The sequence below is a fragment of the Ylistrum balloti genome, unplaced genomic scaffold, assembly GCF_031769215.1.
Source record: "Ylistrum balloti isolate Yb309-2 unplaced genomic scaffold, AGI_CSIRO_Ybal_v1 Utg371274, whole genome shotgun sequence".
Taxonomy (NCBI): Eukaryota; Metazoa; Mollusca; class Bivalvia; order Pectinida; family Pectinidae; genus Ylistrum; species Ylistrum balloti.
Window position 1 is genome coordinate 410,936 of NW_026782685.1, and position 72,089 is coordinate 483,024.

At 35.2% G+C, this 72,089-nt stretch overlaps 4 protein-coding genes across 4 annotated transcripts; 1 reads left to right on the forward strand and 3 right to left on the reverse strand.

Annotated features, from left to right (window-relative positions):
- The first annotated feature begins 1,613 nt into the window (after nucleotides 1-1,613).
- Nucleotides 1,614-15,198, forward strand: LOC132561753 (protein DPCD-like). Its single transcript, XM_060226454.1, has 6 exons — nucleotides 1,614-1,674; nucleotides 5,277-5,357; nucleotides 6,072-6,193; nucleotides 13,433-13,566; nucleotides 14,094-14,196; nucleotides 14,385-15,198. The coding sequence occupies exons 1-6, from the start codon at nucleotides 1,614-1,616 to the stop codon at nucleotides 14,487-14,489; spliced, it is 606 nt and encodes a 201-aa protein (XP_060082437.1). The 3' UTR covers nucleotides 14,490-15,198.
- Nucleotides 15,199-16,847: 1,649 nt separating this feature from the next.
- LOC132561746 (GTPase IMAP family member 9-like) lies at nucleotides 16,848-23,471 on the reverse strand. Its single transcript, XM_060226446.1, has 3 exons — nucleotides 23,375-23,471; nucleotides 20,800-20,826; nucleotides 16,848-17,710 (listed from the first exon to the last, which is right to left on the reverse strand). The coding sequence occupies exons 1-3, from the start codon at nucleotides 23,469-23,471 to the stop codon at nucleotides 16,848-16,850; spliced, it is 987 nt and encodes a 328-aa protein (XP_060082429.1).
- A 16,663-nt stretch (nucleotides 23,472-40,134) lies between these two features.
- LOC132561747 (monocarboxylate transporter 9-like) lies at nucleotides 40,135-44,760 on the reverse strand. The gene is made up of 5 exons (XM_060226447.1): nucleotides 44,568-44,760; nucleotides 42,714-42,857; nucleotides 41,249-42,040; nucleotides 40,573-40,623; nucleotides 40,135-40,286 (listed from the first exon to the last, which is right to left on the reverse strand). Exons 1-5 carry the CDS (start codon nucleotides 44,758-44,760, stop codon nucleotides 40,135-40,137), a joined length of 1,332 nt encoding a protein of 443 aa, XP_060082430.1.
- A 5,377-nt stretch (nucleotides 44,761-50,137) lies between these two features.
- LOC132561748 (uncharacterized) lies at nucleotides 50,138-51,208 on the reverse strand. Its single transcript, XM_060226448.1, has one exon. The coding sequence runs from the start codon at nucleotides 51,206-51,208 to the stop codon at nucleotides 50,138-50,140; it is 1,071 nt and encodes a 356-aa protein (XP_060082431.1).
- Between the last annotated feature and the right edge of the window lie 20,881 nt (nucleotides 51,209-72,089).

The following is a 72,089-nucleotide window of genomic DNA, read 5'->3' on the forward strand; positions in this document are numbered from 1 at the left end:
CGTTACAATAATTACTTGTTGTTCTAGCAGTGAATATAGTATAAATGTCTTGATACGCAAATATTTGGAATCTAAGAACTTTCTAAGTGTAATGAGGTTAAGTGTTAAAAGGAAAGATTTTTCAGTGTTTTATATAGTATTCAGTCCTAGGTGATATGGTTCATCTCGAGGACATGGAAATCTCTGACATTACCGGATGATGATGAGTTAGTTTATAGACATGAGAATTCTTACAATACCGCAGTTTGAGATATAACTGAAGAGAGACATTTAAGGACGGAGCAGAACGTCATCATTATTTTTACAGAAAAAAATGACAAAATTTTGAGTATCAAGGTCTTTTTCTACTGTCTTCCAGCTTCTAATGAAAAATTGTGTGGAGACAGCCGTATTTTGTCATTTTTTTTTATACTGTAATATTTTAAGGAAGATTGAAGACAGACATGATCGCCAATATGTTGATATAAAAGAACAATATTTAAACTAGGTAAGGAATATATCACTCGATCTGTGTTTGACTAAACCAGAGACATAGGTAACGTCTCTGGCTAAACACAAGAAATGTTTGTATTGGCTCGGTCGGCGTAATTCACGGTATATCTAGGAATGGTTTTAAACAGAGAAAGTCGCAGCAGTGTTACAGCATATAGACGGGGAGCTCTGTATTTAAAACTGTTTACACAGTCAACCATAGTCCTTATAGATAAAGTAAATATAACATTAAATCTGTTTATAAATATACCCACTTTCACTTTAGCAGATTTAAACATATTTCTTTACCATGACATAAGGATGAGAGACAAATCCTCACAGCGTCTGGACATTTCCAGTCTAGCGAACTGATTTCAGGGTAAAAGTCTGAAGGTCAAATTTGTTCAAATCTATTGACAACTTCCTCTGAAATTTTGACCTTTAAAAACGACCCAATAACAGTACATTTGATCAAATTCCCCCGTGTATTTCCAAAATAAACATCAGTCTGTTTGATTAGGTGTTTAACGAAACTGTGGTTAGCGCTGAGGTTGTTAACATGTGGTAAAGTCTCCTTCTGCTGTGAGCATGCTATCGAGTCATTAGGGTTTTCCACGGATTCACATGGCAGTGTTTTTCCGATAAAAAAAAATATTCTGGACATACATGCATATTGTAATCATTATTACGAATGTGGTAGTACGTAAAAGCACAAACTTATGAGGACGGAAATCATGTAACCCATCAAACATTTTATAATATGGAGGTCTCACGGTATCATAAACTGTGTTTCCCTGATGATTAATTACATAATATATAGCATGTATTTATTGTGCATTTATAAGCACTTGTTAGGTCATTTTCCTATCAGCAGAACCCTTCGACTGTGTGTGATAACATTAACTAGGCACCAGCAACACAAATTTATTCATATCCAGCTTTCGTAGCACGGTAATAGACGTTCTTCCATAATATTTGAATTTATTAAACCTATTTCCGGAATCCGCTGTAAACGACGAGAAATATTTTTTTTTGTAGTTCACATGTCCATCATGGTTTGTAAAATGTTTGTTTGTATAGTAGCCTGAACGTGACAGTCTCAAAGCACTATTTTGACTGAGATTAGGTTTCTAACAAACAACATGGCCGAGAAGTGGATATCGCAGCTTAATTCTGCACACAAAACGTGTATTGTACAGGAAGGTGAGCCCTTACTACTGTATGCTTTTAACACGGAACAATTTGAGTGCTAAAATGTTTCTTTTCACACTCTATACTGCTGACCATGTGATTCACACGTGACTGCTATTTTTTAAAGAATGTTCTGGAAAGGCTGTTAATAATAATACCGATTCTACTTGTAATGCGATCATCTACTACGTCTACAACCATTACATTTTCATTATATTAGTACATTAATTTGTTTAAAATCTGTGTAGCGACAACAACATGTAAAGGAAAAATAAATAAATAAAATTACATTATCACCGCACAATTCGACAATCATTTCAAACACTACTGTCAGTATATAGTTACATGTATATGCTCGAATTTTATCTGGCTTCAACACCAGACAAATTGACAATGAACATGTCTAATATGGATCCTCAAGCTCAAGGTAATATACCCATATATGATGTGTCTTTTCATTATATTTTTCACGCCTCCTATACTAGAGCCGTTGCACCAAACATTGCAAATGTTTAGTACATCCTGTGCCATAGGTAGCTTGCTCCAAGTTTATTCCATTTCTTCTTAATATATTGTTACATCTGTACCATCGGCATGACAAAGGACCAGAAACTCGACCATAAACATTCAAAATGCATTCAACTGATGTGTAACCAAGATATGAATTAAGATTACTAATGAAACTAAAACAAAATTTCTAGGAAACCGTTAAAAGAGATCGGAGTAAAAAATAGTGAGGGGAAAGGATGGGGTGGGGATCATGAGAATCAACTAAATCTACCTGTTGTTCCAATGAAATTCTGTACAGCTTTCATATTGTCATTGCACGAAATATGTGCAATACCTTTTCAAAGAATATCAGCATTAATATCACCTTTGTACCATGATAATTCTGTATGAAGAGTTGCTTGTAGATTAGCATATAAAGGCCAAGTAATAAAGAAGTGGTTACAATTTTCACAGAGATGTCTCATTGACACTTGGCAGAATGGATGAGATTTACTCTAAAGAGGTCATAATTAAGAAAACAAGCATGCTTTCTTACATAACAGTGTAGGATATTTAGTCTTCTAGGTCCAAATGAGGCAAACTCATAGTTAACTTGTTGGTTACTTCCATAGGTATTTTTACATTAACTTTGAAGTAATTTATAGGAGCAGAATTTCTAATACTATCGTCCAAATCATTCCAAAGTTTTATAGTAGAAGGAAAAAATGAGTTTTGCGATAGTTGAAGATGAAAATATTTTTTTTCTTGATAGGTGGGCATTTCTCAAGTTGTATGTTATCATCAGGTAGTAAGCCTGTGAGAACCCCAGCTGCCATATTATTAGATATAGAATATAAGATGGAAAGCTTGTGAGCTTCTGGTCTTATAGAGAGTGGTAACCAACCAGTTTTACAGTATAAGAATTCAGTATTTGTTAATATTGGCAGCCCTGGGACTATTCTTGCAATTTCAAGCTGAATGTTTTCAAGTATTGATGAATTGGTTGCCCCATACTTTGCATGCATATTCGAACAAAGGTCTAATGTACATGTTAGTAAGATACAATTTTGCCAGATTGTTCCTTTTTAAGATAAGTTTGAGTTTCTGAAGGGTTGCTATGTATTTGGTTACTTTGCTTAAAACATATTCTACATGAGCATTCCACTAGCACTCATTAGAAAGAAAAATAACGTAGTGTTTATGATGGTTAGTAATTTGGATTGGAGTGTTATTGAAAGTAAGGGTTGGATTAAACAGTAGTGGACGATTTGATATGACTAGAGCCTCAAATTTGTTAGGATTAAATGAAGTTACAAAATAGAAGTATAGAATATTGGTAATTTACCTAAACAGCTAAAAGAGATAATTGTCAGTAATTAGAGGTGATACAGTGGTCATTGACTTTTAAAAAAAACATAACATGAGCAATTTTCCAATAATCAGGATATAAACATGACAACAAAGAACAATCAAATATAAAAGATAAAGACTCGGAAACTTCATTGGATACTAAGCATTTTGTGACTAATACTGTCAGTGCCTGACAGCTTTTTTATGTTTAATACATTTATTACATCTGCAACTTTATTAGGAATAAAAGTTATTTCAGATAGAGCAGAATCAATGCAACTTTCAAAAGTGGTTAATCTTTATCCGCATCAGTTTTTGACAATTTAAAGTACACACAGAACTAAAGTAAATTAAGCGTTTAGAAGTTCACTTTTTTGTTTTTGTCATATATCATTTCATTAGTAACAGGCTGTATATTTCTGTATTTGTTCCACCTTTAAGAGTAGCATGCAGATGTTTACAACAAACCCTGGATTGATTGTTGCTTTAATCAATTACTGTGTCTGTGTTATCGTAATCATATTATTTACTTTATTTCTCATTTCTCATTTGATTATAGTCATTTCTATTGCATTCAGTGTTACAATTAAACATGATCTTTTTAGGCCTCTTTTTCTCAACTAATGTCATTCTTCCACTGTTTGTCTGTAACTCTGACTAATAATCCCTTGAAGGGAATACATATATTCACAACATTATTGAAGTTTTCAGTAAAAAAGATGCACTATTGGTTAATATTAGACATGTTTGTGAATATTTCTACCCATTGAATACTATTTAACATTACCTCTAGTTCGTCAACATTAGCTTGATCATACAGAAACACCTTTCTTTTTTTAAGAATATTTAATTAATACCTCAATGTTTATAATGATATATGCAGCATCATAGTCGGTAACATTTCGCTCAATTTGAACAAAATCAGAAAAAAATTACATCAACAATATCACTTACAGTGTTACACTGATAAATGATAACAGCAAGTTATCATATATTGTCAGAAGTTTCTATCAGAAAATGGATTGATGAACATTGTCATGAACAAACTCCTCCACTCTTTGGAAGTAAAATCCTTATCAATGTGAACTGTTCATTTTACATACAGTTTTACTGAAAATTAATAAGAGATGTAATTCTAAAATACACCAGGAATTATCTTACATGAGTTTCTATTTTGTATGTGATTTTTGGAAAAAGTCTTCATTTTTAGAAAAAAATTAGTAAGCATTTTGATAACTAAAATGAAGAAAATTGTGACAAGTTGCATAAACTGAAAATAAAATGGGTGCAAATTTAGGATTCTTTTTATCACCTGATTTTTTAATTTTGTAAATATCACAAAGGACTTGGTTTATCCTGTCATTCTTGATATCATCTTCAATCTGTTTAGATGGTCTCCACTGTGTGATGCCATTGTCCTTATCTACTTAGATACAATTGCTAGTTGAAATGATGTCATTTAGATGTCACTATCACAAAGTCATTATCACTAATCTGCAGTGATTTCTAAGATTTTTGGCAATTTAATTAATCCTAAAATGTGAATGATGAGGGCTGTCCTGGGACCTTTTCACTTTTAACCATACTCTGTCAAAATACTTGTGGCTTTCACTTAATTTTGAAAATTTTTTGAAAATCTGTTGATGTTTTAGTATCAGCTTTCAAACCTGATATGGGATAAATTATAATAGAACATGGTTTCAGAAAATTTACATACAACTTTTATATCATTTTTTTAAAACATGTAGCTGAAATTTTACAAATTGTTTGTTTAGGAAGGAGGAAAATCCACTTCACATTTACAGATGGGAATGAAATGGCAGAGGAATATGACCAGAGAAGCGGTGAACTTGTCAGTAAGTCTTTACGTAGATGTTTTCTGTTAAGGTCATTGTATATGTGGAACTTGTCAGTAAGTCTTTACCCAAAGTTCTTCTGTTAAGGTCATTGTATATGTGGAACTTGTCAGTAAGTCTTTACACAGATGTTTACTGATAAGGTCATTGTATATGTTGAACTTGATCATATGACCTTATTATAATTTCATGACTCGAAAAAATTTATTTCTACATTGGTTTATGTGATTTCTTGTAAACATAAACATTATCAAACTACAAAATGTTCATTTCAGAAAATGTCTGTAATACATGATGGTGCTTGCTCAATATGCAAACCAGAATTTGATCAGGTTTAGGACTTGATTCTAAAATGGTATTGGACAGATATGAACAGAATCTGTTGAGGTTCTTACGATGTGGCATTGATTTTGAATAGGACACAATGGACGGAACATGACTTACAGACATTTGATCTGTGTCTCCTGCCATAGCATTGATAGGCCATATAACTGATGGGTGATCTGTACAATAAATTAAATGATAGTATGTCTTGGAAAGAAAATTTAATGAATATAAGGAAAGGTTCAACTTGGATATAAAAACCAACAGAATACCTGTGTACATACAACTGTTTAATTTTCCAAAAAAATGTCCAAAGAATGACTTAATGGTCCATACCATCTACCTTACAAACAAAAATATGTCTGGATTGAATAATTCATTTTCTTTCAGTAAGAAAATGGAGAAGAAAAGGGACATTTGGTAGCAAAGGGACCACCTGGGATTTTGAAATTGGAGAGCAACTTCTGCCAAAAAATCTTGACTCTGAAGGAATGATGGAAAGTTCAAGTAATGTAAGACTGATTTGTCAAGAATAGGGAGAAGACACTTCCTCATGAAGGGAGAAACCAAGTAGATGTTAGATAGTAGCATGATGGATAGTAGATAAGTAGGCCGATACTATTTTCAGATAACTTTATTATCCAAAATGATGGAGGTCTGAAACATACAAAAAGTAACATTGTAAATAAAATCAACTATCTGTTGGTAAGACATAAGTAATAGACTAACAAGTAAATACATAATCCTCTATCCCTCCCTGAGTCATTTATAAGTATTTTAAATGACTGATTTAATGTTTTTGTCCTTGTGGGAAATATGGATGGAATAAGTCTATTACTGTTCATTGTCACTGAAAATGTGATATGCCTTAACACTGTTATTACATTGTGAGATCAAATTATGTATCAATTAACAGTAAATGTAACATACAAAGAAAATGAAATTAAAATGATAAGGTACTATTTGTACATTAATTAAAAAGTAGAAAAGTAGAACTGTCATTGGGCAGACTACCCTCCAGTTCGGGGATTATTCTGCCCCATTTAATGCTCATAATCACTAAGCCATTTTGGCTCTTGTCGTTGTCGATTAGGACGTCTTGGGGTAAGGTCAATGGATAGTTGCTCTGGTCTGTTTGTCACGATCCTCCTGGGTGTGACTGGTGTTGCAGGTGAGGTAGTTGGAGGATGTGGTGACGGGGGTAGCCTGGGCGATGCTGGAGAGGGAGACGAATTAACCATTTGTGGGGATCCGTCCAATGCCAAGGGTGTTTGCGGTTTAGATTGGACTGTATGAGACGTCCTATCCTGCACAGGAGGTGGACTGTTACTCAGATCTTGTGAAGCTGGTGCACGCTTACTGATCCCTTGTGGATTGATGTCCAGATTGGGCTTCAAAGGATTTGCTGGGACCACTGGAGTTCCGCTCGTCGGTGGTGTAAAGTTTGGAATGTCCCTTTTGAAGTAATGTTTCAAGTCCTGCTCTATGGATTGCTTTCCAGGGGGAGAATACACAGGTGTATACTTGCGTAGAAACTTTCGATTGCGAAGCGTGATTCTGCCCGACCCGTCGATACGTACGACGTATTGGTCATATTGGTGAACCTCTATAACAGTTCCGGTTTTATCCCATTTTCTCGGATATGGTCCAGTTTGGTTTTGAATCCTGACGAGGTCTCCAACTTTTAGTGGCAGCAGACGCTTCGTATGTTCAGCTAAGCGTTCGGCGGTCTTCATGTGTCTGATACGTAAAGCCTCTTCTCTCAGGGTAAGCGTATCACTCCATGTCTCGTGTGGCTTATAGCGGCCTGGTAAGATTGGGATGAAGTCTCGAATGGCCCGCCCAAAAACACACATTGCTGGCGATAATTTCGTATCCCTGTCTGGAGTGTTACGGTATTGCAGCACTGCACGCTGGAAGGAGTCTGTGTCCAATTCACCATTTGGACCAGTGTTGTTTGTGATCATGCGCTTCACAGTCTTCACGCCAACTTCTGCTCTACAATTGCTATGAGGAAAGGCTACAGAAGAAAGCCTGTGATGCACACCCCATGTTTTTAGGAAATCTCTGGTTGTTGAAGCTGTAAATTCCGGGCCGCCATCAGAAGACAGTTCATCTGGTATTCCAAATGTGACGAATGTGCGGCGTAAGCAATCAACAAGGCCAGATGCGCCATCTTGTGCCCTTTCAACAATTGGCCAATTTGAGTATCTGTCTACAATCACCAGGTAATTACCGCCTTTGTAGTGGAAAAAGTCGGCACAAACACACTGAAATGGATATAAGGGGTAGACAGATGGAGTTGGCGGGGCGCTGGGTTGGGATGGGGCATTTCTGTTGCAATGGTTGCATGAGTTTCTAAGCTTGGTGATGTCGTTGCATATGCCGGGCCAAAACACAGATGTTTCTGCTCTTGACATCATGGATGAAGTGCCTTGGTGGGCTGAGTGTAGCGCTGTCAGCACGTCTGTTCTCAATGAAGGTGGTATCACTATTCTGTCCTTATATATGATGACTCCATGGATAGTGGAGAGGTTGTTACGGAACTGATGATATTCTCTCAGGGGAACTGGAAGATCGTTTCGTGTTTCTGGGATGCCACTTTCAATCATCTGTACGAGCTGGAACATGTACTCGTCGCTTGTTGTGGCAGTCCTTATTCTATCCCAGGTTATACACTGAAGTGAGGTGACTGATGACAATGCTGTCGAGTAGAAGATAGCTTCGCTACTTTTCAATGGGATTTCCAGTGTATCATCTGCGATTTTGTGATTATGTGTTTGGATGGTATGTTGCGCCTCATTCTTGTTGCAGATATGAACAGAAGCAATATCATGGATTAAAACCATGCTATCAGATTTCCCAACTGGATGACGAGAAACGGTATCAGCAGCTCGATGTTTGGCGCCGGGCACGTGTAACATTGTGAATTTGTAACGTAGAGTTTTCTCTTTTAGGTTACGAAGTCTTGAATTAGGAATATCTTCTAGTGATCTGTCACCAAAAAGTTTGATTAAGGGCTTGTGATCCACAGCGATGATTAGCTTGTCACATCCGAGAACAAAGTATCTCGCTTTTTCTAAAGCATCAGCAACCGCAAGTGCTTCGCCTTCTACGGGGGCATATCTGGATTCGGTGGCGCTAGTGAACCTGCTCCCAACAAGAGTTATTTTCCATCCGTCTCGGCAACAGAATGGCACGGTTTTGGAGCAATTGCAATGTTTTTGGAAAAGCCAATATCCGATGCCATTCTTTGACCAATCTGTGGCAAGACAAGTTGGTTTATTCTTGTCAAATATCTGGACGCCGTGTTCTATTTCACTGATAATAACTGCTTTTGATTCTTGAAAAAGACGCTCTAGAGTGTCATCCCAGCAAAATGGAGTTCCAGGTTTGAGCAGTTGTCTGAATGCTTGCATCCTGTCAGTCATGCTGAATGCATATGACACTTGATTTACAAGGCCGAACCAAGATCTCATATCAGTTATGTTCTTAGGTGAAGGGAAGTCCAGAATTGCTTCAAGATAACGGCTGCATGGTCGCACACTGTCACGAGTAATTTCAAAGCCAGCAAACTGAACAGTATCTTTTGCAAACACAAATTTGTCAGGGTTCAGAATGATACCATTTTTTCCACAGGTTTCTAGCCAATTGCACGATTGAAAGAAACTTTGCTGGATACTGTCCTACCAAAGAAGAGCATCATCTATACACTTTGTTTTGTCAGGAATGTCAGATACAATTTCGTCAAAGCGGCGTGTATATCCATCTCCGGAGGCTATGTATCCTTGAGGCGCTGTCTTATATCTGTATCTGCCCCATGGTGTGATGAAGGTGGTCAAGTGCTTGTCCTCTTCACGGATAGGCACACTATGGTACCCATTCCAGGCATCGAAGACAGTCTTTTTAGTGTGACGTGGAACAGAGCGAGCTTGATGAAATGGGGATTGTGTGTGGTGAGTTTCCCTCACTGCATGAACATTTAGTGCCTGAAAGTCTACTGTCCGTCGCGGTTTGCCATTCTTCTTTGCACAGACGACCATACGATGACACCATGTAACTGGTTCCCCGACCGGAACAGGCTCAATAACGCCGAGTCGAACATCTTGATCTAAGCCTGCCTTCACTTCATCCTGCCAGTGTAATGGTACTGGGACTGGTGTATGATGAGCAACAGGTGTGGCGTCAGGGTCCACCATGAGCCGCATTGGTGGGCCTGACATGTGCGGAAGTGGTTGGTGCTGACATGTATTGAAGGTGCTGGATTTGTACCAGTCTAGTAAGTACTGTTGCAGTTTCTCCCGGTTTGCTTCGGTTGCTGGGAACGGCAGAACCGATGGTGCAGGCAGTGGTGTTTCGTGTTTAGGGCACTTGCAGTCGTCACTGTCTATACGTAATGTGGTTGTAGAATCCACAGAAGATGTCGATTGTGAACCGTGGTGTGCAGAATCATCTTGTGTACTTGGGGAGGACACAGATTCGCTGATGGTCTCTATAATTTCGTTGTTGATGTTACGTGCTTCACCAATAGTTGGAAAGTTCGGTGTTATCATGCCAAGTGATGCACACGCTTCTCTACTAAGAAACACTTTGTCAGAGTTATTGGTAACGTACACAATTTGGGGAGCTTCATAAGTTTCACCTCTCGTTCCTTTGCCAGATATGCGGAGGATGACTGCCCCAAGGATTCTTATGCTGACGTTGTTAGCAGCATGCATCTTCATAGTCACTGGGATCAAATGTTTCTCTGAGATGCCAAGCCGATGTAGCACCTTAATGCCGGCTAGGCAGCTTTGGCAACCTGTGTCAGCCATGGCGGTGATGGTAGCTGTCTTTGGTTTCGGTATGATCTTTGGGTCAATGTCGAAGTGGTCATAGTCTTTAGGGTCAACACGAGCAGTCACATGCATAAAAGGCTGAGGCTGTGACGGCTGGCGAATCCAAGTATCTGATAGCTGATTGTAAAGATGATGATCAAGTTGAACAACATTTCTACCATAGTTATTGTCATGACTGGTTGCGGCGCAAAGTGAATCAAACACAGCACTTTCCTGTTCAGTCTTAGTGTTTGTCACATTTTGTTAACCTCTGCATACAGACTCGAAGTGGTTCATTCGCTTGCAATTGTTGCATGTATGACCATATGCTGGGCACTCTTTTTTGCGAGTTTGTGGCGTTGCTTTGGCACCATGACCTTTATTTCCACAATAGGTGCACAGTGTCTCTTGTTTTTCAGTTTTCTTAGTCACTATACGAGCGGCACTCTTATTGCGGCGATATGAACTGCTAGCTGCTTCTGCTCCTTGAGAAACAAGTAGTTTAGATGCAGAACGTTTACCCGATTCTTTGGCTTCAACGAATTGAAATGTTTGTTCAAGTGTCTTGTTTTGATTTCTTTCCCCAAGGAGATCAAGTTGAATCTCAGAGTCGTTGAGTCCACGAATAAGCACATCACGTAAGATTGCGTCAGTATAGTTGACTTCGTTGTCGCAGCTGGGGCATGGTATTAAAAACTTGCACACACCTGCTTGTTCGCGTAGTCGAGCCCCAAATGAGCGCACAGTTTCTTCACGGTCTTGTGTCATGTTGTTCAGTGCTACCCGAGCTACCATGGTATTCTCTTCACGCACAGCTAGGATCCTGATGGCTGTTAATACATCTTCTTGAGACTTATCCGTCAGCGAGCCACCAGCTGATCTTGTGAGGTCTCTCCGTAGATTCTCATCGCAACACTCAAGAAGCTGTATAACAAGTTCCTTTTCCTTTATTTTAGTGGCTTCTACATAGTCTTTCCATCGTGAGAGGAAGTATGACCAATCTTCACTCGTGCCAGCGGATGTAATGGTGGGCCGTTTGACTTTTTCCACTTTATTACAGCTTGCAGAAGTCGAGGCTGCTGTGTGTACTAGCCCATGGGTAGTCAAAAGTGCAGCAACGATTGCAGCATCTAAGTCATCTGTTTCAAAGTCACAGTCTGGGATTGGACACTTCACTGAAGGCATCTTGTTTGTGTAGTTGTTGCTGTTATGTGTTGTTAGTGGTCTCTCAGTGGATTGAATCCTCCATCATAGATAAGTAGGCCGATACTATTTTCAGATAACTTTATTATCCAAATGATGGAGGTCTGAAACATACAAAAAGTAACATTGTAAATAAAATCAACTATCTGTTGGTAAGACATAAGTAATAGACTAACAAGTAAATACATAATCCTCTAGATAGGACTTTATATATTAAACCTCTGCTATATAAGATCCACAGATAACAAAGTAACTAAGGGAAACCTGAGTCACTGACTAAGATTCTCTCCCTTTTTTCTATTGATATAAGGTAACCTCAGATAAGTATTGAAAAATGAAAACTTATAATGTGTATACAAAGTTGCTGTATTTTTGGACACTTTGTCGTTCATTCTATCTGTACTTGTTTTAAATATCTAGCAGCCTTACTGACTGATCTTAATATTTCTACACAGAAGCAAGAACAAAAGTACAAAATATATAGAAATTGTAGTCCTATGATGAAAATTTTAAGTATTAAGAAAATCATTTTCCTTCTTAAGTACCAACATGTACAGAGCAGGAGAGTTTATCTCTACATTACATTATCTATTTTTAGAATTCTTATGTACTAGGATGTTTTACATTTAAATTCTGTATTAGATTCTAACTGATATTAGCTGCTGATCATCACAAAGTTGTAGCCAAAATGTTTAAAAAAACAAAAAGAGCATCCATTACCATACCCAAATTTGGCTGCATTTATAATGCTATGAATACACAGAAGGTATCCTCATGTAGATGGTTGATCGAGTTCATGGATTTTGTACAATAATAGTGAACATTTTTATTATGGTATGCAATTATTACATGTTATCACATGGGAAACAGTCGTTAAAAACATCAAAATGATATTCAAATAAAGGGCCAGGATTTCCTGTGATAAAACTAAAATAATCTAAATATTTATCTGCTACATTCTGTTATGAAATGGTCAAAATTTCGATTGCATATTGAAGAGGTAAACTGTTGTCTGAACATTGATGTATTGTTTTATCTAAGTCTGTGTGACCATTAAACATTTTGGAAAATTCTTTGTGAAGTTGTACTTACAACATATTTGTAGGTGGAGAGTGAAGACAACACAAACAGCTCCTTCCCAGAGAGTGTTGTCTTTACTATCGACCTACATCCTACCCTTTTTTACTGAGGATTCTATATACTTTTTGTATACACGGCAGTTCCTGGAAGAATTTACCGCATATCATCGATTGTGGGATGACGTGCCTCCACCCCCGTGTTGATATTGGAAATCTGTTATCTTCTCCAAATTTTCTAGATTCAACACTATGTAGATGTTAATTCACTTTTTACATGACAATTACAAAGAGCCATCTGGTTCTCCATCTAGTGTGCAAGTGTAATGTTACTAAAGAGATTAGGACTAATTAATCCTACCACCAGTAGTTATTACAGAGCTGAAGCAGGCTTATTTATTTATAAGATCACCCATCAACACTTTCTGAGGATTTTGTTCCCAAAAGCTGTGTATACCACCACAGTTAAGTGTTACTCAACACAGTTTCATCTTAAATGATGTAACTGTAATTTGTATAATTTTAAATTTTAATTAATTTTATAAATGTCTTAATTAAAGAAGAAAATAATTGATTGTTGATTGATTGATAGATTGATGTGTTTTGGAAATTGACAGGTAAGCAATGGATTTATAGATTCTATTTATATTTTCAGCCAATATTTGTGAGAAAAGATACTAAAGAGGCCTTTCAGTGGAGAATACGTAACATTCCTTACCCTCTGCAAGTGTATAGTGTGACTGTTGATGATGATAAACACAAACTTGTTATCCGAACATCCAACAAAAAGTAAATACTTCAAATTTATAGAAATTTTTATAATTGTAATGGAATCTAGATTTATTGCCTTGATACTAATTAATCACTCGACTGAAATGAGAAAAAAAATTAATAAAAAAACAAACACATTTCATTATACATTACAATAAGATGTTTTGAAAAATGTCCTCGCAATCTTTCATAAATCATGTGTAGTTTATCAGCTGAATAACAATGTTTACATTAACGTTGCAGCCTATAAAGTAAGTCATTGTGCTGATATATTCTATGCAGCTAGCTAGGTACTTTTCTACATCAGTGATAATGGCTAACAAGCCTGGAGCTTTGTGTCTTGTTTTAGGTTTAAGTCATTAGGATTAAATGTAAAGACATGTAACATTTTTTCTCTTCAAAGCAGAGGGAATCAGAAATTAACATTACAAGTCAGAAATGATTGTACATCCATTGTTCAAATGATCTTAAATGACTGGTATCATTATACTACTGTGATTGTTTTGTTTATTTATCTATTCTATTTCTTTGTTTATTTTTTTTAGGTATTATAAAAAGTTTGGGATTTCTGACATGGAGCGGATTGGCATGTTATTATCTCAAGACAATATCAATACTGCCCACGCCAACAATACACTCATTGTCACTGTAAGTGTCTAGATATGGTTCATAACAAGACATGTCTTAAAGTATATGTCTTATCACGTGCCAAAGTTGAGGAAGCAATTTCTGCAGGAAAAACAGAAATAATTATGTTTCCTGATGATTGTGTAGAAAAATGTTTCATGTCTGTACTTGTTTTAAACTAATTTTTTTTTCATTTTGTTGTTTAACAGTATAAAAAACCAAAGGAAATTTTAGAAATGGAAAAAAAAATCTCCGAGGAAATGAGGAAGTTAAAAGCGAGTAAGGACGGTGATGTTGACTGTACTCCCAGCTGACGGGGGATACACTGTAATCAATATACATTCAAGGACGGCAGCTCTCCATTCAGGCAGGATGTTTCTGTTCTCAAGAGGTTGTGGAAGTAGCAAACTATTATGTGATACAAAAATGAAATAAGATTTTTCAATAGGATTTGAAGCTGATGGTAAATAACTGAAGTACAATTTCTGTGAAATTTGATTTTGATTTTTAAGTATACAATACTTAACAAACATATGATACTTGTCAAGTATGACCTGTGAATATTTCTGGGATATCAGGTAACACATGTAAATCTAAGCCTTAAATGTACAGACTGACTTACGATAAACACTGAACAGAAGTACAGTTAATTTTCCTTCTTTCAAATGTTTAAACAAACCTTAAGTTGTCACAAAAATTCATTGCCTTTTTAGGACAGGCATTTAGTGATATAAATAATTGATTTTTAAATCAGAATTATGTCCAATTGTTGGAGTATATCAAGTGCCACATAATCGTAATTGCATAATATCTGTTACAATCTATTATGAAAGATGGTTTTCAGTTTAAGAAAGGATGACTAGAACCTGACAAGCTGTTCAAACAAAAACATGTTTGTCCAGTAAACTATTGTTCTTATCAAATTCAATATTTCCAAACTTTTTTTTTGTATTTTTGTACAAAATGCTGTGTTTTTTCTAGTTAGGTAAATGAATATTGAAATGTTGAAATACTTGTTTTGTAAGGTGATATTATTTTGAAATATTCACTCTCGTGTTTGCTATAATGATTTATCAATTCTTTGATAACTATACTTATCTTGAACATATTTTTCTAAATAGGATTTTATCTGCAAAAATCTCCAGTTAAAGTTGACAATTTCGCAGTATTTCTTTTTTTCTATTGATAGTGTATACATGTAAACTTACTACTGTATATAATTTGTCCCAACCAAACCATATATGTTCAGTATAACTGAACAAACCAGACTCTTAACAGCAGATAAAGTTTTAGCAATTTTTTATTGTAAAAGAAACCATGCATATGCATTTATATCTAAATGAAGAAATATGTCTCTGTATTGTGTAAACCGGTTTTGAATCTCCATCATTATGCTGTGTTCAAATATATTACATTCTTAGACAGTTTATCTTCTACTCACACACCGGTCTGAAAGCTATCATTTATCCAATATTCCCATTACATCAATTGATAAAGAATCATAGTGTAAATACAGACTGAACAGGGTTAGTTTCAAATGAGTGAAACCATTCAATGTTTCAATAAAAGGAAAGAAATAGATTTAGTGTACATGTGCCATTCTCCTCAACAAACCATATTGGTTTTAATTCATGTAACTGGTTGATTAAGGTATGTGTATTTGATTACAACTGAAGTAAAATGAAATAAAAAAAATCAACAGTTTTCATTTAAAGTTTATTTTGTGTTATAAGACAGTGTCACTAAAACTTAAGTTTATTGGTTACAACATTAACACCCATACATTAACAGCTGAAAATATTATAACGTAACTGAATGTGATAACTGCAAAACTTCACATTTAAATTTGTATCAGTGATTATATTAGTTATAACATGTGGTGTTGATGTCTTGTTGATGTCTTGACCTTCCAGTTTTTGTACAAATACTGAATTCTAGAATTGAATTCTAGTATTGGTATGAAAAAAAATTAATAACGTAACATAAAAATGTTGTAAAAGATCAAATGCTTTGTTTCCACGTTTTGTGTTTAAAGGATGATCATCATAATTACTTCCCTTATTTATACATCAATATCTCCAAAACCACATAAAAAGTTTGTTGATTCAATGATAGATAGTAATACAGCACACACAGGCCCTTTCAACCCAGATTTAACTTTCAGTAGGCCTAATTAAGTCTCTTAAGTTCCAATTCTCCATGTCAGGAGGATGAAAATAGCTACACAAAAACTAGTCAATTCTCAACTGGCACACAGCCAATTCACATTTACTTTTTAAAATATTAATTAAGTAAAGTATAAATGAAAGTTTCTAAAATACATGTAGTAGTAAATACTATTAGTATTTATTTCAACGAAATTTAGTTAAATGTTAACTACCTCAACGATAAACATCACTAACCCCAGATTAACTACTGTGTCTGATCAATGTGTCTTGTCGAAGAGGAATTTGAAAATGGCCCCAGCCAACTGATCAACCTTGTGTTAGGGACAGAATCCCCTATCTGAAAACCACACCATTTGATTAATTACAACACCACAGGTTGTTATCAAGATGGACAGTTAAGTGTGTATTTCATTATCATGTAACAAAATATTCAGATTAATACATACACAATATATACCTTCAGATTAAAAGGCGAAAACTTTCCATGTCTTGTTATTAAAATGTTTACAAAACTGAACATATTCCTCTGTTTTTTAATTTGGTGATCGCCTTCTGCAGAAAAGATATTTTTTCTTCTAGTTCTTTGACAATTTCTTTTTCGTCCATTGTTGTGTCTTTGTGTTCATTTCCTTTTTGGGTGTCTATTGCTCCGTCCATTTTCTCTAACTTTTCAATTTCCTGCTTCAAGACTTCTATTTGTGAAAGTTTTTTGTCAATCTCTTCTTCGACAAAAGACTGTATTATTGTTCTTTTCTCGTTTGAATGTTCCTTAAACATCTTATTACTTTTGTAGTATTCCTTTCTTTCATCCACTATGTCTTCAACTATGCCAAGTATTTCATCTGAATGTTTCTTATAATTACCTTTATTGTTTACAAATACTACTCGGCCATTGCATGACTTGATGACGTCCTTTAGATTTGACGGAAACTCTTTACAATATTCTTCTGGTGTGCAATCTAGGGCGTCTGCATTTGTGAACACAACAATTGTGTGCCTGTAAACTTCCTCTCCAAATAATGATTTTAATTCCATAAGTGTGTCATTTTCTTCCTCCGTGTATCTTGTTCTACATGATAGGATCATCAAAAAGGCGTGTGGACCAGGTGAACTTAACTCAGTGCAGTTAACTATAGAGTCAATGGTCTCTTCCTTTGTTCGCTTAGTATCAAATAATCCAGGCGTATCCACGATTGAGATTTCTCTGCCGCCTTGAAGTAATGCAGTATATTTTTGACAGGTCAATGTAACAGAAGATTGTGATGTTTTTTCTTTGCTGCAACGTTTCCCGAGTATCATGTTGCAAGTTGCACTCTTTCCAACGCCAGTTTTCCCAAAGAGAACTATCCTGATAGGCGATGATCGACCTGTTAATGTCAAAAACCGACACCATGACAATATCAAACAGTAGTATCTCAAAGTGGATGTAAAGCAGAAAATGTATTTAAAAAAAATGATTTTGGCAACTTTAAAAATGCTATTTACTTGTATAGGCAATACCCATTATCAATATAATTACATTAATGAAAAAAGAAAAACAATGAATAGCAGTGAAGATATTGCAGGCAGTGAAAATATAGCAGGCAGTAAGTAGTGACAATATAGCAGGCAGTAAGCAGTTAAAATATAGCAGGCAACAAGCAGTGAAAACACAGCAGGCAGTAAGCAGTGAAAGTATAACAGACAATGAAAATATAGCGGGCAGTGAAAGCAAGCAGTGATAATATATCAGACAGTGAAAATATAGCAGGCAGTGAAAATATAGCAGACTGAAAATATGGCAGACAGTAAGCAATGAAAATATAACAGACAGTAAGTAGTGCAAATATAGCAGAGAGTAAGTAGTGACAATATAGCAGGCAGTAAGTGGTGAAAATATAACAGACAGTAAGTAGTGCAAATATAGCAGAGAGTAAGCAGTGCAAATATAGCAGGCAGTAAGCAGTGAAAATATAACAGACAGTAAGCAGTGAAAATATAGCAGACAGTAAGCAGTGAAAATATAGCCGGCAGTAAGCAGTGATAATATAGCAGGCTGTAAGCAGTGAAAATACAGCAGACAATAAATACTGAAAATATAGCAGGCACTGAAATTATATCAGCCAATAAGTAGTGAAAATATAGCAGAGAGTAAGTAGTGACAAAATAGCAGACAGAAAGCAATATTCAGTGAATATATAGCTGGCGGTAAGCTGAAGACAACGAAAATAGTACAGATAATAGGCAGTCGGCAGGACGCTGTCGTATGTGTTTAATTCCACAAAACATTATCCAATTAGCACAAATACATTGTTTATATTTAATTATCGCCATCATGTTTAGCAGAGCATTAGAATTTTAAGTGACGATATTCCTTTATAAGTTTCATTTTTCTATATAAGAGATTAGAAACCATGTCAATTATATAAACGTTAAAATTTAAGATCAAAACATTATGCTACTATATTAAGTGTAGTAATAGTTCACATACAACTTTGAAAAAAGTGGCGTTTGGCGGGAATTGGTATTCTTTGGCTGACTGATAGCATATCATATTGATGTTTTTTGAATGATATTCCTTATCACATTCATGACCAAAGAATGATAATCTAAATACTCCGATGTTCTTTTAAGTTATATGTTCATTAGATAAATGGTTTTGCAATTGCATTTTAGTAATTGTTAAGAATTAATGGTTTTCAGTTAAAAATTTCTTAGGTTCATTCCCAGACAGAAACACCCAAAGTTATGATATTTCACCTGTAGCATGCTTGGAAAAAAGACCATCAATTATGTTCCGATGAATTACCTTGACCTTTGTCAAGGTCACAATGCGGTAAAATTCTCCAACAACTTCTCAATAATCAAAAATCGATGAAGCCCTAGTATTTGGGTGGTAAGATGTTTTAAGGAAATGGTTTCAGGTTTGTCCAAATCACTGACGCTGATCCGATTTTTACAAGAGAGCGACACCTTAAGTGATTTCACAGACAGAAGGGCAATGATTGGCTGTTTTTGCTTGTTACGAATACAATCATATAGTAAATGTCTTCACGAAAATGTCTAGATTTTAACATATTTCAGTACCGGTGAACGGATTTACACAGATTGGTGGCTGTGTATCATCATACGTATCAAGTTTCTAGTTGATAACGTCTGAAGGAGAAACTCTCCGTTAAAAGGTTTTGGCGAGTGATGCAGACATATGAGACAAAATGCCTTTTTTGCACGTTTAACTCCAAAAATATGATAATGCATCTCGATGAGTGATTTTTTTAGATACTATATCCACTTGCTACAGGTTATCTTTAATAAAACGAACGACTTTAAACAACTTTCAATATGCACAGTAAAGCTCCTATAAACAAAAAAGTTGTCTTTCTACCTAAGCTATATTAATAAATGCATGCTGAGAATGGCATAAGGGAAACCTGAATTGATGACAGAAATACACGTCAGCTACCATTTTGTTACTTACGCTTGACAACAATTTGTGCAACTATACTTGAAGACGAAACATTCATAGGTTCATCTACTAATTACGTGAAAACAGGTGTTGGGAAGGTAAAAATAACGACTTGTCATCAGATTATTTAGTACCAACTAATGGTGCGATATAAATGACTTCATCATACGTGATGATACCATTCATATTGCTCAGAATAAACGTAAAAATATTTACAGATTTAAGAATCGATAGATAAAGGAAATAATTTATTCTCAAAATAGTTTATCATAAATGCGTGCTAGAATAAGATTCCTTGACGAAGGTAAGTCCATCAGAAATAAGGTTAGGCCAAACTCGGGATTTAAACAACAATCCAAACCCGGATAACGATATTTCGGCGCTCAGCTCTTGCCTGATAAACTTTTGTTATCAAACAAGGCTTCATTTGTTGAAGAGCTGGTAGCAATTACTCCAAGTTATACTTGTGGTTTGTCTTTAAAGAGCGAAACAATTATTGAACATGCTTTTAAAAACTTATTTACAACAGAATCGGAAATTAAGTGCAAAACTCCATATACTTTTCAACAACATGGCAGATAAGAACAGCTCTCCACAGCTCTATGGTAAATACGATGTTTTCATTTTTCCTTTGATGAATTTTTCCAGTTGTAAAAGGTGACTACCCGACACTCTCAAACTGTGGTATTTAACTGTCGCAGTTGATAAGGTATTAATGGCATGTTCCCAATATAAATATTTCATTGGTAGAAGCCGGCAGCCGAAAGAAAAGCAAACACGTAGGATGCAGGGTTCACTGCGGGTTTAAATATCGGTGAGCCAAAATAATTAAGTAAGAAATGAGCATTAAAATTATTATACTTTTTGAAGTGTTTTCTCCATGACCAACTTAGCAGGTGAGTGATACAGGCTCATTGGACCTCTTGTTCATATCTTCGTAAGTTATATACTGAGTGTATATAGTGACAAGAAAGCCATGACTGACAAAGGCAGCTTCCATTTGTTACTTACCCCTAACAGCAACTTGTGCAGCTTTATCTGAAAAAGAAACATTTAATCATTGTTTCATTTATCAGTAATAAACCAAGGCGAAGTCGTCATATTTAGTACTAACCAATGGTGCAGCATCATTGACTTAATTGTAAGGAATGAGGACAGGAAAATTGTGACAGCTATTACTTATAATTAAAATGAACAGGAAGGTTTTAATATTTTACGAGCTATTTGAAAAAGAAAACATTCTTCTCATAATAGTTAATCACGAAGCTAGTACTGAATAAGAATCTGGCAGTCCATGACTACAGGTAAAAGGTTACGGCCAACATTGCGATTTGTATTTGTCGTACACATTGATGGCTGAAGAGTGTTATATACTAAGCTTATTCCGATGCTAAGCAGGCCTAATGTATACACAGATTCAAACAGGAACATATATCAGTCAACATAAGATACTTTACAAGGACACGCTGCTTGTAAGCATGGAAAAATCAATAAATGTATATATATTTGATCATGGTAACATAACTGACACAGGAAGACAAATTTTGACACGTGCCATATCCGGGCCTTGAAAGCACGATCTATGGCACCAAATCGCCTAGCTCAGAAATTCGACAACTGCCTAACCAACAACACCACCCGACATCCCCAAAAAGGATGTTTGGAAGTTGTGGTGATAGAGTTGCAAATTGACTATTATTTTATACGAACTTATGACATATGCGATATATTTGATATGAACATAGGATATATACTACTCACAATTTGACATGGATCACTTTTTTATTTAATGTGTAACGGTATTTATTTTAAGAATATATTCAACAGTTCAATTTATACATATTTCGGCATTATAAGATGAAGATTTAACAACACCAAGCGAAGAATAACAGTATTAATTGCTCATTGTACACAGATACCCCGAATATCGCAAATTACGACCAAAGTGGCGAAAAATTAAGTCCTACGAAACAGCGTCGTTCAGCGAAAAATACAGTGTTAGTATCGAGTATAACGTCCTCGAGCATCAATTACGATCTGGCAGCGGCGGCGCATGCTTCTGATCAAGTCTCGTATCCAGTTTTGGGGAATACTTGTCCATTCAACGACGAGAGCTGCTTGAAGTTCCTGAAGCGTTCTAGGTTGGATGTTTCTCGCCGAAACAGCGTTCTGAAGCATGTCCCACACGTGTTCTATAGGATTGAGATCTGGAGATCGGGCTGGCCAGTCCATCCTCTCAATTGTTTTCCTTCCCAGATACTGTTCAGTCACAAGAGCTCTGTGTGGTCGCGCATTATCGTCCATAAGAATGAATTCCGGACCTATAGCACCAGCATAAGGCCTGACGTACACGTCCAGAACTTCGTCACAGTACCTCTGTGTAGTCAAACTGCCATTAAGGAACACACGAAGGTCGGTCTTGCCTTGCATGCTAATGCCACCCCAAACCATAACAGATCCACCACCGTATCAGTCATGTTGGGAACGTTAGCGGCATGGAATCTCTCATTTGGTATCGCCACACCCTATGCACGTCAGTCAGTGAAATCTAAGCAAAATCTAGACTCGTCTGTAAAAATTACGGGGGACCAGTCATGGAGGTTCCAATTCACATGATCACGAACCCAAGCAAGTCTAGCTTGAACATGTCGTAACGTCAAAGGAATTCTCACAGCAGGTCTGCGCGACCTTAAACCAGCATCATGAAGTCTATTTCTCACAGTTTGTGTGGAGATACGAGTTCCGGTGGCATTCTGGAAGTCATTACGTAGTGACGTAGCGTTGATGAACCTTTGACGTCGAGCTGCAATAACAACACAGCGGTCTTGACGCTGCGAGGTAAGTCGTTCTCGACCCCCACCATGTCTTCTGGAGACAGTTCCATAATTATGGTAACGATTCCACATATGGGACACAACACTCTGGGACACACCAAGGTCATTGGCCATCTCCCTTTGTGACCTTCCAGACTGAATCATACCAATGCCCCTGTCCATATCTGAAGTGCTTAGACGTCTTCTAGCCTGCTGTCGGGGCATTTTGAAACCATTAAAATTCAAAATGTAAAGCAAAAAGCGAGATATTCTGCCACAAACGTATTGATGACAATCTGCACGTAGGAGGCTCGTGCGTGTACACGTGACGTGTAGGCGTTACGGGTGACTGACCATATACCACATCAACACCCGATACACATAGACCTCGGTACAGATATAAACCAACAAATATAAGGAATACGTATTATTTTATTTTAAAAGAAAATGTTGCTAATTATTAGGTGTGATCCCTATCACAGTAGTATATATTAAACACGGGTAAAATTACAACAGCAAATATATATGTGTAGTGTAGATAGTATCAAAATAAATAGTCAGGGAGAATGTTACGCCTCCACGACAATTTATTACTTCAACTCCGAATAACCTTGCTATTCTTTATTGCCATGGATAGCCGTAAACAACTACAAAACAGAAATAACAAATAATCACACATTAGAATTTACATATCTGACATTTCGACACACAGACAGAACCACGTGTTATGTTACGCTACAATTTTCAGCAAGCAAATTATCAAACACACAAACCTACACTGTCGTGGTATTCTGGATTGTGTATAGAACATCTCAGATGCCGTAAGGTAGAAGTGACTATCGTCCCAGACGTTTCATTGTCACTTGGCATGCATACATTGTAGCTGGCAGACGACAACACATGTCTGCAAAACGTTATCAAAACGAAACCACATCCGATGGGTAAAACTAATGTCCGGACCAAAATACTGAACAAGAATCCCGGATTTAAGCGACTCTGGCGGCGTAACAGAGAATTATGAAGTAAAAGAGAATCAAGAATGTATTTTTGTATCTTATTTGGTTTAATAGTTAAAGACTTTCTATCGATCAGTTACCTGTGCCTGCAGTTGTCTCTGGAGTCCTGCTGGATGACAACTTTTCCAGTTCTCTTTCAATCGATTCCCATGTTTCAGAACCAGCTGTATAGAAAACAGGTTTGTTTTATTGATTAACTGGCTTGAAAAACACTATGTTTAAAACAAGGCGATGCATAAACGAACGATGAGAATAAGTTTTCCTAGAATAACAGATAAGTTTAATTGAAAGGGATTAGGCCTCTGACATTTGTTTTGTTTTGATATCAAAGCTCAAACCGCACTTATTTCAAACATGTTTTCAGGAATTTTGAGAATAATAATGGAATGTGAGGGTTGATATTTTATTACCATTATCATTGATTTTCAGATTTTAGTAATTTTGGAACGAGCGGTAATGAAGTTGAGCAATTATGGATTTTTTGATACCAGAAAGGATGCTAAAATTGCATATTTATTATGATAGTATTTGACAGTAGATACTGCTTAAGTTTGTTTTATCTTATTGTAAAGGTATTAGAAATGTTTTTTAAAAAAAGAAGAAGAAAACTAAACAAAACAAAAAAAAAAAAAAAAAAAAAAAAAAAAAAAAAAAAAAAAAAAAAAAAAAAAACAAAAAAAAAAAAAAAAAAAAAAAAAAAAAAAACAAAACAAAAAAAAAACAAAAAATACAAATCTATTATCATAGAAGTCAATAGATACATTGCAGATATATAAATTTGGAATAAAATGTTATTTTTGGACATGATGTCTATTTCTCATTGCACATTTTAATGTAGGAATTTCAAAATATTTCATACCATGTTTAAACAATCATAAGAATCCGAGAGCCTTTGATGCTGGAAAAGAGACTCATTTGACCGGTTTTTGGCCGTTTTAATAAGCATACCGACCAATCACTTTAATGGATGTAATATTTAGAGAGATATGCCATGAACATGTGTAGTTTTATCAAAATCAAACATAGTTGTTGTTATGTTTTTGCGGGTATGTTATCCACAAACGGTGTAATGGCGAATATCAGAGGCTATGTTCGAACACCCTATTGAAATACCAAATATTAACTATGCTGTTGTGGTGTTTCTTTATGGTTGAATGCAGAAGTCACAGCTCATTTCTAAAAACCAAATCGGGAAAAGACTGACTTAAAAATAACCGGTTATATGGTTTATTAAAGCATGGAGATGCAGGGATTACATATGATAGCAACTGAAAAATCGTAATTGATGTTTAATAACGTTGGATGTTTATTTTTTCCTTACCACGATTTGTTATAACTTCCTAAACAGTGCTGTACATTTAATACAATATAACAAAAAGGGAAATTGACAATTAAAAAAATTTGAATGTAGCGGGACACTTTTGTTAAACGACAGGACTATGACATACATCAGTCAAAACACACATGAGAGCAGAAAATACAACAGCTATTTTCCCATAGAAACGATCCATGTTTTTTATGACAGAGGTATAATCAGATTATATATATTGGACTTACGATTTATAATTTTTCCATGCCTTCTTCCATCGCTTGATGCCATTTCCTTTGATTTTCAAAAACACATGTAAATGAAAAAATAATAGAATTAAAAATATAACAAAAGATGTCCGGTTGTAATGGGAGATATGAGAGGTAGCAAACAATGTACTTGTATCTCCATTCTATTTTTGTGTAGTATTTCCATTATTATTATGACTGATAAAGATCAGAAAACACTGGCAGATAACCTTTACATTATTATTATGACTAATATAGATGAGAAAACACTGCCAGATTGCCTTTACATTGTTATTATGACTAATATAGATAAGAAAACACTGGCAGATAACCTTTACATTATTATTATGACTGATATAGATAAGAAAACACTGGCAGATAACCTTTACATTATTATTATGACTGATATAGATAAGAAAACACTGGCAGATAACCTTTACAATATTATTATAACTGAAAGAGATCAGAAAACACTAGCAGATAACCTTTACAATATTATTATGACTGATAGAGATCAGAAAACACTAGCAGATAACCTTTACATTATTATTATGACTGATAGAGATCAGAAAACACTAGCAGATAACCTTTACATTATTATTATAACTGAAAGAGATCAGAAAACACTAGCAGATAACCTTTACATTATTATTATGACTGATAGAGATCAGAAAACACTGGCAGATAACCTTTACATTATTATTATGACTGATAGAGATCAGAAAACACTGGCAGATAACCTTTACATTATTATTATGACTGATAGAGATCAGAAAACACTAGCAGATAACCTTTACATTATTATCATGACTGATAGAGATCAGAAAACACTGGCAGATAACCTTTACATTATTATTATGACTGATATAGATAAGAAAACACTGGCAGATTGCCTTTACATTGTTATTATGACTGATAAAGATCAGAAAACACTGGCAGATTGCTTTTACATTATTATTATGACTGATAGAGATCAGAAAACACTGGCAGATAACCTTTACATTATTATTATGACTGATATAGATAAGAAAACACTGGCAGATAACCTTTACATTATTATTATGACTAATAAAGATCAGAAAACACTGGCAGATAACATTTACATTATTATTATGACTGATAAAGATCAGAAAACACTAGCAGATAACATTTACATTATTATTATGACTGATAAAGATCAGAAAACACTAGCAGATAACATTTACATTATTATTATGACTAATAAAGATCAGAAAACACTGGCAGATAACATTTACATTATTATTATGACTGATAAAGATCAGAAAACACTAGCAGATAACATTTACATTATTATTATGACTGATAAAGATCAGAAAACACTGGCAGATAACCTTTACATTATTATTATGACTAATAAAGATCAGAAAACACTGGCAGATAACATTTACATTATTATTATGACTGATAGAGATCAGAAAACACTGGCAGATAACCTTTACATTATTATTATGACTGATAAAGATCAGAAAACACTGGCAGATTGCCTTTACATTTTAAAAGTTAATGAACTTTTAACAAATACCATAAAACAGTAGATAGACGGTTATAAATTGTAAGATTATTATTTTACTGCCAAATACTCGAAATTTCGAGACACTAACTCAAAATTTCGAGATAAAATAAAACAACGTGGCCGGAATACGCTTCCGTAGCCAAATGACAAACACTGAATGAATAACAGTGTATGAGATTGAAAAACAGACTACAATGACATTCCAAACCACTAACTCTTATAATTGAAAAGGCACTTCTGAAATATATGTTAAATTATTGGAAAGGTTGTGATATGATAAAAATTCAGGTGTCAGGATTTCTACCGCATGATTCAACAATTAACCACTGGTTAAAAATACATAATACCTTAGTCAATTGTTATGACCATAAAATGATATTACATAACAGAGTTTAGCATGAAGGTTTACTTTATAAATCAAATCAAAATGAAATGGTATGAAGTAATAGAATGACTAAAGTTATCTTTGTAGCAGAAAACAAAAGTGCCGACAAAGGGGTTTTAAACAACGTTCAATATACGTTTAGGTATTTCTAAAAGCGCGGTCCTTCGCCTGGAATACACGATATGATTGACTCTGTGGAAAACACAAACAAAAGTACTTATCTCTATGAAATAATAAACATATGATCATATTGAAATTATACAAGATGTTACTTATGTAATAAAGTTACCAGGGCAAAACAATATATATTAACTATAAAACTAGTTCCAATCCATATAAACAGGATCGGTGTTTTTCTCTATAAAAAGAGAATGATGAAGTATTTAATTCTGAAATATTTTATTTGCCAACAATACAGCTAGTTTTGTCATACCTCACAAACATTTAGCTTTAATATTCAGTAGTGATGGTAAATGGACAGACCATATAAATGATATTATGAGCAAGTCTATACTGAAGCTTATTGCATGAAAAATACGTCAAAATCAGGAAATATACAGAGAACGCAATAGTAATCATGATCGAGGTTCTGGTTAAAAATATCTTTGGTGGTAAGATCTCCCAGCAGACTATAGGCATACATATGGAGATTAACAGTGACTCTCTGATGGCTAACTTGTTTTTGTTATCATACAAGGCTGAATCGATTGCAGAACTTATCAAAACGGATAACAAAGACATTGAAAAGTCATTTTCTTTCACGTTCAGATATATTGATGGCGTCTTGTCTTTAAATAGTAAGAAATTCAATATACGACGTCCATCGTATACATCCACCAGACTCAGAAATAAAAGACACGACAAACTCTTCTACAACGACCGCTTATCTCGTTCTATTCTTACAACGAAACCAACGTGAACAGACAGCTTTCACTGAGCTGTGTAATAAGCATGATGAATTGGTGTATTTTCCCTTTCTTGACAGCATTAACCCTGCGTATCTAACCTATGGTGTGTACATGTCACCATTGATTCATTATTCATTGTTTTGCTCCCATTGTCACGAGTTTCCTGCAAGAAAGCGTCAACTGACAGACAATTCGTAACACAGGGTTTCAAAAGATGCAGGTTAATGAAAATTATGGGGCAATTTTACGGTCGCCATAGTGATCTAATGGAGATATATTCACTTCTTTCTGTGTTATGAAGCTGGACGGGTTTGATGCTCGTTAGTATGCCTGTTGTTTTCGTTGTTGTATATATTGTTTTCATTTGAGAACGTGACATTACTTGGCGGATGTCGTCGATGAAGCACAAGGCGCCTACTCTTCTGGTACATCTGGTCTTACTATCCATGTACTTTTTCAGGATAACATTTGTACAAAATGTCTTTCATATGTATTTCAAACTAATGTTGTCAGAGCTAAGAAAACTATTGTTTTCAGATTTATCATTCGGGTAGACAGACAACTTCATATCGTAATATCCTGCGCCCAAAAGACGAGCATGTTATGACAAACACGATTGTTTACATGGTAAATGCAAATACGTTAAGAGACAATATATCTTTGCTTCTTTTCAAATCTTCATTTTGTTACTAGTTCATCTCGGACTTCCATACTTTTGTTACAGCAATTCAACAGTTGCTGCTCACTACAACTAAATAGTGTTTTTACTGGTTTCTGTTTGATTCTGTGGTATAATTTCATTTTAAAGCAGTGCAATTGTGTTAAATTGGTGTTGCTTGTTTTTCAGAGATTGCTGATATGACCAAGAAGTTTAATGCTTTTACTGAATATGGCACATAGGTATAAGTATGTTTTTAGGGGATATTTTTATCAACATGAAATGCTTCTAGCCGTGCATTCCTTTATCTGGTTTGTACCAAATGTACCGGTACGAATCTAAAGATCTCGTAATGGAACGTGCCGAACCGGTTCGGGTGGTTCCGTTTGATGAAGTGTACCAACTTGGGTCCAAGATGGTGGAACGAAAATGCTCTGTTATCTTGCATGTGCACTCTTTGTTAAAACAGAGACGGGAATTTGCTTCTTGAATTATATGGATAATATTTATATGTAATAAAACTATTCAAATCTTAATTCAAACTTTGAAAAATCAAATGTTTGAAAATATATCATAATCGTCACAGTAAACAGTTATTCTGTTCACTTTCAAGATAATTCAGTATTGATGCAATTAAACGGTGATGCATTTGATATTGTTTCACGTACATCAACATAACTAAGTTTTTGTTGTAACTTGCATGCATATTTCAGTCTAGACTTCGACAAATAAAGACCTTTACTGGACCTGTTTTCTGAATGAAAATGTATGAGAACCTGCTTAAGTTCGAGGTTGAGTAATTCTGCAGTTTTGGTAGGCCTATGTAGCCTACATTACTTTTGATTATGTTGATTAGGTTGTGTGTTTTCCTGTTTGTCGCTAGCCAGGTAAAAAATCATTCATTTGACAACTATGAGAAAGGGAGATAGATATATCAGTTACGCCCATGGTGAATTATTGTCCTGTTGAACATTTACATTCTGAAATGCAAGAAGATTACAACACAAGTTCAGTGTAGCTGGAACATCTATTAATCCTTTTTCCTAGTTTTATTCGATTTTCCCCTTATATGGCTTAAATATTTACACAGTGTAGCAGTAAGAACACTGCTGTCTTTGTTATGTACATTTATGCTGATTTATAATTAAACACAACTTGACTGCTTTTAATACATTAAAATACTAGTAATCTATAATGCTTTTCATGAATTAATTTGGTCACTTTTTATATACCAAAAGTAATTTTAAAAATATCATCATTATGGTTTTACTAATTCATTATTTTTGTCACCAGACTGAGGAAATCCCAATGAAGTAAGGTAAGACAGAATCCTGTACTTTTTGCTCTCAATCTACTGTAAAAATTATATACTTCAAGTATGGCAAGCTAAATTATACCTCATATAATTTGGGTCAGGGTCACCAATGTTTCATAGATAAACTTGTCTGAGCATATATCATCACCTATTTTTGAAAGAAGAATACATGCAGTATATATTAGATCAACAGTAATATGTGTTTGTGCAATACTAAGGGATTAAAAGTATGAGATAATGTTACTGTTATCTAGGAGGCATTCCATGACCTACTTATTTACAGAGAGATAAAACAGCTTGCTGTAACAGGACAAATACAATGTATATCATATATGTAAGTCTACCAAATAAGGAATATGAGAGTGGATTCAAAGGAAAAATAAAACCTTAAAAATTCTTTACATTTCTCACATGGTGGATCATTACAAGTAAGAAGGCACCTCAACCTCTGACTAGTAGCTGTATGGAAGCGAAGGACTTTTTTTTCAGCAGCTACTACAATACATGTGCATTGCTAATAAAAAGAAGATATTTTTGTTTCCATCAAATGAGTGTTGGTTTAAATTCCGACTTCTTTTTTCTGTTTGAAAAGTTAATTACGAACGTTTGGTTCGGATTAGTTCGATATTGGTAAGCCTACTTTCACTTTCCCGAACTGTCAAGCGCTGATTGGTATACTACGGAGTATATATAAATGTAAGGCGAATGTGTTTTCTTCAATTATGCGATAGTTTCATGATATGTTAAACTTGTCGTGCATTTAAAAGCATTGTGTTTGATTAAGTTTAAAAACAATCTGCATTAACGACAGCCATCTTTAAAAGCTCGCGTGAGGTTCAGTTGTGTATTATGAATGCAGCCCGGCCTTGGTGGTGTGTGATTACTGATGCATGAGGCATGATTGGAAGTTGTACATGCTAGTTGACATATTTACCTTGTATAATTCTTTGGCTACCGGCGTGCTGATCAGAACCCCAAACAGTACCTGGGTTAATCTTAAAGAAGGAACAGTCCTACTACACAAAGACATGGACACGTGACCAAACAGAGTCACTGATTTCAGAATGTATTACGCTTATGACGTACATTTGTATATGAATTATCATTGGTTATGTCTGATATAGGAGACACAGCAATCTTTGGCTAGCTGATGTAGGAGACAAAGCAATCTTTGGCTAGCTTGTATAGAATATATGTCTACAAAAAGATATGATGTCAAAGTCGGTCATTGCAATCATTTTATCAATATTGCCAGGTACTAATATAACATAGCAGGAATACCTACCCACTCATCATGATATAAAGTTTATATCGCCTGTACAGTGACGGGTATTCAGAGGTAAAATTAGTTTTACAAAACTATTGCATGGTGTGTGTAAGTCAGTTATTGAAAATGTGGCCATGATGCTGGTATTCTTTGAGCGGTGCATATTACGACTTAACGCAGTTGACATCAATATGCTCATAGAGTGCTGACAAGGACAACAGGGTGCTGGCATATGCAGGTAAACTGTATCAGATGTCAAGACAAGGCCGCTGCAGCGTATGCATTGGATCGTGACAGATTTAACGACGTGCGTTTGTAAACAAAATGCAATGCTTGTGGATTAATATTACACCTATGTTATATTACATTCCATAACAGTTCTTTTTGACATTTTTTGTCTTAAAATAAGATTTTCCTAGGGGCCAAACACACTAATATTATTTATTATATGTTTGAAACATAGAAAAGCACGGCGATATTTATATAGCTGATTATAGCCATGTTATATAAACTTAAACCCCGGATGGTAGGATATGGGAAGGGACATAACTCGTATTGTTTGGCACCCAAGTGACACGTGCAGGAGAATTGTGCGGGAAATGCTGTGTTGTGGTGTAGCTACATGTTTACATGCATGAATGTCGTTGAGGGGATAGAGATCTGATGTCGTTCTGTACTGTGATATGCTGCAGCAAATGAATGATATTTCCCTTGTATTTTCATGAATTCATTTACATCTGATACAGTTAAACAAATAAAAAAGATAAAAAAGTTAGCGATACTGATTCCTCTCAATGGTGTTAATCATTTGTTCATTGTTTTAAACAATAGTGTAAATAAAGCAAGCAACGCATGCATTTTCAGCCTGAACGATTAATACCTAATTTGCTTGTATAAATACTCACTTAGGCTTTTAATATTTGGAGTTTGGTAATAGTGGAACAAGCGGTAGTAAATTGGAATAATAATGGACTATCAATACCTGTATAGGCGCTCCAATTTTATATTTACTATGTTATTGAATATGTAGAAACTGTTTGGTCACGTTTTTAATTATTACAAACGTATTAGGAATGTCAAAAGGAAAAAATGCTGAGGGAAATTAACGGATGCAATACAGCTCTCTGTTATTTTCACACCGAATATATTGTAACCTTTAAACATGTTCGTTTTCCTCTGGCCATTTAAATACATGAGATTCAAAATTCATACCAGGTGAAATAAATTTTGCCTGGAATCACTTTGAGGCATACATCTACACCCAAGACCAGCGCGCAATACCTCGCTATTGGAAGAGGGTTATATTTGCAATATTTCATGAATCGTTTCTTTACGATGATCAATGTATGATTATGAAATGAATACTTTTTTTATGGCATCACAAAACAAAATGAAATGAACATTAACAAAACGAAAAAAATGTCCCTGTGTTATTATACACAGACCCTCGCGCTGATAAAAACTATATTTCGATTTTTTTTTTCACACGTCATACCAAAATATATCAAGTAATCTGATTTCTTCGGAAGAGCTGCGAATGTTTGTTCGTTTTTTTGGTGTTTTCGAAAGCATGGATTACACAGGAACATTCTATGGAAGTCTCTTCATAGAAAACTGAACAGAATGCGCAAATCAAGTGGCTTATACAGTTATACATAGGTGACCTATATAATAATATTAAGATGGCTCGATATTAATTTGTAAAGATTTCATAAATGGCTGTCTGCTATTCGAACTTAATATCATGATAGATAACTAACAGACGAAGGCTTTGTCACATGGATATTAAAGTAATTACTAGGGGGAAAATGGTATATCTAATGAAGTCCTGAAGTAACTCTGCTACACTCGTGTTTTCAGCAGGATCAGAGCAGTTTTGTACAGCGGTATGATTATTTGTTGGGATAGCATAAAAAAGGCAGAAAATTCTTGCATTAATGTTGATATAATTAATTAAAAGAGACACAAATAATATTTTCCCGTTGGGACGTTGATGCGTAATGCATTAAGGAACATTATAAGTTTTATTATGATTGCTGTTGTTATGTAGTGTTTATATGCTGACCTAGCAACACGATCGATATGGTTAACCAGCTACCACCACTGGAGAAATTGAGACCTGAAAGTATATACTGATATTGAGCAGATGGTAAAGCTACGTATTGTATGATTTTTGGTTTTGTCTGCATTGATTTCATTGACAATTTCTTTCGACTAAATTTCGGAAAAAATATGAAATCGTTATTCATGCTAGTTTCAATCTCACCAATTTTCAGTCTATTTACCGGTTCATTATTAAACAGTCTATGCTTAACATGTTTCCATCAACATCGTTTACATATGTTAGAAATTAGAGAGGAACCAGGACTTACCCCTGTGGCACTCCAGCGTTTAGATAAAACGAGTTTGATTGATCTATGATATCCTCTTTGTTTACTATCCAAGAATTGTTCTGTTTTATGGATCATAGAAGACATTACAACAGTGTTGTTGGTTATATTTGGAAAGTAATAAAGGAATATCAGAAAATGATGATTTGTATAAAATTAGATTTTAAATAATTTCCACTAAAGTTTCTGGTGATCTACACTGATATCACAGTTTAATACAGCTATTTATCATACACCTTGATCATTGCTGCTTTATGTAAATGATTAATACTATAGTCATACTTCGACATGGCTTCTCGTCTTAATTTGTCGCGGAGACGAATGTGACGTCTGAACGCCGAATTAAACCAGGGCTTGTTCTTTAGGTGAATTGTATTTTTTTTAATAAAGTAGATATTGTTCTAGAAGTTTCATTAATGTTGATGTTAATATGGTTCACACAGCATTAACGTTTTCTGGCCTGTTAATCATATAGTCTACATTGCCCTTCAGGTAAGGTGTAAGAGTTGTACCTGCTGTTATATGAGAAATGGGTTTGTTTACTACTCATTGATTAAAGTTCAGCATTTACGTAGAGTTTTGCTTTGCTTCTTCTCAGGATAATGTGACCAGGCGGGACATCCTCCTGGGGGCCTTCCGTATTATGCTCCCATGTTGTAGCATTGTACAATCGACATCAGTTCTATAACAGGTTTACGTGTACATATTGCAGCCTCCCAGAAAACATTTTTAACATGTTTTCACCTTGCGTACATCGATGGGTTATCCTTTAGTGACCTTAGGACGTTAAATCAAACCAAGCATTTCAATAGAACAAAATGGTACGCTAAAATGAAGAAGATTTGCCTGGAAAATGTATATACATGGATGTATAAGTGGCTCTTTGGTCAGTAATGTGTTGTTTAAAACTGAACACATCAGAGATAGAAAAAGCTGTATTAATCAAGAGAGGGTTGATAATGATAGTGGATTATGGTTAGATTTTTTTATGTCCGTCAGCTCTATAGATTTGATGGAGTGCACTTAAATATAGAAGATATCATTCGTATCAGTTGCATCCATGTGTGCTTCAATGAAACGCAGAATAAGAATGCATACACATAGTCAAGTTTGTTTTATTGTACTAAGAATATTTTTAGGTTTAAGATATCAATACAGTTCTGCACGATAGAGAACGTTGCGAACTATATCTGAAATATTATATATCGTAGAGATTTCAAAAACAGTTCTGTTCACACACGGTTAATGAGAGATATTAAGTCAAAACACGTGTTCATCAAATATGGACGTAGTGTGCTGTTTGACATTTTGCTTGCTCTTAATATTGCTTTTTGTTTTTTAAAGTCTTATCACCCAATGCCGATGAAGAACCTTATTGTAATTATGTGTGCAAGAATTGCTATATTTAATATATAAGTAAAAACTTACCAACATTGTTCACAGTAAAAAAAAAAAGTCAAATAAAAGTAACGATTTAAAACAACATATTTTCTTTTTCACATCTATACAAAAGTAGCAAACATATATTTACCTGAAAGGAGAGGAGACATATGTTTGTTAACAAGAGTTATAGATTTATATGTAGGATGAATGGATGTACATTTGTGTGACAATTAAAACAATCCAATAAGCACCTTCCTTTGTGATACGAAGGTACTATATGATGGTAGTGAGGTGGCTTGCATACATATATATAGCAAAGGATTAAAGGAGAAGCAACTGTCATCGTTGTAGTTAATTCAAAACGGAAAAAAAAACATATAAAACATAAAAAAATTAATAGGTTATAAAAAGGAGATTCGTTAAATGTCTAGTGAGCACAATACACAGCAAACAATATTGTTTTAGTATTTCGCAGACTCGACCAACATCGAATGTGATTAGAGAAATATTGAGACGGTAACGGTTATTGTATTTATGCAGATCATATAGAGTACTAAAAACATCAAGAAAATACCACCGTGGCAACATCATCAAAATCCAATCACAATTTAAATAAAAACTGGCGCAAATTATGAAAAAAAGAAAGATCTACACGGAGACTCTTGCACAAGTACAAGGCGAACACGTCCATATGCTCCGGAGGAGTAAACGCCTTCTGTTTCATCGAAGACGACATCCGCCATGTTAATCTTTTATGCGGACTCACTAATCTGTCTCCAGAAGATTCCAAAATAAATATTTTCAAACCGAACAGATTTTACAAGACTTAATATAATCAAAACTTGTTAAAGTTAAATTTGTTGAAAGTAGAACTGATGATGAAGAAGTCCGCTTTTTGTTCAAAGTATTTTAATCTTTTACATGAATCTATATTCAATATACATGTAAACTATATACAATAACCATGCCTTTACCAATTTAAAGTTTAGATGTAGAGTTATTCTGGGCAAAAGCCATGGCGAGCGAGTTTCCTACAAATGGAAAGCTTAACCCAGAACTCGTTCGGGCTCTTTGTGCGTTAAAATGTTAAATAGAAAATACTAAATAATGTGAATCACATAGTAAACCGTTACAACATGTACCAGGTACATATCATTCAAGAGTGCCTCGAGATGTATATGACATATTGACCAGTAATACTAAAGATGTTTTGATAGAACCCGTAGCTATGTTGGAAAGCAGTCATCAGCTATATAGCCATAGGGACTTCACTTCTAATGAGAAATATATTAACTAGTCTTGTCAAATAAATCGAATAATTAAAAATTGCATAATACTGGCTCACTAATCCTTTCGATGATGAAAGTCCTATGGAATATCCATCAGATCCGAATGCGTTCATTGCTTAGTAGAAAGCCAGAGAGGTTGATTCTAAATCATTTGTTTTGATGTTTGATGGTAAAATGATAAAAAAGGTTCATGAAGTTAGGAGGAAATTAATTGTTTTGCGTTGAGGATGCACATGCAGTGGATGAGAGACAACAAAGTCTCCAATAGGAAGTTCAATCATTCAACAATGCCATAAGTATTTGTTTTAAGATAGATAAAATGATTTGTCTTTTGGAAAAATAATAATAAAAAAAGAATTATGTGCTTGACACCCTCAAAACATGAATTGCTACATCATCTCTAAATGTTAAAGGCTGGAAGAACAGAGCAAGTCATGTGAATAGGCAAACAATGTTAATGGTATTAATTCTTAATACACATACTTCTGTCGATAATATGTTACAGAACTGATACATCTACTCATAACATGTCTCGACACTCAAAACAACCAAGATACGATAGGACAACATATCAATTACTCAATAATTAAATACGACATGATGGTAAAATAGAATTGATTTCCGATGGAAGAAGACAATAACGATCAAGACAAACATATTTACTAATAATTATAACTAATTTACGCTTTGAGTCAAAGATTGCGTACTATCAACGAACGGCGAAAGAGGATATGGCTCTCGGAAATGATATCACATGAATTGAAATGCAAAAACGAATGTATAAAAACATCACAAAATATTAGCATTCAACATAATCATAATCTAAAACACATAAAACCTAAGCAAAGTACATGGAGAATAAGACTTAGGTGTTCCGAAAGAGTGAGCGTTTTTTGTTTCATGTCACGTTCTCAAATAAGAACAAGGTATACAACAATGGAATCAATAGGCAAACGAACGAGCTTCGAACATGATCATCTTCATATCACACAAAGAAATAGAATATTTCCAAATGCGATCATTATGGCGACCATAAAACTTTATTTTCATAAACCTGCGGAACATTGTGTTACGAGTTTGTCCGTCAGTTGACACGAAAATCATGATTATGGGGACAGAATCTTGAATATCGAAATCAGCTGTGATATATAAATAATATAGATTGGAGATGCAGGTATTTCATTATCCAGAAATGGAAAATTCACAATAGGGAAATTGAAATAATCACGGTTATCATACAGCTTGGTTTCGTTGTAGGAAAAGATCGAGATACAAGACAGAGACCATATATACTATGGACGTGGTCAACAAATTTCTTGTTATTTATTGACAAGACGTCATCAATTTATCCGAACGTAAAATTAAACGACTTAGCAAGGTCTTTGTGGACCCTTTTGATAAATTCTTTAATAGATTAAGCCTCGTATGAAAACAAAAACGAGTAAGGTAACAGAGGTGCGCTGTTAGGTATGCCAGTAGTCTATTGGAAGATTTTCAAACCAAACTCGCCGAAGATGTTATGAACCAAGAACATGATCATTTTTATGATTTCGTCCATCGTATATTTCTTCTTTAATTTATACTTTTTTTTTAAATACGAAATTCGTTACCGTATATTTCACAATGTTTATACCACCGTTCACGTTTTTTGGAGAGGAAAGCCCTCAAAGCAAGAGAGCAAAAGCGATCCTTTAGTTTAGAATGGAGTATGGAGGTTTGGAGGGCGGAAAAATAAAGTGTTCTTACATAAGAAATGTTTTTTGAAGAATAAATCATCCGCATACCTCATCACATTCTCTTTTAAAAATATCTTTCCGATGGAAAATTGTGCGCAGGTATATGTGGATTGTCCTATGTTATTAACCACACCGATTATTACAGAAAAAACTAAGGATGACCTTACCGCTTACAGTATGACAAGTGAATTGAAGTTTCACATTTACAGTGCTTGTGTCAATTATATTTTCATTATCTCATTTGGAAATATTTCTTTCCTCCAAAAATATTTTTCACGCATGGCAATGAAGTCTCGTCAATAATGTTAAAAACTGAAGGTGGGAACAACTGTGCAGAAAGAAATAGCAGGTTAGGAATAGAGTGTAAACATTGAAAGCGGTATTATAACATATTTCTTATTTCTTATTAGTATTTGTCTGCTTATAGAAAAGATAAGGGCAGGTATAATTGAATAACTAATACAGCAAAAGGTTATGAAGTCTTGTTTATATTTACGTTCAAACACCAATCAAACACCGATCAATAGACACAAAAATGATTAGACATGTGTTAAAAAACACATAAAAAAAAACACACACACACGAAAAACCTAATCAACATATTCATATTTCAAAACTCAAATTCAATAAGACAATAATTACCAGTATAAGTTTTACTTTTTAATTTTTTCCCTTTAATCGTATCCCAGGTCTTAACAATTTTAGTCTGTAACTTCAATGACGAATCATACTAAGATGAAAGATTTGTATGCCACAATTCAAATCTTGATTCGATTTTACTACACTCAAGTCTCAATTTGTGTATAAAAGTAGTATTCATTTGTTTTATATATCTGTTGTACAAGTTTTAAAACGAGTTTCAAGTGATATACCAGTGCAAATAATAATAATTCAAATACTTAGATTTGTATCACATAATCAGAGTAGTGACACACCACGTGTAAATTGACCTGTACACATCAAACAAATGCAAATTATGAATACATAAACTAATGTCCCATGCTAAGAATTCTTTTCGAGTTTGAATTAAAAGAATTTTTGCTCAAGATTGTTCTATATAAAATTCATTCAGGAAAGTAGAACATTCGAATTGCAGTCAATTTGTCCCAGGTGTGGTCCCGCCCATCAACCCCTATGGGGTTAGTAAATAAAAACATTCTCACCACATTTGAATTATTCCTGAAAGAAAATAAACAAATTATTCCTGACAAAATGTAATTTTCCCCCAACCCGGAGAGGAATGTGAGACCCTGAAGTCATGCAATTTATTATTTTAATAAAGCAACGTAGGACACCTCCATCCATGAAGAGTATTTGTATTCTTAAACTTATCATTTTAACCAGGTTTTAATTCATTCCAATAGAAAATAAACAAACATCATTTTTGCATATAAACTATAGTACATTGCACCCCGTTCCCTGGGCGGAATGTGAGACCCTAGGGTCATGAAAATTACAATTTTGGTAAAGTATCGGAAGGTCTCTTCGTGACAAGAACTTAATTCTACATTACCTGGAATTTGAGATATTTGAAATTTCAATTATTTTGATCCCGCAACTAAGGCGCTGGACAAACCTGGGGACTGGAGACCATATAATTTACTATTCTGGTGCGCCCTTAGTCAGTGTTTGTAAAATTTCACTGAAATAGGTTCAGGTTCGGTTTCAGTCGAAAATGTTAAAAGTTTACGACGCACGACGCAGGACAAAGGGTGATCGCGATAGGCCACTATGAGACTTTGTCACAGTGACCTTTAAAATAAGAATTTATAGTGTTAATTGCTTTTTAAAAAAATCAACAAAATTGAATTAATAACTAATTTAACAATAACGTGTTCAACAAACTACAATATTAGTCAAATTATAAAATATAACGAGAATTCTTGATATACTTTAACTATAAGACAATAACAGGCATATACTTAAACAAAATGACAGCATGTCGTGCAAACTCCATAGTATGTAACATATATCATTGATTGTTGTAATTTTGCTAGGATTTCTATGGTAAGAATTCGAGTTATGGTAGTGGATATAGCGTTACTGTAGACTTCGCTGTACATTGTATTTGGATTTCCATAATTGTCCAACAGTGTCATTGTGTTATAATTCCATCACATTGCTGTTGACTTTCCTCTTTGAACAGTTTATCATTTTCTGGAGAAATAAATGCTTCAGTAGGATGAGAAACTTGATGGAACACTTCAGACGCCAATCCTAAGACTGCAGCTATAATTGCTGAAGAACCTGAATGATAAAGTTAAAACTTTATACAAAACTGTTATGCATGTTATGTCAATTAGTCTACTCGAAAATCTGTTTGATTGAATATTAAAGACATGTTCAGTCTTGCAGATTTCACTGAATTTTATGCTAAATTATATTGAAGTGTATGATCTGAAAATATGAATCATTAAACATTTTTGTTTTATTTTCTTAATTTTGATATTTGATATTAAATTTAGTACTGCAATGAGGGTTGTCCGTAGGTTATGCAGAATACAGGGAAAAAATATTAGCGAACATGCAGTACCTGCTAAAAAGAAGGAAGCTTCATAGGTCCCTCCTGAATCCAATATAAACCCTAAACGATAAGATATTAAATATCACACGAGAGACAAAAGATATAGCAAATAAGTCAAAGCAGTCAAATGCATGGAAACAGATTATACAATATCTGAAATGTTTAAATCGTCACAAGGCACAATAAGATACATTATTTCATACAAAACATTTCTGCATCTAAACTTACTATATGTTTTTTTTTGTTTTGTTTATGTAAAAGGTTTTGAATATTATGCTTCCCGAAAATGTCCGCAAAAGGCATTTCAGATATCAAATATTGAACAAAGCTTATATCATTCGTGTAGTGATGTATCTTTCCAGTATAATGTTTTGTATCTATAATCAATGCTGACGATGCATTATGAATTTAACTCTAGATACAACATAAACAAAAAATTAATTAAAGACCGTCATACAATTGCTTCTTCCTTTCAGAATGTTTTTTGATAGATCCATAATTCAATACATATTAAATTTCACAACTTGAAGATATCGGTACTAAATAATTACATTTACACTGGTATATTTTTAATTGTGCGTACCAATATTCAAATGAATCAAATCGTGACATACATGATGCAACGCCTTTATTGATGTTACATGTTAATGACAAACGCCTTACTCAGAACAGAAATTAAACTCACCAGCTATTGGGGGTCCTATCAGGGTCCCTACACCAGTGAATGTCATCTCGATTCCAAACGCTGTTGCTAAATTTTTCAATCCCACTAGATTAGGTGTGATAGTGGCTAATAATACATAACAACATCCGGAATACGTTCCTAAAAATGCAGCATAGATGGCTTGTCCAACAAAGTTCGAACCATAAAAAGGAAATAGCATTGTTGATATTCCAAGCAATGAAAATGTTCCAAAATAGAGAATTATAGTTGAGATATGTTCTGAATTGCCAGCAAAACCTATAAATAATCTAGATACACAGTTCATTATACCAGTAATGGACATTAAAAAAGAAGCCTCAAAACCCGATGTACCTCGAGATATTGCAAAATTAGGAAGATGTACATACATCAGATAAATACCTACATGGCTGGAAAAGAGACTTAAACATATCAGAAAAAATGGTATATTAGCAAATACCTTGACCCTTTCATAAATCCGTTTCTTTTTTGATAAGCTCAGGGAAGACACTGATAAGTTTATATCAGCCAAATGTCTTTCCACTTTGTAATATTCAAGATAAGAAGGAAAACACAACGCCCCAAATACAGACATATTAAGAGCGATGCCTGCCATTACAAAGAAAACCCCACAATTTCCATACTGTTCCCTGGCAAGCTGGATCACCGGAGATAGAATGAAAACCCCTACGCCTGCACCACAGGACGCAAATCCAGTTGCTATGCTTCTCTTTTTCTCGAAATTCAGTCCCACTACAACGATTCCTGTGGTGTAAATAATACCTGATCCACTTCCTGATAAGCAAAACCAAAGTCGCATTACATATTTTACACACATTCTGTCTCAACTCCTCTTATATAGGAGAGAAAGTACATGCACATTTAATATCATAAGACATAGTAAACTGAAAAGTTGTTGGATTGTTAATTATCGTATTATAACCATAAGATCAAAGTTTAAAAAACAACAGAGTTGTCTACCATAATTTAAAATTGATTAGTCGGTCAACACTAAATTTATGATTGTATGTATGTATGGTATGTATGTATGTATGTTTATGGTGTATGGTGTATTATGTTTATGTCTGACCACCATGTTGTCTAGGGAGAAGACTTATATAGGCTCTAGCCTGCTGTCGTAAAACGTCCAAATGGAAAATAAACACAGAAGAGAAAGTTATCGTCCATTTCACAACTTAAATTGGTGCAAAACTATGAATTAAACTTCGAACCATCAAAGAACATCTTTTACAATATGAAATATCAGAATAATGTTACAGATCGAAAGTTACACAAAGTAAATTGCAGTAAATTAAAAATGAAATTACTGGATATTAACAACTGAACGTTTGAAAATATCTAACGAATGTTTCGTTATATGCTAATAACAAGAAATAATGAGTTTAGAATAAAACTGCAAGACAACCTCAATTTCTTCAGCAATCATTTCTATTTGTCAAAAGCCTACCTGCTACAAATCCGTATACGAGAAATATAAGCGACAAGGACTTCACGAACACACATGCAATCAATCCTGATGTCATAATCACGGATCCAATTAAGAAAGCTGTCCTACATCCCCATCTATTTATAATCCAACTTCCAATCACACCTGAAAGTAAAATGAAGTACGGCGTATTGTACATAATTAGTAAAGATGTCCTACACCCCTCTGTATTTATGATCCAACTGCCGATCACACCTGAAAGCAGAATGAAGTACGGCGTATTGTACATATATTTTTTTAAAAATTATAATATGCTGTAAATTATGTAAAAAGGATAAGAAGCATAGTATCGATTTCATGATTGTTTCAAGGTATGTTCAGATACAGATCACCAGGTGCGAAGTATTTATGATTTTTTATCTGAAGAACATTTCCAAAACGATCTTATTCAAAGCAAACAGAAAATACCAACATGTGAACATAATCATAATCGAAACCCAAATTCAAATTGAATAAATCTATATATTTACATATTTTAATGATTTTGGGGCTGCTGCATCCCCCCGGTCATGATTTTGACGTTTCTTTAGGTCATTTTGAGCCTCCTAGGCTTCAAAGTTGAAGTCCTTAGCATTAATGACTGGTCCTAGGAGGACGAAACAGCTGTTTGGCTCTACTGTATCTTACTCTAAATTATAACGAAGGTGATATTCACTTGTCTACAATCTTTAATAAATCTGCACTTACATATCTTTCTACACAGCAAACTCCTATCCATGACTGGGAAAATTCCAAAATACTCGACAGAGGAAATAACCTTTTCGGGCGGTTGGAAAAGGAGGCCATTCGGACACGCCGCAGCGGTCCAATACTAAACAGGGACGAGGGGGACCAAAGAAAAATGTTAGATAGCCGTAGCCTAATTGACTATGGTACATTGTTACCATCTTGTGTATTTTCTGGTCTTTAATTTGTTTACTATTTCGTCACACAGTTTTTTTAATGCACCATAGGATTATAGTACCACAGAAAAGTTGGTCGATTCCTTACCATCTCGTACACTAAGTACGTTTCTGCTAGAACGCTACACACTGGACATTTGTCTGATGGAGGTGTCAGTGCCACACTCTAATCTTCTACTGGCTGTGTCATGTTTCTATTTCATCTTCATACATGTCTTTTTAATTTAAGGCTTCCTTTGCACAATGTGTTATCAACCAAGAGAAGTATACTGACATATGGAGTTATATACCTGTAAACTAACACTAACGTAGCATTGTACTGTACAAGCAGTTAACTCTGTGCACATTTAAACACATTGTCACTTTTGTATCCCAAAGACATTATTGTAAACACGTATACACACAATTACTTCATTATTTGTTGCATTTTAATTTTGCGGTTTGGCGAAAGCTTCGCAAACAAAATGAAGCAGCACCAGTTATACTGGATTGTCAAGCCCAACGATTTGTTTCCAATGTCCTACCTCAAAGCATAATGACTTAATTAGAATCTGAAAATGTTTGATATCTGACGCTATATAATGCTTGATATCTGGCCCAGATGTATATCGCTTGCTGGTAATGACACAGCTGTTTGATCTAAAAATTGAGAGCAGAAATGATGTCCTCAGTGTACAAAGCATTTCAACACATGTTTAATCCACCAAGTAATAAAATTGAAATTGAAATAAGAGAACACCATTCAGTTGAATACATCGTGATACAGAGTGAAAATCCTGTATACACGTGACTAAGTGTTAATGTGAGTAGTGTTTTAACAACATCAAGCTTCTGAATAACAGAGTGAAAATCCTGTATACACATGTAATGCACGTTATTAAGTTTGACTGTGTTAGTGTTGGTTTAACAATACCTGCAGACGACATGAAGAAGATAAAGATTCCACCAGCCCATGATGTAAGCGACACACTTCTGTTGAATCTGTCAAGTAGTGAGACTTGAATGATGCCAGCTCCGTACAGAATGCTACCATTGAGTCCGTGAATAAAAAACGACGCTACCATGACAACCCAGGACCAACCTTTGTCTGGCCTTGTTAGTCTCATGACATTGAATTGATGGAAGGCTCGTGTATCACTGGAAGTAAATAAACACAATACGGATGTGAACTTGACATTGGTACATAGCTATGCATGATCTACATTAAATGGGGTCATTAGACCATGAAATACGTACGTTTTCAAATATAAGACTTTGAATGAATAGTTTTACATTATAAACATATATCGTTATCGATTCGGCACGAATGTCTGATTGATTCATGCAATATTTATAGGCTTTCCATAATTGTATACAGTTCAAACATGTTCAATATATTCACCTTAATAGTTTGAATATAAAAAATGTATCAGACATTTAAAACCAATTTTTTTTTCTCAATTATATTGCTTGGAATTTTAGTAAATAATAAAAGAAAGGTTAATATATCTGTAATTATAGTATTTTATACCTTCATTTTCTTTTGAGGCACTTACAATTACAGTCTACAGACACGCCCTTAATCAAATGTCATGATCTGTCAATCTTTCACCTTGTGAAGGCTACAAAGACCGGACATTAGTATAGTATGACATTCGGAGGTATTTTGATGTCCTTTTATTAATTTGCAGTAATGCAAACTGAATTTGTACCAATCGGCCATACGTTTGAAAAAAGACGTAAACGTATTTGATAGTAATTTATTTTTCCTCCTTACAGGACGAACTGTGCCCCGTGGATGATTGCTCGACTATAATAACACCTAACTTATTGATTATCGATCTGTACTGGTGATGTTATATACACTACTACAATTAGAAAGAAAACATCAGTTCATTTATACCACAGATAAAAATATCGATCAGACACTGGTTGATTTATATATCTACATGTTGAAACACTATGTCGACAACTATACCAGGATGAATTTTGTATAATGTATCTTCTTTGAGTCTGGTATAGAGGACTTGCAAATAAGTCCTGAACCAGAAATAAACTTATCTTATTAAACAATATATCCAGTCGTATTTACGATAATCCTGGTATGTAAGTATACACTTACCTGTGTGATGTGCGGACAGGTTGTCTTATAACTCGTCAAGCCAGATGATCGTGTTTACCTACAGTAATGTTGTATATATACAAAAGTCTGGTTACTGGGTATGTCCTATACGCAACATACCTGATTTACAATGACGAGGTGTCCTTAAAGTACATCGGGCATTTAAATAGAAAATGTTTTCACTAACCATTTGATATGGAAATAAAGGAATTCTACGCCTATCATAACGAATGTTAAAACATACATTAAATGAAAATACTGGTTTTAATAGTTGATATTCTAATAAGATTTAACAATTGATAGAAAAATGGTAATACAGGAGAGAAAGCGTCAAGTCCATCAATGTCTCTATCTATACCGTTTATCTTACAGCACAGTGCATATCTCTCTTCTTAATGCCTCAATGAGCCTAATTAAAATAATGTGAAAATAACCCTCTTTAACAACTTACTTGCGAGATGAAAGAGGTATTCAGGCGAGCATTTAAATGTGAATTCAATATTATCCAAACACACGAACATTTTCTAAACATTTAACAAGCACCTTTATTGGACAGCATTCATATATAAGGACACAGAAGAATAACGACTTTTGAACGAGAAGAAATATGTGTATTGCTATTTGCACATATCATTATTGAAGCAGCCAATGCTTAAATACTTATAAAGGTAAATATCGCATTTCAGTGACGTCATTTTACATCTGGAAATTCGGTAGAGGATCTTTCTGGTGAAGTATTGGGAATCATTTTCTGATACCTTTACAGAGTGTGAATGGTTCGGATATCAGTGTACAAAATTTTTACCGTCTGTCATCGTTACGTCGGCGTTTTATTTATCTGTTATAATATCACTGATCAATCCACTCTCTCAAGGTTTCAGAAAACCCTACAATTACATTGAAAATATCAAACGAGAAATGTGAAAGTTATAAAATCATTTTACATAACGAATTGGGTATACTTATCAGGGTCTGTAATCAGTTGAAAAGTACTAGATACGTTTGTTGTCGAACTGAAAAAATATTCTACGTCATTGCATTGTATGAAGCTAGATGTCTTTGATGCTCAATGGTTTGCCTGTTGGTTCCGTTGTTGTGTACCTTGTTATCAAATGAACACGTTACTTACTTGGATTGACCAAGGTTTACATAACGTGTGTCGCCAATGAAGTAGAAGACGCTTACTCTTCCGGAACACCTGGTCTTAATCTTCTTGAACTTTTTCAGATGTCTACTCGTAAATATCTCTTTTTTTCTATTCTGGTCTATTACATTTGAGTTTTGATTTTGGTTATGTTAACATGTTGATATTTCCCTGTTGAAATTTGTAAAATTCTAGGTTACCTTAAAAATGACGTACCCTGTGTTTATATACCCATTTAAGGTTTTTAGCGTTTGTCTTTTACCTGTCAGTTTGTTTAATGTTATTTCCTTTTGGATCGCTGTGTGTTTTACCGTTTGATAGCACTAATGACCTTTCATGTGTTGACGGGCGGTAAAGAATGTAATAATAATGATAATGGTATTTCCTTGTTGTTTTATAACAAACATTCACAGAAGAAAAACACATCTTATTTAGATATTGCTAGATCGTGTCGTCACTGATTGGCTAAACATGAAAAATACTGATATCGTAAACATTCTAACTTTTACTATAGAAAAAAGACATCTTGCCTGAAAAAAATGACAAGTGAAATTGCCGATCTCATTTGTGCTGAATGCGTAAAGTCATGTGGAATCGCAAATTGATCGTCTTCAACCAGCGTTCAACTACATGTAGGATAAATATGCCACCTGGTGAACACGCAAGCGTATTTATGATTCCGTTAGTCCCTCGTGACAGCATAGACACTGGTGTTAGGTAAATCCTTCATACACTTCAACACACTCTCTCCCACACACCCTCACACACACACCCCTCTCTCTCTCTCTAACACACCCTCCCTCACCAAACAGACACATCACTACCACACCCTCTTTCACACACCCTCATACACACCTCTCCCTCACATCCTCCTTCACCAGCCATACACTTACCGGTTTATGTAACAAACGAGGTAAAGAAACAAATACCGGAAGCAGCGAAATTAACGATGGGCGTGGAATAATGAACATGTCTAAAACTATCGCCAAAGCTTGAGACACAAAAGTGCCACGTCCTCATCGTGGTTTCCACAATCTGAGGTACACACCAGTTTGATGTAACTGTCATATACAAAAAAATAAAACATGAGATACACGCGCTCACATCAAAACACTTTACATAGCAAAGAAAATTTTGATAAAGATATATGTCTAAATAACGTATTCATTACAGCACGAAAAGGCCACGATAACGAGATAATGGCAACACAATACCTCACTACAGTGGCAACACTCATTGAGGTAAGTTCGGTACATGGAAATCTCATCTTACAAACACAGTGTAGTAACACCAGACAAGCTTAGCGAGGTCCATGGAAATTACCTCACTTTAGTGAAATGCTGTTAGCGCAGTGTGTAATATCACAGCGGCTAAGCGAAATACTTGAAAATTACCTGAGCGGCGTTTGCTATGTCACCAACTTGAAGATCACGGAGTCGACACACTGTGCAACACTTCAATGTGACTTTAAGATCCGATTTTCTACGCAGAAATCGGAGGCGGCAAAGTGAAGTAACGAATAAAATTTCCTCGCTTTTATTATATACATTACTTCTTGACTGTATTGTCATACTTTGTACCTTGTACCTTTTGCCAAATGACTATAATGACACGTTCGATCACGCAGTGTATCCGCTGTAACTTCAGGTCCTTTTGAGACAATGAGACCGGAGTTCGGCCAGCAATGTTACCTAAGATCATAAAAAGCACCGCTTTACTTCCGTCCTGTCACCGCTGTGTTTGTTTCGCGGTTTTACACTTCCCGTATAGCTATATCCGGTGTACGATGATAGACAGAGGTCATGATGTATTTGAACATTTGTAAGAGGGACGTCATTCGATTGAATATTACAACGTAGTGAGTTCGATGATACTGGCCGGGGTGCTAGCTGTTAGCTGTGTGGTTGATATAATTGATAAGGGGTATGGTTTGGCTCAGAGGTTTGCTGCCAGTAGGTCACGGTTGTTCATGTGTGGAGTAGTTTGGGTTATATGTTAGTATGCAGGAAGGTCATAGAAAAGTATTTGTAAGTTCGATGTTAAATTTTGTGGGGTATCAATGTAAAAAGGATAGAAGTTATTGATTGCTAGTTTGCAAGTATGGTTGGGTTGGGCAATGATGCACATGATTACGTCTAGCTCGACTAATTATTCTAACTCTGTACGCCACGTAAATCCCATACTAAGAACCCTCGACTACCAGTATTCGGTGTACGTCACGTAAATCCCACAATAAGAACCCTCGACTACCAGTATTCTGTGTACACCACGTAAATCCCACAATAAGAACTCTCGCGCGCTCCCAACCGTACTAGCAAGATTACTGAATATTTATTAGTGAAAGCGATGTTTGTGGTTGGACAATTATTGATGGCTTTTTTATTTATGAAGGAGTGGTATTTGCGTAATTCATCCTAGAAGGTAGAGCATTAGCGTATATAATCTTAGAATTTAGAAATTAATGTGTCTAAGTAAGTTAAAGATGCCTTTGATCTTAGATGGCGGGCTGTCACGTGTGTTGCACTGAGTAGGTGTACGTGTTTTTGATCTTGATCTTAGTGTATTTGGTCATAGAAGGTAGAGTTTGAGAGAATAGGATAATGGGAGGCGGTGTGTTTGTGTGTTTGACCTTAGAAAAAGGTTGAGAGCATGTTTGAAGGAGGGGAACAAGAATATTTGGTCAGAAAAGGTTTGTTATAAGTTATTTGAACATAGAAGACGGGGCGTCAGTGTGTTTTGATATTAAATGAAAGAATATAATAAATACGTAGATATTTGTTGGTGATATGTTTTAAGTGTGTGATCTTCGTTAGACGTGTAGAACTGGAAAGTTTTGGAATGTGAACTTACAGATTTCTCTGCTAATGGTAACCCAACCGCTTCGGTTAGGCGCTGATGACATGGAGCTTTGGAGCCTTCTGTTGTCAGCATCGTCAGGTGGATTCCAACCATCATCGGCCGTTTCGACCCCTATTCCACGACGACCTATTGTTGGCGGGTCAGCAGTGGTGATCAATCACTGCTTGCTGTTGTCTGGGCTCTAGTTTGGCTCATCTCGTCTACACCATAACCAGCATGATGCTCTCTCAACCCTTTCAGCCAAGGTCTTAATAGCTGCTTTCCTCTTTGCTCCTATCAGTCCCACTTTCTGGAACATCTTCCATACTGACTGTGCAGGGAATCCTCTGGCACCGACCTCTACTGGAAACAGCCATGTGTTCCATCCCTTTTGTCTACACTAATCTGCTAGCTCTAGGTATTTGCCAGCTTTCCTCTCATGTGCTTCATCACACTCTTCTTCCCATGGAACTGTCAGCTCCACCAAGATGACCTTCTGGCGCTGTTGCGACCATATCACAATGTCTGGTCTCAGAGTGGTATGCACTACATCAGGAAAGACGAGACGCTTGTTGAGGTCTACTCTCATTTCCCAGGATGGTGCTTGGCTGAGTACATTCACACGATATGCAGTTGGTCCCTTCTCTCCAGCTCTCACAAACTGTATGTGGGGTTTATGAGGTTCTATCAGTGACCTCTTCTGACGCCGCTCCTTTTCCAGAATATCTGCTAAGGCAGCTAGAACCTGGTCATAACGCCATCTGTACCATCCCTGCTGGAGGGCTACTCTACAGCCTGATAGGATATGTGCAAGTGTACCTCTTCCAGCGCACAAGGAACAAGCTGGATCTTCCAGAAGGCCCCACCTACACAAGTTGCTTGGAGATGGCAGTGTGCCATACACAGACCTGAGCATGAAGGATATCCCGAGAGGTTCCATTTTCCACAAGTCTGTCCATGTAATCTTGCGTTCAGGAAGATTCCACCGCGTCCATGATCCTTGCTGTCCTAACTCAACTGCTCTACTTTTGCGCTGCTGTTCCTCCTCTAATCTCACCACAGATACAATTCTGTCTCTTTTTTCCTTGCCGTCTGCTTTGCTCCACTGCTGAAAGTGATCGACTTCCAATCCTCGTCTACCAACACAGATGTTTCCCACGATGTCTTGCAACTCCAGAGTACTCTCAGCTTTGCTGACTGTAGCAACAGCTGACCATTTCCGACCTGTCCTTGTGACCACTCCAGCTTTTTGTACCTTGATGTCTTTGGAGTCCTTCAGGGTCATAACCAATCTACACTTGGCCACCTTGAATTCTTCCACCATGGAGGACAATGGTAATTGCAACTGAGATGTCTTGCTGTAAAGGCCAACCACCGTGAAACTAGGTAGTACTCCCAGCCATGATCGTAGCTTCCTGCTGGTACATCTCTCCAAGGTTTCAACTGCTGTCAGTGGTAGCTCATACACCATCATGGGTGTAAAATGATGGATTGTAAGGCAGTAAATCAGATCGTTCATTCATTCATGCACATCAAATTAAAAATAATAAATGCAAGAAATGCAAGAAAAACATTTGATCAGTCCGCTGAATGAGAACAAAGAAGAAGGGAAAATATGAAGAAGTTTACATCGTTAACAGGTTACGGTGTCGCGTACGCGTTCGCGTGGCGGTTAACACAGGTATTGTAAAGAACGTGGAGATAGCGCAAATAGTGTAATATCGTAGTCGAGTGTAGTGTTGTCACAATATAATGTATTTAGAGGCGCTACAAAGTCAGATACAGACGAGTCGTTCAGTAGATCCTCAATGAAGATAAGGTAGTATGACGTAGACAAGATTGCCCCCTTGTCGCAGTCCACGTTTCATATCAATCCAAAGAGATTTAGTCCCGTTACACATTAGAATGTTTCTAAGTCCTTAATATGTGTTTTTAATGATGGTTAGTATTTTTTCATTGATTTCTTTTAATTTTAGTTTCTGTACAAGTCCTCTATGCCACTCTGTATCGAACGCTCTCTTTATGTCGAGGAAAGCAGCATAAACTTTGTTATGCTGCTCGATATTGGCGTATAGCGTTTCACGTAACATGGAAGATGCTGTTTGGCATCCAAAAAGATGCTGAAAGCCCTGTTGCTGTTCATTAAGAAAGGATGGATGATATTCCGCCAGCCAAGCAGTTATAGATAACACTTTCATATATTTTATAAGCCATCGGTAACAGCGATATCAGTCTGTAATTATAGGGATCTGATCTAGGTTTGTTGTTTTGTTTATATATTGGTATAATGACGACCTTTTCCTATATATTTGGGATTTTCGTACCACTCGTGATGAGGTCAAACAATTTAGTCAGGTAAGTAGTCAAGGTCCTACCGCCGTATTTGAAGTGTTCATTTGTCAGTCCATCGATTCCAGGCGCTTTTTGTACATTGTTTTTGTGAATAGATTCTATAACTTCGTCAAATGAAATTTCACAATATCGTTACACATTTTTCACCGTCCAATCCTTGATAAAAATGTCATCATGTTTTGTGGGTGTATCGGTAGTGGAAGAGTACAATTTTTCGAAAAAAAAAAAGAAAAAAATGGCATATTGATTTCAAAGATATTCCGGGTCGCGAGCTATCATAATACATCACAAATGAATTGAATAGTGAATATTATTATATTTTTCTTCCCGTCGGATTAAAAATGGGTTTTAGAACTTTTGATAAATTGCATCGCGAAAGATGTTCAAAATACAGTATATTCTAATTGATCACTATTTAGAGAATTCGTCAGCCAAATATACTCAACAAACCATTGACAACTTACCGGTAGTACAAGGTACAATAAGTCCAGCTCACGTTATATTCCGTTCCAGTTTCTGCTAAACCCTGTACAAACACTTCAGATAGTCATTCATGCAGCTTCACCGATAGAAGTCAAAGCGTATACTACTTTATCATATGTTTTTCCTTCCACACTTCGAAACAGTATACGTTAAATAAAGAATGTAATATGTGCCAGAAATATACTTGTTGATGATTTTATTGCTCTCAGTTACAGACACAATCCGTGCATTACCCGATGACCTATAATGCCAGCAGTGTCGTATGGAGAGGTAATGGGACGCTTCTAGTGCTCTCTTTATCCGACCGGTAGAGCGTTCAGGTTGCGGTAAGACATACCCACCGGGACATTTATGCTAATAATTACCACCAAATGAAGGGAGACGAATATTTACATGTGTGTCGCCCACTGTACTCTATAAGTCAAAACATTGCATTCTTAATAATGGACTCTTTTTTCAGTATTTGCACAACGACAACGTCCCTGATAGATTACGGGTATTAAGGTTAAAGATATTTGTTCCTGACATATATAAAACACTCTTTGACAAACATTACATATATTCGTTATTTTTTATTGCTGTGTTTGATATATACGCACTACTGTAACAGGCCTGACCTTGATCTTCAACGTTCCCCATCAGGTTATGAAAACACTTGACAAACACCATTAGAACAGTACAATTTATATCACAATGTTGTGTTTTATACGTGCGCTGCCACTCATCATAAATACATACTGTCAGAATTCAGTGTGCTGGGAGCCAATTATGTAGTGTGTAGATATATAATTATTTGCGGACTAAATAGATCCTGGTTGAATTAGAATATCAAGGAATACTTTATATAGCCATGTCTACTTAATGCTTAACTGGACTGGTTATATTTTTGTCGTATTACACTTTATAGCACTAAGTACCATCGACCTATCAATGATAATAAATCAACAAATTAAACAATTACAGAGCTACTAAATTATAACAACATACATAGTTCTTGCAGTTTTCTCCTAGTTTTTGCAATGTAAACAAAGGAGGAGTGCCAGTTAGGGCCTTCTGGTGGCCATGACGAATACTTTTTATTTTTTGTCTATTAAAAACTTGAGGTCAGGCGGTAATGACATGACATTAATCTAAGGTCAGCTCAAGGCTTTTCAGTTGTTATAGGGGGGACGAGTGGGTGATCAAATTCATACTTATTGCAATAATTATCAAACTAAAATATTTTGTTTTTAGTTTTTTTCTCTTAAATGTCATTTGATGATATAATTCAAAAACCTTCATTAGAAAAAATGACCAAAAAATATGCCATTGTTGAAAAGTAGGTCGCGGTAATTAAGTGCCCTAATTACTAATTAAGTCAATGTAAACAATCTTGTCTGACAGGAATGTATTTCGCGATCTTTTTATACAATGTAAACAAACTTGTTATTCTAACAGGAATGTCTTTCAGATCTCTTTTATACTTTTCTCACCAGATCACATGATCCCTCTCAGCCAATCAAATATTTTCTCACATCCACTCTCACAAAAAGTTCCTTTCTCGTTCAATACAAATCCAGTATTTTAATAGCTGTAATTATTGAAATGATGTCCTCTTCTTGTCCTTATCTCTACATTTAAAAGTTATGTAGCAGATGAGGACAGTTTAAGATATAATATTCATTAAAAGGACAAGTATTATCTATACTCCGCGTCTCGTAGGAAACCAGACTATATGCGAAATTATACTCATAAAATAGCGTGATATGGTAAGAATGATATATAGTTCCGATCATAATAATAAAAAAACAAAAATTGATAAAATTGTTTGTATAACTGGACCAACAGATAATAATTAAATACTAACTATATTCCTATAATACAATTATACTATGTATATATATAACGAACGAAGAAATGCTTTTGTAATGATAGCTTTACATACAAATCGTCAACGCACTTCCGGTTTACAAGCATCTTCACACCGCTGAATATAAAAACAATTAAGCACATTCTTGATGGCGATTGAGTCCAAACGTTAGTTAAAATTATAAATATCCCGCGTCAGTATTTTCCTGTGTTATTCCTTTATGGACTTATTTAGCATTGTTCATTTCAATGAAACAGAATCAAAATTCCAGCTCAAAGTCAATACAACGAGGGTAAAATATGATCAAAAGAAAGATTTATTCGGATACTCCTGCAAAAAGGACAAGGAGTTTAAGATAAGGTGTTCCAGAGGAGTAACCGTCTCCAGCTTCATCGAAGACACACGACATATTAAATATAATCAATGCAATAACTTATGTCACTCTCCAAATGAGAACGAGGTATACAATAAAGGAACCAGCAAGCAAACAAACACCAAACACGTCCAGCTTCATGTCGCCCAAAAATCACCTGTTTAAGGTGTGGGACCTTATAATGGAAACAATTGAATTGAAATTCCAATCAACTTTTTTTTTGTTTTATTATCTTTAAACATTCTGAATACATGTAGCTTCTCAACATGATAATTATATCCATAAGGAAGCAGTACACAATTTCTTCTGAAGGGGCGTCGTTTTCCGGAATATTTTTGGACTGTGTCGGAGAAAGTTAATTGGACAGTCTACACATCAAAAACTAGGTTTACAAAAACTGAGATTTCCTCATGGTCCACACGTGTTGATGTGAAGCCGTTCCGAGTTTCAATTTTCTGGAAAATTTAATTTCTTGTCGTGACAGTGCTGTTATTCTAGACTGGTGTTCTGATTCCTCGTATGGCTGTGCAGTTTTGGGATAAAACTGGTGATATTTTAGCGCATTTTGAGATGGTACTCATGGTACCACATGTCAGAATATTCTTGTTTATACATTTCTTGTTCCTTAGCTGCAACTGCAATTATTATGTAGTTCATAAGTAAAGCATTTTTCGTAATCAGGAAAAATGTAACGAATTGTTCCCTTATACCTATATATTCTATTTCAATTATCGTTGCTCTATGCACTCTTTATTATGTTTATAATGCGATTCATTATCTGCTAACCCCAACTTTTCTGACGTATTAACAAAGTAAAACTTACTCTGCCAGCAGATTTCGATATTTTTTTTTACGGAAATATTATTCTATTGATTCATTTGGCAATAATTAGCTCCGAGTATTGCTGCATTTTTGTAAGGCATTCACATACTATTTACCATGGCAAAGTGGATGGAATTGCTAATTAAACAAGAAATGGAAAATTTGAAGGGATACAACGAGACTCAGTACGTAGATAAGTGTATGTGGGTCACATTGATATTTATTTAGTGTGTATGTGTCTAGGGAATTGGAACCATTCCGTTAGGGTACATGATCGATCCGTTCAGTAGTAATGGAGTAATTATATACAGACGTCGGGTGTGTTGTTATATACACCAATGTATTGAGGTATTCACATGACATAACGGTGAACTGATAACTACTATCACAATATCTTACCTTAGAAACGATAACATTATAAGGTACAATAAGTATTATAAATGTATGTGAATAGATACAAAAACTTCAATTGATAAGTATCTGGATTACTTTTTCAAGGTAGTTTTACGTAAAACTATGAAATAAAGCGATTATTTCACTTTCGCCGGGAGGTACGTAAAACTTTTCTTTCATTTTCTAGTTCACTTTTTTGAAATTTCATTATTCATCCGCCGGCTTCAACTATAATTATATACAGGGAACATGTCACTTGTTAGAAGTATGCTAGTCAAAATTGAAAATTGTTTTCACTTGAAGGGCATAATGGCTAGCGATATCATCAACCTTTACAGTTGCCACGTGGCCTTATTTACCGGGAGTTAGGTGATGACAGTTGCCGCGTGGCCTTATTTACCCGGAGTTTGGTGATGACAGTTGCCACGTGGCCTTATTTACCCGGAGTTTGGTGATGACAGTTGCCACGTGGCCTTATTTACCGGGAGTTTGGTGATGACAGTTGCCGCATGGCCTTATTTAACGGGAGTTTGGTGTTGACAGTTGCCGCGTGGCCTTATTTACCGGGAGTTTGGTGATGACAGTTGTCGCGTGGCCTAATTTACCGGGAGATTGGTGTTGACAGTTGCCGCGTGGCCTTATTTAGCGGGAGTTTGGTGATGGCAGTTGCCGCGAGGCCTTATTTAGCGGGAGTTTGGTGATGACAGTTGCCACGTGGCCTTATTTACCCTGAGTTTGATGATGACAGTTATCGCGTGGCCTTATTTCCCGGGGGTTTGGTGATGACAGTTGCCGCGTGGCCTTATTTACCCTGAGTTTGGTTATGACAGTTGCCGCGTGGCCTTATTTACCGGGGGTTTGGTGATGACAGTTGTCGCGTGGCCTTATTTACCGGGAGTTTGGTGATGACAGTTGGACTTACTACTTGTTGTGTTGACATATGGAAGATTTGCAGGTAATGTATACCAACAAGTGTTTGTAGCTTATACTTTGGAATGCGTACACAGACAATTAATAGGGGAAACAATAAAGGTTGTTTGTGATAAATACTTTCGAATGACAACTTTTTCCTGATAAAAATGTACATCGGTGGCATAATTGGAAACGATTTTAAACATACATTGTTTCTGTGTTTTGTCTGAAGTAAATATTAAGCTTTCATTTTGTATACTTTTAAAAGGGGTAAATATATTAGATATGATTTTGCCATGTAAATAATGTCTGTCAGCAACAGTCATCATAACAATACAAATCCTTAACATTGTTGTTTTCCTAGTACAATATTAGACAACATTTCTTAAAACTGACCAAATGATACAAAAAATTGTAGATAAAATCAGATTAATTTCATTCTGATTCTATCGCAAAAAAAAAAGCAAATTAAAAGAACACCATAAATGACTTTGAAAATAAAGTCGATCAATTTACTATATTGTGTATTGTGTGACTGGTAGTGATTTATTTGAAAAGTAAATTACATATCTCAGAAAAATACCGTTTAAGATACCTTTTGTTAAAACACAAGCATATTTTTATATGAATTTTATAAATGAAAACAACATAAAAATCCATCTGCGTCGCCCTACGATTTGAATATGATATTTCTATTTATATTTTCGCTTACTGATACTGAATATGATTTGAGATCCCATGCTTCACTGAAGCAGAACATACCAAGATATGTTGCTCTACAGGATAAAAGTCATCAGCGGATTGAAAAGTAAGTCTTATTCTCTTTTTACTTTATCAGGAGTCTCCGTGTTTTGTTATATTTGAATTTGGATTATGATTATGTTGACATTTTGGTATTTTCTTCTTGTTTTATGTTTAGGAACTAGTTCCGGAATTGTCTTCATAGCCGGAGTAGTTGTCAGTGGTTTCAACTTTGAAAAGAAACACAGTTTTACTACTGGATTTGCATTCTGTGGGTCAAGTTTCGGGTATTTATTTTCCCACCCTTGATTCATTTGGTAAAGGATACTTATGGCGACAAAGACTTCTTTTTCATCTTCGACGGAATGGCTCTCAGTATATATGTCTTTGAATCATTATGTTTTCCTTCTCAATTGGAACATCTTAAAATACCAGGTTTTACCGGATGCGAATTGTCAATTTCCGCACCGAGCTTATCATGTGTGAAGAGATGTTATGACATGGTACGCATGTGTAAAAACATAGGATTTTTGGCTCAGTGTTGATACTTTTTTTGGCCAAATTGGAATCCATATGATGTATGTACATTTGACAAATTACGCCATACACTTAGGGTCTTTTAGATTCCAAGCATCGCTCCTTCTCTCCATGACAGAGATTATGTGTTGTATATCCAGGCCTTTAGTTGGGATAGCAGCTAATGCAGACAATATATCGTCATTCATCCTGTTACTTTGGAACATTTGGAGTCCTTGGTGTGGCAACTGTAATATTTTCGCTTTTTAGAACATCGTACGTCTGTCAAATTATATCTTCGGCCTCTTTAGGAACATACGCTGGCAGTTGCTGTGTCCTTTTGAGCAATAACGTCATAAATGATGGATGTTCAATATTTAGCTTTAGCGTGTGGCGTGCAAATGGTTCTTCAATTGGAACTCTGTTAGCAAGTGTGTACTATAGTATTGTAGTACTTCCAATTTTAATTACACGAGTATAGATGCATTCCAGATCACAAAACAACAGTGGTAAAAAAAACCAAACCAAAACAAAACAAAACCAAAAAACAAACAGATTTTTTCTTGACCTAATAGACACGATAATGTTTCATTACCTAAACTATTAATTGAGAAGTCGTCAGATTTATTACAAATGTATCATATTCATGCAATCTAGAGGACAAGTAAGTAGGTATGATGTCATTCCACTGATCTATTTACCTATTGATTTAACAAAACACTGACATGTTGTGTACACGGTAATTCAAACCCATTAGCGATGAAACGCGAATACGATATGAATATTTATGTGACGCTAGATGCGTTATATTACGAATACTATAGACATGTAATATTGTTTGTTTCTTTAATCCAACCATGTGCGGTGACCAAAACAAATTCAATAAAATAAATGAAGTACATAATTATTGACTACCCTATTCATCCATTGCCAATCCCTATAAATAGCTGTTGATAAAAATATGGTTACATATATTATGAAACCGGAGTCGTTATGCATTGATGATGTTTCATATCTTTAATTCTAAAATTGAATTACTTTTTCTATGTGTTATAGTGGAAAGAGACTGGAAATACGAGACGTTCTGCGCTTTATCAGTTTTGTTGAAAAGCCCAAAAGAGATGTATTTGAAGTCTCACTGATTTGATCGTTACAAACACATTGAGTCATGAATATCAAAGCGGACCTCTCTTTTCCATCGTGATCGTCCTATTTATATAAAATGCCATTGCATTTCTACATCTTCGTCTTTAGGAATGTCTATTCTCTCAGCTGTTGTGCTTGGAGTTGCGGCAGTATACCTGTTGTGTAGTATCGATACAAAACCTGTCATCCTTACACTGTATAATATTAACAACCAAGACTAACAGTGGATAAGTATAATTCAGCTATTTTAATGAAAACGCTAACGACCAATTAAACTTTTCACGTAAAAAATCATTATTTTGAGTATTTCTAGACAGTTGTAAAAATTATATATTTGTGTAAGAAAAAAACACAATAACATTAGAATAGTCATTGGAATTATAGTTAATGAGAACGCAGACAGGATAGCTAAGATGAAGGGCACTCTGAAAGTGTAAAGGAATAACATTAAATTGTTATATACTGATAATAGCAATGCATGCTTCAATCAACGGTGACTGGTTGTAACGATGCCCTCAGGGGACTAATAACAAGCTATTTAGATATAGGAGCATAAACAAATGTGTTGTCCTAAACGAGCAGATCGTAGAGAAGTTGTCCTTTCTCAGTTCTGAACATCTTACATACCTTAATCACTTATTTCCACAACAGAATAATATTACACCTGTTTGTTATACGTTATAAATGCACATGACCAAATTGTAAATTAGATTGACAATTCACATTCGTATAGCATGGTATCAGGTTCGTGATTTGGAAAGCCGTTTTGTGTTTATAGGTTTAAAAAATTTTCATTTTCATTAAACAGCCAGTCGTTACCTTTCACCAAATATTAGCTGTACCATTACAGACGTTCTCCGTTGTCTTTTCTATTAGTGTCGGTGAACGAACCATTTGTTCAGTAGTTTGCAATTGTGCTGTTTTTACTTCCGCAAGATAGGATCCTGGCTGTCGACGAGAGGAAAATATTTTCCCAATTTTATAGATATTTGAAAAAGTAATAATTCACAATTTTTTGGATATCTTTTGACGTGCATGGATATAAATTTGCCAACCTCATTAAATTAGGCATTGTTTGTACCAGTTATTTTGTGTTTGCTACAAGTTCATCCAGACATTTTATAAAATATTTAAAAAAAAACTAATGCATTTTTGTGTTTCGTTGAAGGACAATGAAGTATGCAGATTAAAGAAACATTTTGAAGCTTATAAAAATGAATAAAGACAAATCCCAGTTGACAGAAACATATCAGAGAATGAATTTATTTAAATTGTCAGTTTTATTTTTAGGTTAGACATCTTCGGGATGTTCTCCAGTTTAAAGGTTATCTGTGCATTTTCAAGGACAACATATTTAATAGCATGCTTGATAGTCAAGTCTAACACTCCCAGGTATAACATTTTTGTATCATTTTAGTTTTTCCACCAAGATATAATTTGTTTCATAACAGGCCAGAAAAGGCTATTTTCTACCAATGTATGCTACGTATGTCGACTATTGGAGACCAACATGTATAGATACTTTCCATAATTCGTGCATTATAAAGGTGATCTCCTGACAAATATACATGTATGAGGTTGAATGTAATGTTTTGGAAAGCTGTACTAAATTGTTCGACTTGGTCATTATTGATGTATGCCTTGTCCTTAGAATAGCAAATACAGTTATATCGTATGTAATGAAATCATAATACAATAATGTGTATGGAATGATTCAGACATTCACATACAGAGATAGCGTATCTGCCTCCATATATCATATATCCTTTTCCCTGGTACATGTAGAAGGGGCGATAAGTAGGAGATAATCTGTTAGAGTCAAAATATTGTATGGGTATATTCTGTAATATGACAGAATGTCTTATATTGAAAACTTATTCCCGTTTTTGATAATTAATTACATGTATCAATATGATGTAAAGATGAAAGCTAATGACTACATTGCCTTACCAAGACATTGCATTGCTGCTTTCTGATTCAGGAGTTTCATTGCATACACAAAGAAGTGTTTGTTATTGTCTCTTTATCTATCCTGGATGGCATTTCAAAACATCCCAGACTAATTCTTTGTATGGCTGATTTCCATCGATGTAACTAATTTATCCTCCTTTAAGAATAATTCAAAGATGTCTCCTTACTGTGACACGTGTATCTAAGTATGGAGCCCATCCTCAGCTGGTTACAATGTGAATGGATTGAGATTCAAATGGCATTCAACAATCATATGGCTCGGTTCATTATCCTTATCAGTGTTTGTTTTATTATTTCGTTTGTACTTTAATAGCATTGATTACTAAAAACTAAAGTTTGGATTGAGGTGAATGACTTGTACTTGAATTTGAAAATAAGTTTTTAACATTTTTGTATCTGCACTAAATGTAATGTTACATGTCTGAACCATGTATATATGTTCTTTTTGAGTTTTCATTTACTAGTAAAGGTCAAATGACATAAAAACATTCAATGTAAATCAGAGATTGAAACCTTCATTAAATCTTGTTACTCTAAAATTAGGCTATATATAGGTATCTCTTAAAATGACATGTATGTACATTTTTCCAGTGAAATGTCCATTTGAAAAATTCTAAGAAAAAACATCAAATAAAAAAAAAAGAAGAAAAAATGAAGAAATTCAACATAAACAGAATATCAAGTTACGTTTAATCTTTATTGTGTAAAGATTTTTATTAGTCGAAATATTTTTTTGATCGGTATTGGATAGTGCACCATCTCTTTTCACTGTAGTTAATAACTTTGTTTCATTTTCATGTTTAATAGCTCTTAAGGAATTAAGAGTCATGTTCTTTATATACAACAAAGCATACAATTATTGTTCCTTTTAAATTGCCTCATCTCAACTGCAAATTGAAAACAAAGTTTATTCTTATCAGAGACTTGCCTAGATATAAATTCTTACATACATTTGAAAGGTTAGTGTTCTGTTTTAATTGTGTTATTACTTAACAACAAGTGATTTTTATTTGTATGTTATGAAGATTTCAAAGGAAGAAATAATACTTTCTATATAACGTACATTGTAATCTGATGTATATTAGTCTGAAAATTGCCAATACGAATAAAAAAAAAAGATAAGAGCATGATTATAAAATTTATTATTATTTACAAACAATCAATGATTTTGTAGCTCAGCAAAAACAGCTCGTCACGAAGAGCATATCTGGATTTTCTTTCAGGCACCTTGCATGGCGGAAACGACAACATTCGTGGCTACAAAAGCGAACCACTGAATATATACTTAGATATTTTCTGCATGAAAGTGATTGTTTTGCATTTCTGAGTTAATCGTGAAATAAAAGATTCTTTGGTTATGTTTAAAAATGCTCAGAAGGACTTGACATATATCTGTTGCACGACCGTATGATTTGTGAAAATTGAAGACATTTTTCCCATTTCGAAAGGGTCTTAGAGAAAAACTTAGATGTTTTGTAGAATAAATCAGTGTTGAAAGTTGGATGTTGTAACTCTTACATAATCAGTGTGAGTTCCTGCCTAATTCATTCGCAAAGCTTGGCTGACAGTTTTTTTCCGCAAAAGGTGCTAATTTGGGTACGGTATCGATTTGGATAGCGTCATGTTAAATGTATATCTGTCAGTTAAGTGTTGCACAATTTTTCCTGCAAGAATTTCCGTTTTAAAAGTCATCATCTTCGAAAGCTATTATGACAAAGTAATTTGGCGATCACTGATGGGCTTTACGATGCGTGTTTTCTATAGACCCGTTTCTCTACTGCAATATATGTCAGCACATCCAAATGAAGCTTACCATACGTCCATGTGTGTTGAGCAAAAGGTACACCGTTGTACATAGCTCACTGACTGTCAGCCTGGCAACAACGCCGTCGCCAAAATAACATAAAGTATTTATTAATTTTGTTCTTCCATAATGGGTACAAGAAACGCTAATACAGAGAAATTCTTAAATGCTTATTCTGATCACCTTATACACGACATAACGTTTTAAAATGAAGATATTCCTTTACACTCTAGATATGCTTACGGTACATATTGTCATGTATAAAGTTGTATCTGTATTAAATTCCTAGCCATATCGCTGTCAGCCCAAGTAACACCGTCAACCTATATACAAACTGATAGTCTAAATATAACTATAATTATAGGATTGTATGTAGATGGAAGTGATGTATTATATAATTAAAACACACGCCATGATCAATGTTTTTCATACATCGATTTAATCAGAATAATTAAGAACATATGTTAATTACACGATGTTATTCCTACCCCGAGTAATCCTGACCACAGGCCCATTGCTACGTCGTTAAATTCTCATTATATCTATCTATGAGTGACCCTTTGACGATCCTCACACAATTTAAAATGTAAGAGTGATCTGCCCTTGCAGTGACAACAGTGGGTAGATCTATCCGGAGAATTATGTGAAATTCCACGACTTAGTGCAGGAGGTATTGTGTCTTTTGAAGCTGTATTTATATCCTGCATCTACATGTATATGTAATCAATACCTGTCCACCCGGCTACGCCTGATTGAACCTTGCTTACCGATAGTGTGCTCACGCTGCTTGCTTAGCTTAACTCACATTCCATTACCCTAGCCAACTCGCGTACGCTGGGTACACATTATTTGTTTTGCTGACATGTCCAGTACCCATCGAGACTCTGAGTCTAATAAAAGAACGCGTAGCGATAGGAGCTCATCATCGTCTTCTGACCTACCCGAAAGTAAAAAGTCTTCTCCATATAGTTACATCTTGGACTTGCCCGAACCCGAGGTCTCTGACAATTATCCATTTTACATGGCTGAAGAGGCAAATATACCCACCCTCTCATCAGCTAATATGGACGGTTGTATCGTCCATGTAATTATCTTTGACGGAAGTAACATGCCATTTCAAGGGCGGTCACTCCGACTTTTTGGGAGAGGAGTTCCGGATAGCACCATACCAGTGAACAGGTAAGAAAGGGATGTCATTACGCGCGTAACTTCCCCTTTTGCATCAAATTTCAATCAAGCTGGCGGTAATGAGAATTTTTTTTTCAAAAAAAAAAATAGAAAAAAAAAATCATGCAGATAATGAAAAAAGGGCGCAATTTATGAAAAATATCGTGGGGGAAATATATTAACTTAGAAATTGGAAATTAAATGTGTACACTCATGGACAGCATGTACCTATCGCCCAATCGGTTGTAAACCGACCAATATCGGTTACTTTAACCGACGATCAGATAGATAAAATAGCCGATCGTGTACTTAAAAAAACCGAGGACAGACTCCGGCAGATGGTCTTAGAGGAAGTAACACCTATTCAGGAGAGATTGCAGGCCCTCGAAAATGAAAATAGACAGTTGCGGTTAGCAATTGATGACGTCGAACAATACGGACGACGTCCATTAGTCAGTTTTTCCGGTATAAAGGAGATGGCGTCTTTTGGTAGCGAACCTACAGCCGAAGATACTACTTCCCTTGTAGTTGACATATGTACTAAGGCCAATATCCCCATAACAAGTGATGACATCGAGCGTTCCCACCGTGTGGGCAAGCCTCGACAGGGAAGGAATGGTCCCCCGAAACCTAGACAGATCATTGAGCGCCTTAAGTCTAGTGATGCTAAACGCAATCTGCTCATTAATAGTCCAAAATCACGATCTTTGGAAGGAGTAATATCTGTTAATGAGGATCTGACCAAATTGCGCGATGCCCTCTTCTTCCATGCTCGTCAGTTAGCAAAGAAAAAACTTATTAAGAAAGCTTTGACAACCAACGGGAAAATCCGCGTGAGGGACACTAATGACCGCGACCACGTCATTCAGAAAGAAGAGGATCTGTGCCCGTTTGGCCATACTGTAACTAAGCGACATTGATGTTCAAAATTTTTACTCAACTTTTTCAGTTGATGTTGTAATATATAGTCTGTAGAATTATTGTTAAGAAATCCCCCCCATCAGCAATCTCCTTACTGACCCCCAGCCTAGTGAATGTATGACCAAAGATTGAGCTTCATGTCTGATATCCGAGTGCTTACGATGCTGGTGTTGGGTTGGTAACACAGTGACATTTTATCATGGTGCTGATGATAGAGTTATTACTAGTGCTGGTGGTCAGAGTCGTATTCTAGTTATCTCCTTTGAGTAATTTTTGTGACGCATAAGAACATATTATAGATAATATATTTATAGATAATGGAATACATATACGCATGGTTCGCCCTCTTTGGCCATCAGACGTTAGAACATTTGCTTAATATCAACTACTAACAACCGACTCTACGTCCATAGTTCATATTACTATTTTTCATGCTTCTCGTGCCCTCCAAAAGCTTTCGTATTGCAAGCATCTTAAGCACGAGTCATATAAGTTATAAATAATTAAAATGACTTATCTATATACAGATTCAATTCAAATCTATTTCGGATATACAGTCACACACTTTGACATTTATCTCCTTCGTTACCTTATTTTGAATGATTGATAACATGGCAATAACTATATAAATGTATGTCTATAATTAAGATCTGTATCGTAATATCTGTATCCAGCATACATATGTATATGAGCACGATGATTATGTATACTTCCAGTTCCCATGAGATGCATTACATAAAGATGTACTTATGGTAAACGAAATCCTTAAAAATGTTTTCCCTAGCCTGGTTAACCGTGTCGATAGCTTGGCGGTCATGGCTAGCGTTGTTTTGACCAACTTGCTGTCTAGGCTCGCGGTACGGTTGATCAGGCTGGTTCCTATCACATAAATGTATCTGTAATATCTGGTTTGTGTTAATGATACAGGTGTCGACTTGGTGTCACTTTACTAGCATCATGTTCTACATAGTGCATTTCACTAGACTTATTCAAATATATTGTTCTCAATATTTGTAGTCCTTTCTATGACAAGTTTTGTATATTGTCCGATCGTAAGAGTTATCTCCCCTGGTAACACGACAATGTATCATAAAACTTTGTATTTTTTACTATATCAGGGCAATTGTTATTTTTTTCTTTATATATATAAATGTCTTGTGCAGTACACTGCTTCAAACGAGGATATGTGCGTAATATTTGTGCTTTGTAGTCGTCATTCATTAATTTCTTAATTAGACGCACCCTAGAGTAAGTATGACTATGATCTCAGCTACTTGTCTGTGTATCACGATGCAAGTGACAAAGTCTGGTATGACGTGATGCCTGACCTATACTTGCGATGGCAGTCAAAATCATTAACTTATTAGCTAATATCATCGGTTTTATTCCAACTTGATATTGTTGCCACTTACTGATCAACATGTAAAGTTTTATGTATAAATTTATATTCTCATCATCCATAACCTTACTTGGCGACGGGTATGTATTGGAATTATGAAAAACATTTGTCAATACTATTTTCTTCAATTTGGGTTTTATCCTCATTGATATAACTGATAAAATTCGGTAAGCTTCAGTTGGCTGCGACATATAACATATGTATAACAGCCGATATTGCTTCATGAGCTACCCCCTTGGCAATGCAAAAGTTGTTCATACATACTATACGTTACATAATACTATTGTAGCGACACAGGTCGAGGTGACTGCAGAGTAATTTTCTTACGTGTTGGTTGTTGCGCTCATATAATCTCAATTTGCTGTGTACATACATGTATACGATAAAAAAAACTAATGCTATGGTTACATTAGACGGAATCCATTTGTCAATTGTGTTGTTGTCTTTTATGAACATGTTACATAATATGTACAACTAATCGTGTTTTAGAGACTTCTCAAATCAACATAAGTATGTGAGAGCAAATTATTACTCATAATCGTTCTGATTATCTGAACTTAATGTCACTTTTGATGTACATTATTGTATATAAGTAATCCCATAGAATTAAGTGTTAGACTGTGCTCCTTTGTCCTGTTATTTCATCGTTTACTTTACTTACTGAACTGCATAGAACTTTGTTATTATTATTATAGCTGCGAAAGCTAGTGTTCATTCACAAAGCTTAATTATTGAGCGATTTTTTTTCTTAGAAACGATTATTCCCTTTTTAGCAACTGATGTGTTTTTCCTTAGTTTAACTTCTTTGCCCTTAAAATTCCAAATATTTGTTAAAGTAATTACGTAGTTAACTTACTTATTCCTTCTTTTTGTAATATGTAATTTATTTTGTACCCCCTATGGCTGACACTATATGTACGATGTTTGGTTATGTTAACAGCGATCTCATGAATGCACTATTAAGTCCTTTTGATTTTTTTCTTCTTTCATCATACCAGTGATGACTATTATCTTCTCTCTCATCCTCACTCTTATTACTTTTCTATTTTCTTCACCTATTACCACTTATGATCAAATATTCATTTTAAACATGTCGCCCCTTTCACTTTTGTATATTATTACCCCCCTTGATGCATATAAATCCCCGGTTGGCTTTGTTTCATCATTACGCTACGGTTCACTCTACAGGATCAATTATATTCTTGCATGGCATTTTAATGTGTTCTATCCCGGTATTACCTAATGTCAATTTGTGTTGAGCAATATCGTACAAGAATAGGTCTTTTTTCCACTGTAACTATGAAACGTATGAACATTAGATCACCAAACGTTATCAACATCTTATTCTATGTATTGTTTTGTATATATATCCATTATATACTTATGTATTTCCTGACCGATATAATACTATACATCACAACAAATAACGTTTTCATAACACATGTAGTATTACGTAATTCCTGTCCAGGTTTTCTTAGAGAAATTACCAATTTTACCTTCACTCTCTCAGTCTCACTTTTATTGTTGTGAACCCAGGTCCCTCTAACTCTGAACGTTCTAGCTCTGTCACCGACACCTCGAGTTTTTCGTCTCTTTTATCCGAAGAGTTGCTGAATTCTGACAATAATTTGTCATTTGTTCATTTGAATGTCCAAAGTCTACGACCAAAACTTGACCATCTCTTTACTGAATTGTATAACTATGATATCTTGTCGTTTACTGAAACATGGTTGAGCGATACTCAAAATAACAACGATTTAGAATTAACCGGTTTTCAGAAACCTTTTTGTCGCTATAGGCCAAACAGAATAGGTGGGGGAGTTGCTGTTTATATAAAGAATGACTTATTTGCTAAAAGGCGTAATGATATCGAAGTAGGTAATCTTGATTGTATTTGGATTGAAATTCTCTATAGAGGGCAGAAGCTACTATTTGGAATTTTTTATAGGTCCCCTAACTCCGATATTAACGACTGGGACTTGATTGAGCATTCTATTGACTTTGCTTTTAACACTGGTATTGATGATATTGTTATTACTGGCGACTTTAATTCTAATATGCTACGTCCTAACCCTCACCGTACTAGACTAGCGAATATTATACAGCTCTATAACATGTTACAGATAATAACTGAACCTACTTTTTATTCTGAACCCAACTCTAGTCTTCTCGATATTATCTTAGTAAGTAATGATTCTATTGTTACGCGTTCATACGTAGGTGAACACTTCCTTGAGCAAAATACACGATATCATTGTCCGATATACGGTTTTCTTCATGTTAATATATGGTTGTTCAAACATGGTGACTACGTATCATATCGAAGAAAACTTTCTGATGTTTCTTGGGATGAAGTTATTATTCCCAATGACCCAAACGAATCTTGTAAGAATGTGACAGAAAAAATATTAAGTATCGCTCGCGATTGTATACCCTATAAGTCTGCATTAATAAGACCACTTGACCCGCCTTGGATGTGCAATAAAATCCGTCGACTCATTCGTAAACGTAAACGATCTTACAAAATTGCCCGTTCTTCAAATTCTCCTTCTGACTGGTTGAAATTTCGACGCTTAAGGAATAAGAGTGCTAATGCATGTAGAATTGCTAAGAAGAAATACTTGTGTAAACTTACCGCTTCCCTCCGCGACAAAAATAATCTGTATCGAAATTCTTGGTGGAATACTATCAAATCATTTATAGGCATTTCCAAAAAGTCAAATTCCATTCCTGCTTTATTATGTAACGGTATCCTGTACGTATCAGCTGGTGATAAAGCTAGGCTATTCAATGATTACTTCACAGCCCTGTATATGATACACACTCCCAAATTCCTCCCAACCAAATTCCTGATAATAAACTTAGTGATATTATTATAACTGAAACGGATGTTCAAGATGTCTTATTATCACTTGACACTTCAACAGCTACAGGACCTGACTTGTTGAACCCACGTTTACTTAAAGAAGGTGCCAACGAATTAGTCTTACCACTTTGTATTTTATTCAACTCTTCTTTACAACTTGGTATATTTCCTAATTCTTGGAAGATAGCCAATGTAATACCTGTACATAAAAAGAATGAAAAAAATGATGTTAAAAATTACCGTCCTATTTCTTTACTTAGTATCGTTGGCAAAGTGATGGAAAGGTGTATATTTAAATATGTACATAATTTTCTAAATGAATATAATTTGATAACAGATTGCCAGTCAGGATTTAGACCAGGGGATTCTACAATTAACCAGCTACTAAATAGAACTAAGGACTTGGGAAGGGCAATAGATTCTGGGAGGGAAGTACGTATTGTTTTTTGCGATATAAGCAAGGCTTTTGATCGTGTCTGGCACAAAGGTCTTATACATAAACTTGTCAATATTGGTTTAGATGGTAAAGTAATTTAATGGTTCAAAAACTACTTAACAGATAGAAAACAAAAAGTTATCATTAATGGTGCTGAGTCCTATTTGTCTGATATCACGGCGGGAGTTCCTCAAGGGTCAATTTTAGGGCCTCTTTTGTTTCTAATTTTTATTAACGATATACTCGCCGATATTGGGTCTATAATCAAGCTATTTGCTGATGATACGTCTGTATATGTTATTGTTGATTCACCTTTGTTGGCTGCTGAACGTCTGAATAATGACATGGAGAAAATTTATTTATGGTCCAAAGCTTGGCTTGTTGATTTTAACCCTCAAAAAACTGAATGTATGATTGTTTCTAGAAAAAGAGATCCCCTTAATCATCCTAACATTTACTTTGATAATACCCCCATAACAAATGTAAACTCTCATAGACACTTGGGTGTAACTCTATCTCGCGACTGTAGCTGGACTACTCACGTTGATATTATTATTGGTCAAGTAACATCTAAGCTTAATATGATACGGAAATTAAAATTTACTCTAGACAGGAAAAGTTTGCAGATTTTATATTTTACCTTTATTAGGCCTGTAATTGAATACGCTGATATTGTCTGGGATAATTCAAGCAACGAGTATGTAAATAAGCTGGAGAAAATAAATCAGGAGGCTGCCAGAATAATATGTGGGGCTACTAAATTAACTAATATAGATAAACTGTATATAGATACCGGGTGGGAAACACTAAGCGAAAGAAGGAGAAAACACAAATTAATCCAATTTTTTAAAATGTTTCATGGTAGAACGCCTGAATATCTGTCCTGTCTGGTACCTCCTAACATATCTGACACACATAATTATGGCACAAGACATGGTAACAATTCAATCGGTGTTAGATGTATGTCCGAATTCTATTGCCATTCCTTTTTACCCTCAGTGATTACACTTTGGAACAATATTCCTGAGGAAATTGGTAATAATCCCTCACTATTTTCATTCAAAAAGTATCTTAATATCAATTCCAGGGGACGTCCGCCTGAATATTATTATGCAGGGTTGAGACTAGACCAAATATACCATACTAGATTACGGCTTGGATGTAGTTCCTTAAAAGGTCACCTCTTTCGGAGAAACCTAGTTGATAGTCCCATGTGTGCATGTGGATACCCATTTGAAGATAGTTTCCATTTCCTGTTGCAGTGTGCCAATCACTCTGCCCCAAGACGAAGGTATTTAACCTCGTTGACTTACCATCTTAGTGTTGATTTACTTTTGTTTGGCGATCCACTTTTATCTTATGACCAAAATGTAGAAATATTCATAGCTACTCAAAAATTTATAAAATTGAGTGAAAGATTTAGAAATAGTACCTAGCATCCTATCAATCCAACCGGGGAAATTCATCAATTCATGTAATCATGTTTACAATATTTATATTATAAATTATGCACTCTTGCCTAATTTTATATACCCCCTTTTCTTTTCTCTTCTTCCATTTTCTCTTCCTTTAGTTGTAAACCTGTTCGTTTCATATTATAAACATTAGTTAAGTTACATTATAATCAATTCACTATATGCTGTCAGTGTAAGGGTTAACATGTAAAATTTAAATTGCTGTATTGATGAGACGGACTTAGATTAAGTACATTTGTACTTGTTTCCAAATCATCTTTATGTTTTGTATGTCACCAATATGTACATGTTTCACTTGCCAATACAAATAAAGTTTAAACTAATGTAAAATCTCGTCATTTAGAGTATGAATATCGACTTAAACCCAAATGTCTACTCATGCCAATCTGTCGTAGGTTTGTGTCCAGTTCAATGCTTCAAGTTATCCTCCAAGTATATTAAGGTGTTTTCTGTATAACTAAATCGCATGCCAGTTTACACCGGAAATAAAAATAACTAAATCGCATACCAGTATACGACGGAAATAAAAAGAACTAAATCGCATGCCAGTTTACACCGGAAATAAAAATAACTAAATCGCATACCAGTATACGACGGAAATAAAAATAACTAAATCGCATACCAGTATACGACGGAAATATAAGATCTAAATCACATACGAGTTTATACCGGAAATAAAAAACGTTTACACCGAAAATAAACAGAACTAAATCGCATACCAGTATA

What these genes read in the sequence shown, in the direction of transcription:
- LOC132561753 (XM_060226454.1), top strand. Translation starts at nt 1,614, where the DNA reads ATGGCCGAGAAGTGGATATCGCAGCTTAATTCTGCACACAAAACGTGT. An exon ending in AACGTGTATTGTACAGGAAG is followed by an intron (nt 1,675 to 5,276) that starts GTGAGCCCTTAC and finishes TTGTTTGTTTAG; the next exon opens with GAAGGAGGAAAATCCACTTC. An exon ending in GAGAAGCGGTGAACTTGTCA is followed by an intron (nt 5,358 to 6,071) that starts GTAAGTCTTTAC and finishes ATTTTCTTTCAG; the next exon opens with TAAGAAAATGGAGAAGAAAA.
- LOC132561746 (XM_060226446.1), bottom strand. Translation starts at nt 23,471, where the DNA reads ATGCCAAGTGACAATGAAACGTCTGGGACGATAGTCACTTCTACCTTA. An exon ending in AGAATACCACGACAGTGTAG is followed by an intron (nt 20,827 to 23,374) that starts GTTTGTGTGTTT and finishes TTTCTTTTTCAG; the next exon opens with ATAAAGCTGCACAAGTTGCT. An exon ending in TGCACAAGTTGCTGTTAGGG is followed by an intron (nt 17,711 to 20,799) that starts GTAAGTAACAAA and finishes TGACATTAACAG; the next exon opens with GTCGATCATCGCCTATCAGG.
- LOC132561747 (XM_060226447.1), bottom strand. Translation starts at nt 44,760, where the DNA reads ATGAGACTAACAAGGCCAGACAAAGGTTGGTCCTGGGTTGTCATGGTA. An exon ending in GATAGGACCCCCAATAGCTG is followed by an intron (nt 40,624 to 41,248) that starts GTGAGTTTAATT and finishes CTTATCGTTTAG; the next exon opens with GGTTTATATTGGATTCAGGA. An exon ending in AGCTTCCTTCTTTTTAGCAG is followed by an intron (nt 40,287 to 40,572) that starts GTACTGCATGTT and finishes TTTATCATTCAG; the next exon opens with GTTCTTCAGCAATTATAGCT.
- LOC132561748 (XM_060226448.1), bottom strand. Translation starts at nt 51,208, where the DNA reads ATGGTGTATGAGCTACCACTGACAGCAGTTGAAACCTTGGAGAGATGT.